The 72,089-nt window shown below is 42.7% G+C and overlaps 3 protein-coding genes and 1 non-coding gene across 5 annotated transcripts in view; 3 read left to right on the top strand and 1 right to left on the bottom strand.

Moving 5' to 3' along the window:
* The first annotated feature begins 1,208 nt into the window (after positions 1-1,208).
* On the top strand, positions 1,209-34,892 carry greb1 (growth regulating estrogen receptor binding 1). Its single transcript, XM_061765876.1, has 34 exons — positions 1,209-1,377; positions 9,962-10,122; positions 12,379-12,486; positions 12,581-12,757; positions 12,839-13,021; positions 13,690-13,803; positions 13,951-14,082; positions 14,857-15,009; positions 15,099-15,221; positions 15,762-15,947; positions 16,633-16,769; positions 16,861-17,131; positions 19,011-19,139; positions 19,307-19,477; positions 20,554-20,751; positions 20,836-21,019; positions 21,121-21,304; positions 21,413-21,549; positions 21,633-21,984; positions 22,221-22,336; positions 22,447-22,652; positions 22,783-23,362; positions 24,290-24,446; positions 24,647-24,749; positions 24,837-24,992; positions 25,132-25,268; positions 25,365-25,526; positions 27,091-27,295; positions 27,388-27,550; positions 28,577-28,695; positions 29,691-29,923; positions 30,009-30,209; positions 32,951-33,089; positions 33,202-34,892. Exons 2-34 carry the CDS (start codon positions 9,969-9,971, stop codon positions 33,363-33,365), a joined length of 5,934 nt encoding a protein of 1,977 aa, XP_061621860.1. The 5' UTR covers positions 1,209-1,377; positions 9,962-9,968; the 3' UTR covers positions 33,366-34,892.
* A 4,354-nt stretch (positions 34,893-39,246) lies between these two features.
* Positions 39,247-39,318, top strand: trnae-cuc (transfer RNA glutamic acid (anticodon CUC)). Its single transcript has one exon. It is a non-coding gene; the product is annotated as a tRNA-Glu (tRNA).
* Positions 39,319-46,793: 7,475 nt separating this feature from the next.
* On the top strand, positions 46,794-63,220 carry lpin1a (lipin 1a). Of its 2 annotated transcripts, XM_061765877.1 has the most exons (23): positions 46,795-46,956; positions 49,903-50,103; positions 50,292-50,387; positions 51,003-51,099; positions 51,170-51,383; positions 51,864-51,932; positions 52,525-52,617; positions 52,763-52,877; positions 53,395-53,599; positions 53,889-54,041; positions 54,127-54,220; positions 54,365-54,564; positions 54,834-54,927; positions 55,175-55,244; positions 56,296-56,388; positions 56,463-56,527; positions 56,612-56,747; positions 58,522-58,670; positions 58,749-58,835; positions 58,912-59,064; positions 60,008-60,122; positions 60,222-60,325; positions 60,409-63,220. In XM_061765877.1, exons 2-23 carry the CDS (start codon positions 49,912-49,914, stop codon positions 60,590-60,592), a joined length of 2,778 nt encoding a protein of 925 aa, XP_061621861.1. In that variant the 5' UTR covers positions 46,795-46,956; positions 49,903-49,911; the 3' UTR covers positions 60,593-63,220. The 2 variants fall into 2 exon arrangements, with proteins under 2 accessions (XP_061621862.1, XP_061621861.1); XM_061765878.1 differs by having other exon boundaries at positions 46,794-50,103.
* Positions 63,221-71,977: 8,757 nt separating this feature from the next.
* The window catches only part of LOC133474306 (zinc finger protein 180-like), a 6,082-nt gene continuing 5,970 nt past the window's right edge, over positions 71,978-72,089 (bottom strand). The window contains exon 3 of the mRNA XM_061765879.1: positions 71,978-72,089. This exon is cut by the window's right edge and continues 1,947 nt beyond it. The gene's annotated coding sequence lies outside the window, so the exon portion shown is untranslated.

The raw sequence follows: 72,089 nt of genomic DNA on the forward strand, positions 1-72,089 counted from the left end.
TTCTATAGTGAGTAAACATTCTGAGTAAACTATTGTGAGGTTTTAATATGTGGTATGGTGACCAACCCTCAGAGCCTTTGTTCAGTAAATGGTCAGCCTCCCTGAGGCCAGTGGAGTCCAGTCCATGTGATATATGACGGCAGTCCTGTCGGCTCTGCTCCACTGGACTCTGTCCGACACCTGTTCTCCCATCAGGAGATGCGGCGTTGGCGTGGCAAGGCTACGCCAAAACACAGATCACTACTGCCCAGTTGGGGCAGCCGAGAGGATGAAATGTAAACTCTAACCGGGATTAACTTTCTAGCAAGTTAATCATTCATAACCATATGGCTCTTTTGTGCAAGGCATGGTTTACGTCCCGCAATGCTCAAACCAGATTTTTTTATATATATAGGGTCAGGCCAGCTGTAACTAACATCTCCAATCTCGTCGCATTGATTGGATGCTGGGTTGGCTGACCCCTGTCTCAGATTAGCGCTTGGAGAATTCATTAGCCCAGTGGTTCACATACTTTTCCCACCCTGAACTGTGAATGTGTACATGATGTGTCCCAACAAACACTTGAAAACATACTGTACATTGTTTGTGTGGTATTCATTTAGGCTGACAGTGTTTGTCTATTGTGACTTCAGATTCCAGATGACATATTATGACATATTTATGCATAAATCCATGTTATTCCATACTTTTTCTTGCAACTGCACAAACATGCATGCCTGAACTGTACTGTCTGTACAGTAGAAATCTTTAGTTTGTCCAGTAGAGGGCAAGAGAAAGCTATACATTCAGATTTAGGCACCTGGTGTGTGGGACATGATGATTACTTCAATTATATTTAATCTAAATGCTTGAGAGCAAACAAAAATTCAGATTAAAACACAGTCAACCTTAGACAGTGAACATATTGCATTCAAAAGTCCTTAGGCGATTTTTTTTTCAGACCAATTCTTAATCAACTTCGACTATTTATTTATTTATATTTTTCTGTAATTAATAGAGGCACGAATTCATCGGAAGAATTCTTCTAGAAAACAAAAATAGTAGTCCCTCCAGATTAATTGGACTGGTACCTTGTCATCCCAAACTCAACACGTGATTCCGAAAATTTAAAAAGAAGAAGAAGATGAGTAAGTGAGCCGAAAAGAGATGACGAAGAAGAAGAAAAAGAAGAAGAAAGATGCAATTTGACATGCAGGGTGGGTGTCGGGCCGTGCCAACATGGCGGACAAACGAGGAGGGGGAGGTCCTGTCCTCGCCAAAAGTGATGACACGCGCGACCCTCACTTTGTCTCCAGCCGGTGACATGGAGGCAGCTGGGTGAATTTACTCACTTTTCGCCACCAGTTGTTACGAACTTTGTCCCGCCAGCTCGTAAAGGTGAGTCATTTTTCATGGACATTTTCGGGTTTTGTTCCCGTAGTGAACACATTTCGTCCACTTTTTAACACAGAGGATGAGGATGATGATGATGACGATGACGACGATGATGTTACGTGTCTCGCTCAGACAGAAAACAATCAATAATATATATATATATGTGTGTGTGTGTTGAAGGGCGTTTAATCTCAAATTTAACAATAATATTCGTGCATAGCGTGGAATAGTCACTTCGTGTTTATTTCTACTCGTTATGGAAGGTGGAAGGATGTTTTTGGGGCAATAAATCTGAATCCAAACAGTGTCTATCTACAGGGTTGCCCTTGTCCCCAAAATCAACACTTTCTGATTACTAAAAATAAAAAATAAAATAAAAAAAATATATGTGACGTCAACACATGGAACGTGTTTCAAAACCAATATGTTTTTCTGTTCTTTAAAATTAGTTTTAATTAATTAAAAAGTCTGTTATTACATTAATTTGCCATATGGGTAGGCAAAGCATGGCCTGTGGGACACATACTGTTCTGTTCTTTAATCCAGAAAAGCAACTACATTATCGACAATTATAATATAATTTGTTGCATTTATTTAGCTGTTTGTTCCTACTTGTGGTTAATTGATTAACCCTCCAGTCCTTTTTTTAATGTATTATTTTGAATTTACATAGCATATTAAATATCTTGATTCACCGTGACACAAAGGAATAAAAGGGAGCCAGCAATGTCAAATTTATACACTTTCTAATTTCATTTCATATATTGTACAGCCAGTTGTTCTCATATTTCAGGGATTTTCCAATATCCACAGATACAGTTATTGAAAAATTAAAAACAAGCCTTTTTACAAGCCAGGTCACACTGACCCATGAACATTTTTGGTGCCAAAGAAACAAACATAAGGAGGATTAATTAGAGTTTAATGATAAATAAACTGAAAAATGACGATATATTTTGCCTTTTTCAAACCTCATCTTCAAATGACTTGGCCTACCTGTCAGTTTTAAAACACAAAGTGGCCCTTCAACCCTTCCATTTGCCCACCCATGTTATAGCATGTTAATATATTCCTCCCAAAACCATTTATTGTTTATTGAACATTTTGTGTTTGTGCTAGCTATGAAACAACCAAGGTTTTGTTTTAAAAATATTTGAAAATGCTGTCTGTGTGTGTGTGTGTGCTTGCGCGCGTGTGTGTGCACACCGCATTCATGAGCTGACACATAAATAAACAGTGCTTGTTGTGAGTCATGATGACAGGGAACGTACTGCATGTTGTGTATGTTCAAAATCCAGATTGTCTTGACGCTAGACAACACACTTTTCCCGGGAGTTATTGGAGAAAGAAAGCAAAGAATAAACATCTGAAGGACGTGTGCGATATGATAGCAAAAGCAACACGCCGAGCAGAATCTGAATCATCTTTATTGGCCAAGTATGTTCAAACACAATTTGTGTCTGGTAGTTGGAGTCATTAGCACTTTTGCAAAAATACACTATAACACAATATACATTTAGTACATACGCATACACAAATGTACAAAATTCAAGTGGCAACACTTTTACTTTCTACTTCTGCGAGAGTATGAAAACAAGCTGGTTGTGGATGAAAATAGCGGTTGGCAAGCCTTGCTAGCTTCGGCTATTCCGATGGCCGCTAGTCTTAAACTATTCGTACCAGCGGGACTGCGGTCAGGAACGAGGACAGTTCAAGCGCCATTTTCGTCGGCAAAATGCTATGTCCAACAACTGTGTGATAACAAAAACTTTATTATAACACAACACGCACCAACCAACATCACGACACTGATGTCGATTTACCCAAAAGGAAACCGGCAGCACTTTCACTTGCAAAAGTCTATCCTCAAATACAATAAAAGCACACGTGAACTAGAAGTTCACTTGAGTTGAGCGAGTTGTATTTTTTATCATTTGTCATTTTTATCATCATATCACTTGTCGAAATTTGTCTTTACGTGAAACTGGTCTGTGGTGCAGAATAGGTTGGTGACCGCTGAGCTGTATTGAAAAAAATATCAATGACATCATCAAGTAATTGACTGACTGACTTATATCACATTATAGTCGACTACAAAAACCCTTTAGTTCAACCCCTTGTAGGTTGTGTTAGGAAGTGCATCCGGGATTAAAAAAAAAATAAAAAATGTTTTTTTAAAAACAGCCAAATAAATCATGTGAGTAACTCACTGTGGTGGCACAACAACAACAATCACAACCACAACAACAAACGTACAGACAGTTATTAGTAATATAAAATGTGCAATAGTGTGCTCATACTATAATCGAATTGTACAATGCACGATGCTAAGTGACGAATTTACAAGGATGAATATAATAATAATGGCACTACAAAGATGTTGAAATTGGCAAAAGTGTCACTATGAAATTACAGGTCAGCTGTTTAAGAAGTTAATGGCAAGCCAAAAGAAGCTAGCGGAATCTCTGCCGCTTTTGGTGTGCAGACCAGAGAGAAGGAGCTGGAAAAGGTGGCGTCTCGGCGGGGTGGGGTGAGTCCAAGACAATTCTTGTAGACCTCAAGAGTGGCTAGGCAGGTACCGACGATGGCAAGAAAGCATGCGTTGATGCACAGCTGATGGTAACAATGATATGATATGATGATTGCCGATGACGTCATAATGTGTTCACGCGTGGATGTTTAAGAGTATGGCTTGCTGTGTGTGTGAGTGTTGCGGGGGTGGCGGTTGACCCATCAGTGGGCCAGTTGGCTGTCCTCTGCCATCGATCCGACGTCGGTTGAGCAAACTGTGAATGAGAGCGTTTCTTGGGGGTCGTAGGTCAGCGCTGGGCACACATTGGAGGGTCCGCTTGTGTGTGACATCGCTTTGCATGTGTTTGGGCCGTGGGTCAGCGTGGAAAGCGGCTGCTGTTCCTGACTGTGATGCTCCACTGACCAGATGACACTATTCGTCTATGGTGCACACGCACACACACACACACGAACACACACACATACACTCTGTTTTTAATGCATACACAACTGTGTGTCTGGATTTGTGTGTGTAACATGATCTGCTCTCCAAGGTGCCGGGGTGGAGGATGGATACTGCAATCCAGTTTGCCAGACTGAAAAGAGGGAAAGAATCGCGGGGATGGTGTGTGCGCGTGCGTGTGTGTGTGTGTGTGTGTGTGTGTGTGCGGCTGGTATGCAGCCCTGGCTAAAAGAGAAAGAGCCTGGGGTTCTTATCTGACCTCTCCTGGGTTGACCTTTCACCCCTATCCAAGACAAGCCCTTTGTGTCCACAGAGCTTGAGCCCACGAGAGAGCGTCTGTGCGAGTGTCCACCCGTGTGTGTGTGTTGCATCAAAGTCTTGCCTAAACATTGTTATCTTGACTGACCTCAATTACGATGAGTCCTCGCTGAAACTTTTTTGTTTTCAAAGATGGCTCCATAAAGTTTTGGATATGTTAACTGGAATATTTTAATTCACTTGTCAATTATGGATAGTGTGTATGCATGCTTGAGTAAACAAAGTCCGCGAGTTGCTCCTAAAAATCAAAGCGAGAACATGTTGAAATGCTAAGCAGCCCGTGTTGGTGACATCCTGAAAGAAAGGGGGCTCCCGAGTTTAAAGGGGGTCCTAACTACAGGTTTTGTATTTGTGTGCTTGAGTGTGGTGGTGGGAAGGCAGGGACCAAGGGGTCATAAAATACCACAATAGTGTCTCGCTCCTCAGGGTGAAAGAGAGAGAGAATAAGAAGAAGAGGTGGGGAGGCTGGGGGTGGGGGGCATTTAGGGATGAAAGGATCTCCCACTTCCCCGTCAGGGAGAGGGGAAGGGGAGGGCGGGATGCAAAGAGAAAAGATCAACAAAGATTCTGTGAAACATTTATCTACCCGTAGTACACGTCTTCTTTTAGAATACAAAGTTCTTATAACAGCTATTTTACTTATTTGAAAACTCACAATCCAATGCCTTTTATGTCATGGTTTTAAACATTATGACCAAGTAGCTGCAATAAGCTTCTAAATCTACACCATAAAGTCTCTTTACAATTTAACAAATGTAATATAAGACAAAAGCAAACAAATAGACTAATCTGTGGAAAATATTACAAAATTAGCAGTAGGTTTTTTACCTCATCAAGCACATCAAAACCGTGCTTGATCTTGCCTTGTTTACTGTAGCATAGTCTCATCATTGGTGGCAATGGCATCAGATCTTTTGCTTCAGGTCTTTGATGTCTCGTATCTATGTTCGATACATGATATAGTTTACGTAACCCAGAGAAAGAAGTCCAAGGGAGTGATATCTGGTTAAAAAGCTGTGCCAGCCCTTCCAATCCACCCGTCTGCAAGTGTTTGGTTTGGAAATCCAGGAAAATGCAATGTGATTAAAACCTTTCATAACCACTGAGCATGTAGAACAAATCTGATTAACATATCATCGGAGACAAAGTCCTTGTGTGTTTTTTGGACATACCTGGCAAAAGAAAGATGATTCTGATTCTGATTCAGATTCTCATTAGCCTAATACAGGGGTGTCAAACTATTTTTTGTCACGGGCCACGTTTTAGTTACAGTTTCCCTTAGACAGCCATTATGTGAAAACAGAAGTCAAGGATAAAAGGTGGTTCGGTTACTGTAAAAAAAATTTAAAAAAAAAAAGGGCTGGTATTTAATGCAATATTTTAACATTATTTAATACCTATGACAATTTGAAATTTTGGTACAGATTTGAGCAAGAATCATGGAAGTTGATGCACACACGGGCCACATAAAATGATGTGACGGGCCGGATCTGGCCCCCAGGCTTGAGTTTGACACCTGTAGCCGAATAGTACAATTGCTTTGGTCATTTTTAACTGACTGTCATAATCTCAATTTAAAAAAAAAAAAATACCAATGTGATTGCCTGGAAAATTTGTTTTCTCTTTTGGTCTCAGTAGATTCTCAGTCATCCATGTCATGGTAATTCGTAAATGTTGAAATGAGGCACCTGGACTCTTCTTGTTTGTTGAATTTGTGTTTTTTTCCTTGTTTTGCAAAAACGTTTAAAAATGACTTAGACAATTATGATGTCAGCCTAATGATAGCTCTTCAGTTGCTTTCATACTACATTTTTAAACTCGTGAAGAAACTTTGTGGACACCCTGTGATATTTTTTTAAAAAAAAAACTATTCCCACATAATTTAGTAGGCTACTAATGCAAAGTGACACTTCATCGTTCGGATTGTTATGTTGATTGACTATTGCTCACAGTTTGGACATTTCCCTGCTTTCATCCTTTCTCCCCGCGGTTGTAAACGTCAGTCTGCTCTTTGCCAGGAGGTGTGATTACTTCCTCTCCTTTCTCGCAGGCCGTGTTATGACCGGCCTTTTCTGTCTTCCTCCCCTCTTGTCTCACTACAAAGCGGTGCGAGGCAATGACAGTCTGCATTGTTTTTTTACAGATGGAAGTGTGGAACCGGAAGGTGGCTGTCGGTATGTTTGTATGTGTGTGTTTATCCAAAATAAATGGCAGTGACAAAATATAAAACCGGAAGTGCTGTCTTTAATTTTTACGGTCCTTTTGAATTACATACATTTATGGTCTAGTACCATACTGTTTAAAACTCAGAACCAATCCACTGAACCACCACTGGATTTGCTTACAGAGTCATCCGTCCAGTTTAATGCCCAATAAACAGCACATTGCAATTCAGAAACACACCTAAATTCATTCTCCTCATTAACTCTGATGTTACTTGGCATTTTGTCTAATCTAGCTAATCTTTAGACCTCACAAAAGCACGACATTTTGTCACGTGTTGTCTGTTTTTTAGCAGGAATTAAACTCGCTGGGTGCTAGAAATGTATAAGGCTGCTAAATATAGCAACTAAATGGCTAAATTGGCAGCACTGACATTCTGTTCGCAGGCATGTCGTTAACTCGAATTAATCGGAAAAATCGACTAATCGCCCAACCCTAGTACCTACTAGGGCTAGCTGTGTCGTTACTATCGAAGACACCGTGTGAATTGCATGTTTTACATTACACTAGTGTTAAGATTTATTTTTCCACTTGAATGGGGAACGTGCATCTGCGACACAACCGTGCATAATCCCGACTTTTTGATACAACCCGTGGATCTGAATTGATTTTACAGTCGTCCCTGATAAAGTGTTCATTGGCTGAATGTTTTGTTCCTGCTGTGAAACAATTCCCGAAATGTTTGTCACTGTGGAGACAGACTGTTTGTCTCGCTACCAACATCTTCTTCTTTTCCTCATATTGTGTTAAATGGCTTTAGCTGAAAGTTTCTTGGTTGTTGTTGTCATGAATTTGGGAAGCTGCAGTCTGCTATCATACTAGGTCGTCTGTCACAAAAAGGCTGTAAGTGGTTTTGTTTTATACGTACACAAGCAACCTATAGGTCTATGTGAGTGTGTGCGTGCATATGCATGCGCGGGTGGGCTTTCTTGGGTTCATATGTCATATGGGGGTCACCAGTATATGGGCAGAAGAAGTATTATGTTGGCGTTTTTATATGCCTCCAGGTGAAGTTTGGTCACCACGAGAGCTACTGAGCCTGCCTGCAGTGCTTACAATTACTTTACATGAAAGGAATAATAATACTTTATTACAGAAAAATGCATTCAATCTGCACAATGAGTATCGTAGGAAAAACGAACATTGCTATAATCATTTTTTGCATTAAAATGAATTAAAGACACTTTACACTGTACATGTCTTGGAGTTGAACTGTCAGTTTTTTAACAGACCACATTTTGAGCGAGTGTTTTCTTCATTGAGGCTGTGGTCAACCAGAGAGAGCTGCGGGGAGAGAGAGAACAGAGAAAAACAAAGAGGGAGTAGCGTCTAGGTCAGGGTGTCCTTACTCTGTCAGTGCGGCTGATTTTATGGCATGCCGTCTGGACACATGCCTCCATTAGTAACTTCTGTTAATGTGTATGTGGAGATGTGTCTCTGGAAGTTTGAGGCAGCTCTGTCTGTGCCTGTGTGCAGCAGCCTATTCATGTGTTTGTTGGACTTTTTAAGGAATAGTAATATCTTGACATCACCTTCTCCATTATAGTCATTATACTATTAGCTTCAGTTAATAGGATGACTGATGTTGCTTTAAAACATGTTGACATACTTAACTCTTGTGTGTCCCTCCCCCCCCCCCCCCCCCCCCCCTCCTTCGGCTTCTCAGTCAGTTTGAATGTATTGAATGTAAGCTTTTTTTTTTTTGGGTTTTTTATCATGATGGTACACATGAACTTCTTAGCAAAGGGCATTTTGATTTATATTTGTTTAAACAACTTTACGTCCGTAGTTTCTATTTACTGTAGCTACTGTTTTATTTCATCTAATGGCCATTTAGTACCAGACAATATTACGGTTTATGTGTTTATTAGGGGCGGCATGGTGGCCGACTGGTTCGAGCGTCAGCCTCACAGTTCTGAGGACCCGGGTTCAATCCCCGGCCCCGCCTGTGTGGAGTTTGCATGTTCTCCCCGTGCCTGTGTGGGTTTTCTCCGGGCACTCCGGTTTCCTCCCACATCCCAAAAACATGCATTAATTGAAGACTCTAAATTGTCCGTAGGTGTCACTGTGCGTGTGAATGGTTGTTTGTTTGTATGTGCACTGCGATTGGCTGGCAACCAGTTCAGGGTGTACCCCGCCGCCTGCCCGTTGATAGCTGGGATAGGCTCCAGCACGCCCACGACCCTAGTGAGGAGAAGCGGCTCAGAAAATGGATGGATGGATGTTTATTAGGGTTGCGACATTTATGCAAAATACAAGTGCATTTTAACAATCATATTTAATATTATAATTATTTATAATTATAATATTAAATATTTATATAATTTCTTCCCACAAGTGAATAATGCTAATTAAAACAATATTGTCAAATAGCATGTTGTTGCGACTTTCAGCTTGTCCGATCATGGGTCATCACAATGAATCCCTCGCATGACTTGTTTGGCACAGTTTTTTTTTTTTTTTATGTCAGATGCCCTTCCAGACGCAACCCACCCATTTTTTATCCTGGCTTCGAACTGGCCGTGAAAGGGTATTGGGGCACTGGCTGGGAATCAAACCCACGCCATCTGCATGTACCACCATACCACCAGTGCAGATACATACTGTATAGGCGTATAATACAGTAGGCCTATATTCATTTATTCAAGCAGAGGATGTATTTGGCGATGTTGTCTATTTGAGTGTTGCCCACTATTTGAGGAAATACAGTATGTGTTGATATTATGACATTACATAATGTCCTTAATACCTTTGTTTCCCGGGGAGGATGCAAAGGACAAACCTCAACTAATAACGTTTGGGAAACTGTTTTGCTGTGGCTTGAGCATGTACTGGTTGATCATTCACCATCACTTCAGATGGAGCTAAGGCAATAAATCAAACTAGAAGGATTTAACATGTTGAATCCAAGCCTTGGATTGATTAACGACTTGATTAAGAGATTTGTACCAAGACTTTTATCCCATAATCTGAACTGTCTAGTAGTCTGACCGCTAATAATATACCTGAAGACAAAGAGTTTTACAAATGGTTGATGAATCTGCTTAGCAACAGGTTATTGTGTTTTCTCAGAACACCAATGGGGAACTCCTATGCGGGCCAACTGCGGACCACACGCTTTGAGGAGGTCCTTCACAACTCTATTGAAGCATCGCTGAGGTCCAATATTGTAGTGCCTCGACCAGTTTTCTCCCAACTCTTCCTGGAGGCAGAGGAGCCTTTGGCACACAATGGTGAGTTACGCTGACACCCATGTGAGACTATCACAGTTACTCTGAAATTGTGTGTGAACCTTGCCCAAAAAAATGCCAAAATCCTAAAAAAAAAAAAAGGAAATTAATTGAAAACCATAATGCTTGTTTTTGTCTCAAAGCATCACCAAATAGCATATTAGTACGGCACGCGTGGCTGTGATCACTATCGGGCAGTGATTCCCAACCACTATACGTGAGAAGTCATCAGGTGTGTTGCGAGAAATTATCTACTTTTACTTAACTTGTCCAAGAATTATTTATTTACCTCAAATAATGTATCTTTGTTCATCTGTCTATGCCAGTGACGTAACAATTGTGTGTCTACAAGTTGCACGGTGGCCGACTGTTTAGAGCGTCAGCCTCACAGTTTTGAGGAGTGGGGTTCAATCCCCGCCTGTGTGGAGTTTGCATGTTCTCCCTGTACCTGTGTGGGTTTTCTCCGGGCACTCTGGTTTTCTCCCACATCCCAAAAACATGCAGGTTAATTGACAACTCTAAATTGCCCGTAGGTGTGAATGTGAGTGCGAATGGTTTGTATGTGCCCTGCGATTGGCTGGCAACCAGTTCAGGGTGTACCCCGCCTCCTGCCCGATGATAGCTGGGATAGGCTCCAGCACGCCCGCGACCCTAGTGAGGAGAAGCGGCTCGGAAAATGGATGGATGGATGTCTACAAGTTGTATTTGTCATTCATTTAACACAAAGATTTCACACTGAGTAAACTTGGATAAGATGGTCATTGTTTCAATATGTATACTTTTTGTGACATTTTTGTTTGGTGCTGTGCCGTGAGATTTTTCTAGTGAAAAATATGTATCTTGGCTCAATAAAGGTTAGGAAAGATTGTTATAGGAGACAAACAACATGCTTTTCTATCTATGGTCCAGTACATGATTTGCTCTTACTGTGGTCTTATTTGCTTGCAAAAAAATACCATATTGAACAATAGTTAGAATAATAATTTCTTACATTTCCCTCTTGCTTACATCACATCAGTTCAAGACTGAATTGTTACAACTCAAATCTCATGTTGTCAGTAGCAGTCATCCATCCATCCATTTCTCCTCACTAGGGTCGCGGGCGTGCTGGAGCCTATCCCAGCTATCATCGGGCAGGAGGCGGGGTACACCCTGAACTGGTTGCCAGCCAATCGCAGGGCACATAGAAACAAACAACCATTCGCACTCACAGTCATGCCTTCAGGCAATTTAGAGTCTCCAATTGATGCATGTTTTTGGGATGTGGGAGGAAACCGGAGTGCCCGGAGAAAACCCACGCAGGCACGGGGAGAACATGCAAACTCCACACAGGCGGGGCCGGGGATTGAACCCCGGTCCTCAGAACTGTGAGGCTGACGCTATAACCAGTCGACCACCGTGCCCAGTAGCAGTAATTCAAACTTAAAAGTAATATGACACACTTGGCTACTATATCCTGTCTTGAAGTCACCATAAAATTGTATAAGTAAGCCCATTTGTCTGTATATAGTAGCGATGCACTGCCGATACTCAGAAAAATTCTCCGATACTACGACACAGATTCCATTTTAACAGCCTGACATATAACTTCCAAGCGTCTGAAGTCGGAGCCATGTCAGCTGTGTGGAGATACTGAAAGGTAAAAATGGATGACAAAACTTTGTTAGCCTATAGAAAATTATGCTCAAAAAAGAAAGGACGAACTCCTCCCGGGTGTCGGCGGACCATCCGGCGAGGACCAAATTTCTTGAGCCCTGCTGCTTGCCCCGGTGTTCAGACTGAAACCAGATAACTGAAATGCCTTGTGTTACAGGCTACATTTAAGTAAAATGCGGGGCAAGACATCAAGCAGTTGGATGTTAAAATATCCGTAATGACAAGTTATCACCTTAAAAAGTTTATATTGGCATGAAACTTATGCCATGTTCAAGAAAATTTTGTTTTGTGTTTCGAACAGTATTTGATAAAGTAAAATACATTGTCATCACAATTATATGACGTAATGGCATTAGCAAGAATTACTGTAAGTACTCAAATGTAAGTACTGTACTTGTTCTCATTCTCAGTCTGAAAAGAAGTGGTATTGGTGCATCTTGAGTATATAAAGCATTTCCTAAAAATATTGGTGGTACACTGGATCTTTATAATTATCCTGAAAATTAAGGGAGGGGGGGGGGGGGAATCCAAATGTGCATTGCGTAAAAAAAACTAAAACATAAAATGTTTCAACTTTTTTCCCTTCATGTCCAATATCAACAGGCCGCACGGAGAATGATGCTGAGGATGATGAAGATGGCTCGGAATCTAACAGTCCTCCAATACCTTATCAGATGAAACCCCCACCTGAGGGATGCTGCACCACAGACGGTTTGTGCACATTTTGTACAGGGCAAGTTTACTCATTACGATCTGCAAGGCAAGCCAGTTCTATGTTAAAAATAACAAGTCTCCCTCCCTACAGGCTTCTGTCAGGCAGGCAGGGATCTGCGTCTCTCATCACTGGCATCAGACTCCTTGGACGTGTCGCCAGGATTCATGCTGATCGGGCTGAAGTCCCCTTCGCTCCCCGATAGCCTGCTGGTGGGCGCCGTCGACCATCGTTTCCTGCCGGATGAACGGGGTCACAACGCTCTTCTGGGTAAGACAGAAGTGTTTTCCCATAGATGCAGCTGGGAAGCCATCATTATACGCTCATTCATACCAATGTGCTTCCCTGCAGGCTTCTCTGGGAACTGCATCGGCTGTGGAGAAAAGGGGTTCCGCTACTTCACAGACTTCGCCAACCACATTAACCTGAAACTCAGCACCCAGCCGAAGAAACAGAAGCACTTAAAGTTCCATCTGTACCGAAACAACCAAGGTGTGCTGGTTAAAGGAGCTCCCATCTGCTGGAGAGGACACGGTAAGATTGTCTCGGATGTCGGAATTGAAGACGTTTACTTAGATGTCAAGCAAATTTCACCGTATTGTGTTACAACTCAAAAAAGTGGGAGTTCCACCATGTGAAAAATATATGGAGTGTGAGGGGGAAATAAATCATCAGAATATCCATGTGGATTGGATTACACTCATTGCACATCACACTGGCTCATCATACTTGCTTTAAAAGCAGCACAGTTGCCGTCAAGTTATTGCCATACTCATGTTGATCTTTTTATTAGTAAAAAACTGCAATAATATTTACTGTCCAGGTGGACTGGTAGTAAAAGCTTAAGGCCAGGTCAACGGTCAGATGGAAACCATGGCCTGAAGGTCATGACAGCACCCTCTCGTGAGAGGACACTATCTAAATCAGCAGTTCATACACCCTACAAATGCAAAATCCCCTTTTTAAGATAAATACACATATACTAAATTTGAGGGAAATCATTCAATAAAAACGTATACTTAATCTGAAAACCTCCCCAAATCCAGGTTTTCTCTCACCAATGGGATTTGATGTATGGTCACAAATAAAGTGAATTAAAAAATTCATTCATTAAATCCTAATATTTTAATATTGTCATGCACCACAGTGAAGTGAGACCATGCACACTAATATAGTTATGAAATATATCTGTTGTGTTTCAGATGGCCGGATAAGGCAGATGAGCTCCAGCCTCTCAGAGCTTCATGCGACATCAGACGAACGGCCATCGAGTGTGGCGTTGATGCGTTCCTCACATGCAGCTGGCAGCTACACAGGTGAGGTATCACAACAAAACAGTCATTTAAACGGAGTTCAATTCCTCCCCCATCTTGTTGACATTCATCTTAAAGGGACAGTGTTAGACTAAGAAGGTGCTGAGTGATAACAATTACATCATTGGACGACTTCTTGTCTATATACAGCAGCGTCTCATGCAAATGCCGTTCCTCAAATCTCCGATACACCACACCCACTGCCAAATGGCATCATTCCTGCTTCTTCAATCGCGCAGGCGGTGATAAATCATTCAGGACCAGGGAGACCATCAGCAACAGGTACTGTATGTGCATGCTGATACATTGTTATGTCAGAAATAACAGGAAGACAAATTCAAATGCCTATCATAACACGTTTGGAATTTTCATGGCTTCTACCCATATTTGTGGGCAACCTAATTGAAACATGATGTAACTGTGACATTGTCTTTGCCTATTAAATTCTAAAGTTGGTTCTGTATCATGTGCATCTACAGTAAGTGTAGCCATTGTGTCTGCTGTCATTAACCCCCTGGGTTTGTTCACACCTCTGAAAAGAAGGGGAGCAGCCCCCTGTGTTATAACGCCACTGCTGTAGGGAGAAGCCAGCTGCATTGTGTTGGGGATTGTCTTTTGTCTGCCTTATTTTATTTGCCAACACTTGAGGCACTAAAAATTTCCTTTTCGCTTTCTTCTCTCTCCCTCGCTCAGTGGCCTCCATAAACCAGGGTTGTAAAATGCACGCTGAATAAAAAGGATTCCTTCCTGTCAATGTTTTTATTTTTCATGACTTCTCTAACAAGTGGGACTTTTTGACTCCACTCTCCATCACTGCATTTCAACAGATGGTTATGTGGTGGAGGAAGAGACAGGTTAATACATAAAATACTACTGCATCTGTATAAGCTCACCCTAAAACAATATAAATGTTTGTAGTATTGCTGTCAACTAATTCTCAACAAAACTATACCCTAGCTATCATTACTAACATTTGAAAGCCTTCAGAAGGAGAATAAGATGTTGTTGTTGTTGTTTTGTTAAATTAAAACAAATACTTTATCTTCTGTCCTGCAGGGATGCAGACAAATGCTGGACCCCCGAAAAAGAGGCACAAGGGTTGGTCCCCTGAATCAGGTGCCAATTCTTTGTCAGAGAACACAGGGAAGGCACCACCATCGTCATCAGTCTTGCCATCATCAACAGTTATCACCAATGGAGCCAGATTAGGTAAAGAAAATGTTGGAAATTAAGATACGGTAATTTGATGCTATAGTAATACTTATATAAATATTTGTTGTGCTCTCACACACATCCAGATGCCTCTGCCACACTGTGTTGCTCACAGAGGTCCTCAACCACACTTTCTCCCTCTGGCCTGTCTGTAGCTGTGCCTGATCAGCTGTTACACACTTGTGGACTAAAACCTGTCATCTTTAAAGGTCAGATACATTCATATTAATGACGCTGTATAGGGCAGGGCTCACCAAAATATTTGAAACTGAGATGTACTTCTTGGGTACTGATTAATGTCAAGGGCTACCAGTACTTCTGAAATACAGTCAAACATTTGCCCAAATTACCTTTAATTTTTAATCATTAATAATTAGTGATATTAATCTTTGTGAAGAAGACACTGATCATGTTAATAATTATCAACAATAATTTAACAAGGTAGGGAACATAAATATCAATATGCAACACTTTATTGCTACAAATCTCTGCAGGTGTTCACATTTTCAAATGATCACTTCTACAATATTCCTAGGAAATCACAATGTCCCATCACTGGTGAGGGGTTTTTGGAACACGCCTGCAGGCTACACATGTGGTCCTTTGGGGGCTACCTGGTGCTCGCAGGCACCATGTTGGTGCCCCCTGGGAGTTGTCTATCAATGAATGTCTTTGTAAAAATCATCAAGACACCAATTCTTACATGAATTTTGTGAAAAGTTTTATCTGTATAACTTTTCTGGGCACAGGTCATGGCCCTCTCCCTCAACTGACTGGCAATTTTAATGAAGTGCTCATCAGCTCTCTGCTGCAGAGTTGTTACCTGAGCTCTCAGACCCTCCCCAGAGTTTACCAACACTACGGGCCCTCACCCATTCAGCCACTGTCAACTGAGATGCAGATCCTCCTCACTGTCTACTACCTTGTTCAGCTCGGTTAGTGTCACACAGACTTTAATAATGCACATCAGCATGCAACAAAATCGTTTTTTTATTTTTCATTGTATTGTTGTTGTTACCCTCAATGGCCGCTAGATGGAAAGCTGGCACTGTATCGTAGAAAAAAACTATCCATCCATCCATTTTCTGAGCCGCTTCTCCTCACTAGGGTTGCGGGCGTGCTGGAGCCTATCCCAGCTGTCATCGGGCAGGAGGCGGGGTACACCCTGAACTGGTTGCCAGCCAATCGCAGGGCACATAGAAACCAACAACCATTCGCACTCACAGTCATGCCTACGGGCAATTTAGAGTCTCCAATTAATGCATGTTTTTGGGATGTGGGAGGAAACCGGAGTGCCCAGAGAAAACCCACGCAGGCACAGGGAGAACATGCAAACTCCACACAGGCGGGGCCGGGCATTGAACCCGGGTCCTCAGAACTGTGAGGCTGACGCTCTATCCAGTCGGCCACCGTGCCGCCTAGAAAAAACTAGTTATTCAATTAAAAAAGATCATTTAAACTAAAACTGGAATTTTAAAACTATTGGAAGGTCTCGTAAAAAAAAAATTCAAGTTGTAGATTTAAAGTACTCCTGTTTTCCATTAAGCTATTGTAAATTGTTTGAATGAACATGTTTCCTCCATGCTTGTGATTTCTGTCCTTCTCACCCACATTTGCAAGGCCCCGAGCAAGTGCCCCTGATTGAGGACTTGGAGCAAATATTCATGAGGTCATGGAGGGAGTCCCACCTCAGTGAAATCAGACATAATCAACAACCTCAAACACCGGCGTCCCAAGGGAGGCACTATGGAATTGAGGTTAATTTATCATTTATATACATTCATGGCGAAAACCCCCAGGGGTGCCAGTGTTTTTGAAGATAGTAACCTGCTTTTCTTGGGTCTCCAGGCACCTCCTACCCTTCCAGGGCTCCCTCAGCATCTTGGCTTAGCACCACAGCAGCCTCTGACACCCAGCCAACTTCCCTGGCTCGCCCAGCTGGCTGCGTCGTCTTGTGGGGAGGGGGTGGTGGTGTTGGGGGAGCATGTGGGATCTTTGGCTCAGGGCCTTCAGCAGATGTTTAGCAAGTTGATGGAGGGACGGTTCAAAAACACAAACTACATAGTCGTCATTGTGACCGCTTCCGGGCATGAAACACAGTCCTGTGTGGTAGTTACAGGTGGGAGTTTGTGTCTTTAAAGCTATCATCCACAAAATATATATATATATATACTTTTCACCAAAGCCACTACAAGAGTAGATAACAGAATGCTGATTAAGCTTGTCACCTTCTGACACATCTTGCTGTAGTTTTCAATATTTGTATTTTTTTTTATATATTTCATGACTATCCTATACATTCCCACCCCTTGGTGGCGCTCTAACATTTTAGACAAAAAACGATTTGTCTTGGCATCGCTTTTCCTCGGTGGAGAGCACTGAAGAAAAAAACAAAAAGGTAGTGCTAGGTTGGAAAGAGGGGGAGGAGGCCGGACAAGCATTTAGCCTTCGTCATATCGAAGTGTTGAAGGCTTTGTTGTAATGCTGAATTCCAGAGTTAGGGAGCGCTATAAAACGTGCATTTTAGCTTTAAAGGTCAGAGGACAAACATGTTATGTGGTCAGTTAAAATTCATATTTGCATTGTTTAGATGTAATACATGCACGTCACTTCCAACAAGTTGTCAACTATAGTTTAGCTAAAAATTAGGTTTTGATTACGTGTATTGAGCACTCCCCGAACATACCCGAAGCTCGAGACACCGGGTTGTCGTTACTCTATCCACCACAAAGGCTACCAGAAGTGACGTTGCAATTGACAAACACAGCGTGGTACACTCTATACGCAATTGCGAGCAAAGTGTTGGAATATGAGGAGGAGGAGGAGGATTTCGACACAGGAGCACCCAACTGAACTTGGCATCGTCAAACCGTACATATTTGAGCCGATCAGGAGGTCGGAACCTGACGGTGACGACGACGAGCAGCCAAGTAGCAGCTGTAGAACAGAAAAAAAGAGTGGCCACTGGCTCAATCTGACAGCATGTCTTTTTATCCAGTCATGGCTAGAAATAATGGCACCCCAGGGATGCCAATATTTTTTAGCACGACTGTACGTATTATATATTCATATGTTTCAGTGACACGGCATGAGCTTTTACATAGTATGCAGTATTCCTATACATTGTGTGCCCCTCGCTCGAGTAGCGTTATAACACGCCGCACAGAAAGTCTTTGCTTTGTCTGTTGGCTTATCATATAGGCAAAAGTACAGACGACAGTACTGAAAAGTACTGTGTGAGTCTTTTTTTCCTACTCCCCAATGCAGAGTAACCATAATAGAGTCTTCGGTATATACAAGGAAATCCTCACCTCTTGTCTGCGCCGCTTCAACGCTGCACCGTGGCGGCTGCGGGAATTAGTTCTCTTGCTGGCGGTTGAGGTCCCGATGGCTGCAGGAAAAATAGTTGGCACCGCAGCTGGTTTCAGCCTCTGCCTAACTACACCTGTGTATCCAAGTCTTTCTCAAAATACGCCGGTTCGAAGTGATCAGCACAGAGTATGGAATGCTTGCTAGGCATCCATAGCTGACCATGTTTCTTCCCCCGTCGATTGTCTTTCCCTATCCACTGGCCATACCTTTTTCACTTGAAAAGCCAAAAAAAAACATTTGTAGAACCAATTGCCACACAATAAACCATTGTGAAATCGCAAAATCATACGACAACGCATATACAAGGACGGGAACAACAGCATGGAACGATAGCACACAACGCCGAATAAACAGGCTGTTCGGCTTGTGTTACGTCACAGCGGCGGATAGAGCCGAAGACCAGAAGGCGCTAGATGCGAAGAGCAGAAGGCGCATTCTGAATCATATTTATCGATTTAACTGCTGTATATCTGCTATATAATCACTTCAAAATGGCAGATGTGGTTTGTAAAGGGGTTCTAGAGTTATCAAGAACATTTTTAACATCTTTGTCCTCTGAACTTTAAACAATTTTGTCAAACTTAAAAATAACATACATTAGGTGTATTTTTGTGTTTCTGGTACAGGTAAACACCAGTGTCGAGCTTTGGCAGAGAATATGTTCTCTCCCAATGAAGGTTTGAGAGAAATCAATTACCAGCTTTCCTCTGGTGAAGCCCAGGAGCTCATCCAGTTCTGCAGTTCCCTTGGGCAAGGTGTGCTTGACTCTCTTCCTTGGAATGTATAAGTATTTGTTGTGTTTATTTTGTGGATGTTCTGTTCTGTTACAATTTGTACAATGATATGATGTCTCGACTCCATGCGCACTGACGTGAGTAGATGGGGCGTTTTGAATGCCAGCATCTAACTTCCTGTTACACAGATGGTGATATGGATTCCCTACTGGACAGTGCAACCTTGGACAACAACGAACCCTCTCCCTTATCCAGCAGTCAGGAATCTACTGAAGAAAAGAGTGTGAAAAACACCCACAGTCCAAAAGCCTCACACAGCCCTAAAGATAGAGTTTTGACTCCTAAAGAAACTTGCTCCGGTGAGAAAAATTACTGTGAAGTTCATTTTAAGCCTTTTCAAAAAGCGCTCGCTCAGTATGAGAGGTCCACACGGCAGCGCAACCAATGCCGACCATGCCCAAATTTGGAAGTGCTGATGAAGCATTTTACAAGGAAGTAACTGTCTTTTTCTGCTGGTAGACGAGTAGACCGCACCTTAGCAATTATTTATTTGTCAGTGTCACAAAAGAAAGCCCTGGCTTTGCTTATTTTAAGGATGAGGAGGAAGAGAGCACCAGCAGCAAAAAAAAATAAAAATAAATAAAATAGATAAAAGGGGATGGGTTCAGGCACGGTGGCCGACTGGTTAGAGCGTCAGCCTCACAGTTCTGAGGACCCGGGTTCAATCCCCGGCCCCGCCTGTGTGGAGTTTGCATGTTCTCCTCGTGCCTGCGTGGGTTTTCTCCGGGCACTCCGGTTTCCTCCCACATCCCAAAAACATGCATGAATTGGAGACTCTAAATTGCCCGTAGGCATGACTGTGAGTGCGAATGGTTGTTTGTTCCTATGTGACCTGCGATTGGCTGGCAACCAGTTCAGGGTGTACCCCGCCTCCTGCCCGATGACAGCTGGGATAGGCTCCAGCACGCCTGCGACCCTAGTGAGGAGAAGCGGCTCAGAAAATGGATGGATGGATGGATGGGATGGGTTCATCCCATACTAAATTCACGGCAGCATCACGGAGAATTTAAGCTCTTTGTGAGCCACAGTTACACAAAGAGCGCTTTGAGGTGTATTTCGGTCTGAGCAGGGAGCAGTTTGAAAGCTTCCTGCAAAGATGTCTCGGTATATCATTTTTCTATTGTCCCAACGCTTCAGCGAGACTGTACAAATCTTCCAAAATAATAATTGTGACGTTACCGCGACACCGCTCTCGAATAGAACATTTTTCTATTCCGCGACACGGCATTCTGTGGTCCCGCCCCCTTATCACATACTCCATAAATAGGAACGTTGACGGCGCGCTGCACGTTGCCAAGTGCGTTGTCAAAAGGCGTTTACTGCACTATCTTTTACTTTCCTTACCATATGAACGCCTGTGTGTTCATGTATGTAGAGTTCTCTGTGGAGTGGCGCGACATCCGGCCCATCCAGTTGGCTGTAGCCAGAAAGCTGCTGTCTCACGTTTGCGCCATAGCAGACTCCAGCACACAGAACCTGGACCTTGTGTCCTTTGACAGGGTCAGCTTCCTCATCCTGGTCCCTCCCTCTGAGGTCACGTTTCAACAGACTGTTCTCCACCTGTGGAGCTCCGGTTAGTGACATGTTTCTACACATTTCCCCTCAGCCCCCTTTTAACTGTTTATCCGTTCATGTTGACTTGAATCTTGGATTTCAGGTGTTCTTCAGGAACTTGGGACTCTCGAACAAGAGTGTGTGTCTCAGCGGCAAGCTGAGCGTTACGTGGTCAAGATGGATCAAAGTGCTCAAGTGCGAGTTGACAGCCTTATTCAGGAAGCACACAGCAACTCCTACACGCTTTATATCTTGGTCCACGACCACGCCCACTGGGATATCAGCAGGTCTGTGGAATACAGAAAAGACAAGCAGAGTTGAATTTAATAAGAATCTTACTTTTAGACATTAAAGATATGGTATGTGTCCTTTTCTCTCTGCTTTTCAGTGCCTCGTACTATAGCACAGACTCAGGATTGGGTCTAGTAGACCAGCTACTGAATTCCAGAAAGGTCAGAGATGCTCCCAACATCCTGATTCTTCATGTTACATCCTTCCCGTTCGCTCTGCAGACGCAATTCACACGCATCAGCCCCTATAACGAGATCCACTGGCCCTCTTCATTCAGTAATGTAAGATTTCATTCTGGCTGTGCTAATAAAACATACAATAGATCCAGCAGAAGCACACTGTAACACTTTGGTGCGTGTGTGTGTGTGTGTGTGTGTGTGTGTGTCTAGGATGTGGACCTGTATCATGAGAGAACATGCTACTTTGGTGTATCCGAACTTTTAGAGTCGACACGCTCAGGAAGCAGCCTGCCTCTGATGCGATGCGATTCTTCTTTTGAGAGCATGGCATCTGCCCTGGAGGAAAGGTACACACTGTCAGTAAAAACGTTATATGTGAAGTGTGCTTAACATATCAGATCGATAGAAGCCGTTTTTCTCTTTCCCTCAGGTTTCCAAAGCTGCACAGTGCTGTAATCCGAACCACAGTTCTTATCCACCACTACTGCGCAGCACTGATGGCTGTGTCTGGAAGAATCGGCGGCTCACACAATCTCCACAAACACACGTCTGTGGAGACGCTGGGCATCGTGCAGGCGCTGCTCAGTGCCGCCCAGCAATGCCCCGCCCACCACGGTCACATGATCCTGCTGCGGATCCCCTCTCTGGCTCTGGCAGCGTGGGCGCATCGACGGCTGTCCCGAGTGAGGAGACAGCTGGGTCTTGAGGAGAGCTTTGAGATCATACTGGGCAATCCAAGCCAACCGCTGAATATTGGACACAGCTTTATTGATCAGATTAAGGTATGCAAAAATAGTATCGTAAGTAACAAGACAGACATCTTAAACAGTTCATTACAGAGTCAAAGATTAGTTTCCCTAAGTCTTAATTCTTTTTCATCCAAAGGCATTTTGGGCAATTCTATGGTTCCGACTTTGTGGGAACTGTTTTATGTTGTATCATCTTTTCCCATGTTTTCTTCACTTTGGATTTTTTCTGTCAGATGTAAAACTTCCACGTGTGTGTTTGCTTTATGTAGCTATGGCTAAAAATCCAAGAAGCTGATTGGGTTCCTCGTACTTACCTGGAGCTTGAAGCTCTCCCCTGCATTCTGATCCTGTCAGGATCTGAACCTCAAGGAGAATCACTTCCCAGGTCGGAGCACTGCGACAAAAACAGTAGACCCCGTTGCTCTTTATCTGAAAGTCTAAAACAATCAATAAATAGTCAATTCAGTCAATCTCTGATCTGCATTATTCTAACAGGTCACTGAAGTACTGTGACCTTCGAGTGATAAGTTGCTCTTATCTGCAACGTACCACTGTCGAACAAGAGTTGGGACTAGCAGCATACCTGCTGAAGACGGAGTCTCGGTCCCCGCACAACCCGGGGCCAGGAAGTGACCTGCTGGAGAGTGATGCCGAAAAACTCAGCAGCACTGACATTGAGGAAGAGGAGAGCCAAGAAAATGGTAGTCAATGAATATTGTTATTGATATAACAATTATTGCTGTTTTGAACAACTTTCATTTTTAGTTTGATGATTTATTTAATCAAAAAGGAGTGAGTGTAGTGATGTGTTCCTCTTTCCTTTCCATCTAGAAAGCTCCCCTGTGTCCTCCAACCAGCCAAATCAGTCAAGCCCAGATGTTGGCACATTAGACCCGTTCCCTACCCAGAGCAGCACATCTACATCTCCAAATGTCCCCAAAAGCACAATGGACACCATCCCGCCGCCCTCGCAAGCTCAGACTCAACCTCCTGCCCAATCTTCTTCTCAGTCATTTTTATACCCTCAGCTCTCACTTCATCACCCAAGCCAGTCTCTAACCCAGACTTATTCCCTGGCCCAACCCATTTTCCAGCCACTAGCCCAAACAAACTCCCAACCTTACTTCCAAACACTTCCACAGCACCAAGTATCCCACCCGCCACCCCAACCGCTGGCTCCTGTCGTCCGGCCTCGTCGTCACCCCTCCAAATCCACCTCCTCCAGCTCGTCGTCGCCTCGAGCCTCCTCCCCCCACCTGAGTTGCTCCTGGGCACGGGGAGTGAGTCGCCCACCCTCTGTGCTCCTCCCTCGCTCGCTTTACGACATCATTACAGCAAACGATGGCAGCGGCCTTCCACGATGTACCTCCTTCCTGCCGCATATGTCTGTAGCATGGGCCAGCAGCTTCCGGTGAGACTACTCTACTAACTGTATTATTAGCTGAAATGTTTAAAAAATAATAATAATTCTCCTTCGTCATTTAGCAGTTAGGGACAGCAAGTCCTCCTCAGCCTAAATTTACAACCTAAATTCTAATATTTGTTACATCATGAAATTGTATTAACCTTTTCACAACAGTCTGTTCTCTCCATTTCATAACTTTTCCCTTCTGCATGTAGATAATAGTTTTTTTTTGTCCAATCAGATTTCAACCTCAATGTGCCGCCATGTCATCTAATCCGCCCCAGGGCCTTCAGAATCAGTAGTGCTGGCCGATGTAAATGAAACTATATTCGCAATGGGACTGGTTCTTTGACCAATCAGATTTCAAATTCATCCTCCCAAGGCCAGAGCGCTGACATCAGCATTTCTCCCTCCTCTAATTCAGTCAGAGCAAAACGTATTACAGCCGGCTTCAACAAGCAAAAGTTCTATACACAATAACTGTACTTTTAATAATCCGCACCTGGTGAGGATGATGTATTTTTGTTAAATGTGGTTGTTATGTTATTAGATAAACATTGATTCAGAACTGCTCCAAATGAAGCACATGGCACAGTTGCATGCTGTTATACTGCAATTTTGTAAAATATTGATGGCTTCTATAATTGGGACCTGATAGTAGGGGTATGAAAAGGTGGATTAAGTTGGGTAAATCCCTACTGAGGGCCCAGGTACCAAAATGCACGGCCCGCTACTGCCTTTTAGTCACACCAAAATGTGATGGGTTCTGCAAAGTTTTACATAAATTCATCCACTAGTTTTTGCCTGCTAATAAAAAAACTGTGAGTAAATCTTAACTTCTGTATTGGAAAATTTGGATGATTATCCAAAAATTGATGATCAAAAAGACCGTGTTAAAGAAAATTCATTCAAAACGAATGTCTTTGTGTGCAGGCCTTTGTTGAGTAAGATGATGACGTGCACAGAACAGTCGCTGTACTATCGCCAGTGGACGGTCCCACGCCCGTACCACATGGACAGCAACAATCGCACCGAAGGACGCAGCGACAACTTTCACCCTCGCAGGCTGCTCCTCAGTGGACCCCCACAGGTAATTCTTTGTTTTTCTCACTGAGGGCTCTATTTTCGTAGACGCCACGTTTGCGGCATAGCGCAAAAACTGGCGTGTCTTGATTTCTAAACAACCGGTTTGTGCCCGTTTATGAAATTACGAAAACCTGGACTAACCCGCCTCTGCACAGATTTACACCTGCGAATTTGCCTTCTTTTCACTGTGATGTCACCGGCCAGGTGGGTAAGACTGGCGCGTACCTGCACTTTCTGGGTATTCTGTCTCGGATGCTGATCAGGCTGATGGAGGTGGATATCTACAATGAAGAGGAAATACATTTCAGTGAGTACATCAGTAGATCAAAATAAATAAACAATTACAGCAGAGTTGTGTTAAAGTGGTGTTTGTGCATGCGTTTTGTGCTTTTAGGTGTCCAAAAAGACGGGGTGCAGTACAACCCAGCCAACGCCTTGTGGCCCGACCCAGACGTTGTGAAGACTTTACCCTTTGACTACACAGTCCATGACCCCAAATATGATGACATCAGCTTGGTCTACTGCCCTGGATATAAACCAGCTTCTGATGGTAGGCACAGTCTGACAAATATAGACCATCGTGCACAAGGGAACATATAAATATTCAAATACTTAACAACCGCATTTCTAATTGTGTATTTCATAATGTTGTCATAAAAGTATCATGTTTCTTTTGTTGCCATTGCAAGCCAATCCTGTGCACCAGGAGGATGTGTGCCTCAGGAGGCGCACAACCAGGATCAAACTGTCCAAGTATGCGGCCTTTAACACTTATCACCATTGTGAACAGTGCCATCTGTACTTAGGCTTCAACCCCAGATACCAGGTCAACATCACACAGGCATACACTACATATATTTTTCATTTTTTATTTTCAAAAGTGGTCAATGTCAAAACTTTTGCCTCTTAAATCCCAATCTAGATATATGAGTCTACGCTACACGCCTTCACATTCACCCATCTGCTACTCGGAGAAGAGATCCAGCTCTACTTCATCATCCCCAAGTCCAAAGAGCACTACTTTAGTTTCAACCAACCTGGAGGCCAACTGGAAGGAATGCGGCTGCCTCTCGCCGCAGACCGGGTCAGTCAGTGGACAGTCAACATGCTTGTTTATTGATACTGGTGTTAAAAATTGTGAATTATGTAACAACATATAGTTTTTAAAATGTTTTGACTTGCTGTGCAAGGAAAGCCAGAAGTCACTTCAATTCTCAGTGAGAGCCGTAACTCTAAAATTGCAACACACCTTTTAAACATTAGGTGGTGCTCCGATGGTGGGGGAAGATGCCGGTCCGACGTGGCAGGCCCAAACGTATTGTGAGGGTCTGCTTGAACGTCTGGCAGAATCCCCTGTCAGAAGGAGTTTCAACTCCCACCTCCGACAGAACTTTGCTTATGTTCCAGGGGAGGCGGGGGACATCGAGTCCGAGTGGACCATGTTCCGCGCCTCCATTGCTGAGACGTCCGACCGGAGCTGTGGCCGGAAGGTGGTCGGTGCCTGTCGTGGCGGCAATCCCTGAACCCGTTGGTGGACACCAATGGTGAGGATTGCCGTCAAGCTGTAGAAGGAGTCCTATCGGGCCTTTTTGGCCTGTGGGACTCCTGAGGCGCGGCACGGTGGCCGACTGGTTAGAGCGTCAGCCTCACAGTTCTGAGGACCCGGGTTCAATCCCTGGCCCCGCCTGTGTGGAGTTTGCATGTTCTCCCCGTGCCTGCGTGGGTTTTCTCCGGGCACTCCGGTTTCCTCCCACATCCCAAAAATAATGCATTAATTGGAGACTCTAAATTGCCCGTAGGCATGACTGTGAGTGCGAATGGTTGTTTGTTCCTATGTGCCCTGCGATTGGCTGGCAACCAGTTCAGGGTGTACCCCGCCTCCTGCCCGATGACAGCTGGGATAGGCTCCAGCACGCCCGCGACCCTAGTGAGGAGAAGCGGCTCAGAAAATGGATGGATGGATGGACTCCTGAGGCAGCTGATGGGTATCGGCTGGCCAAGCTGAATGCAGCTTTGGTGGTCGCTGAGGCAAAAACTCGTGGGAGGAGTTCGGTGAGGCCATGGAGAACGACTTCCGGACAGCTTCGAGGAAATTCTGGTCCACCATCCGGCGTCCCAGGAGGGGGAAGCAGTGGACCATCAACACTGTGTACGGTGGGAATGGGGCGCTGCTGACCTCGACTCGGAACGTTGTGAGTTGGTGGGGTGAATACTTTGAAGACCTCCTCAATTCCACCGACACGCCTTCCCATGAGGAAGCAGAGTCTGGGTTCTCTGAGGCGGGCTCTCCTATCTCTGGGGTTGAGGTCATCGAGGTGGTTAAAAAGCTGCTCGGTGGCAATTCGCCCAGAGTTCCTAAAGGCTCTGGATGTTGTAGGGCTGTCCTGGTTGACACGCCTCTGCAACATCGCGTGGACATCGGGGACAGTGACTCTGGATTGGCAGACTGGGGTGGTGGTCCCCCTTTTTAAAAATGGGGACCGGAGAGTGTGTTCCAACTACTCCTCAGCCTGTTTTTTTTTTGTTGTTATGGGAAAAGGGAAAATTAGTCCTGAATCAGTTGACTAATTTGACGTCGGAATGGTTAGAACCGTGAAAGTTACTCTTCAGCATTCAATGCTCACTACATCATGTTGTTCTTTCATCAGAGCCCAGACTGCATCAAGAGTCCAATCTTTACTCCAACCACGGGGCGCCATGAGCACGGTCTCTTCAACCTGTACCATGCGATGGATGGAGCCTCACACCTCCATATACTGGTGATCAAAGAGTACGAAATGGCGGTCTACAAGAAGTACTGGCCCAACCACATCCTGCTCGTGCTGCCTCCTGTCTTCAATGGAGCTGGGATAGGTGCGCATGTAGCTGTAACACCAGTCCAAACTTTCTTCATCGTGCATCTTTTAAAAAGTGATTTTGTTTTATCTTTGGTTTTGTTTTTCCAGGAGCTGCTCACTTCCTGATTAAAGAGCTCTCGTACCACAATCTGGAGCTGGAGCGCACCCGTCGGCAGGAGGGCAGCGGCCCGACGGGTGACGTCTGGCCCTTCATTATTCTGGCGGATGACTCGTGCGTGATGTGGAACGCAGTCGACTTCGACGCACGCAAGTACATGCTCACACATTTTGTACGTTCATACACTGCAATGAGTCTCACAGTGTGGTACGGGTACTACTAGTGGTACGCAGGCTCCCTCTAGTGGTACGTGAAACAATCGCTGCCTAAGTACCATCCAGTTGTATTTAACTTTTAAATTAAGAATATTTGCATTTAATCTTGAAGAATTGTGTGATTTTCAGCACTTATTAATGTACATTTTTGTTTAACTTTATGTTCAGTAAAGTTGTATTATATCAGTATTTATGCACAATTTCTTTACTATATTTAAACACAGTGTTAATGTTCAAACTGTACTTTGAACATTAACAAACTTTTAGGAATAAACCCTCTGTCTCATTTTTGATGAACACTTAGCCCTACAACACTTACTTAGTATTTTTTAGGTGGCACTTGGTGAAAAGAAAAATTGATAAACACGCCAAAAGTCACGGTTTGGTGTATACCTTGGTTTGAAGTTGCTGGTTCATTTCACGCTCGTGACATTTTAAAATGAAACAAAAAATGCATAAAGCTTTTCTGATTCTGACAAGTGCAACAGTAACAGTTTGAACATTGTGATTTTGTTTTTCTTTCATAAAAACACTAGTAATGGCATTTGTTAATGCTTTGGCTCCTCTACAGGAAAGGGTATTTAAAGATGAAGTTTCGTTTGTGACACTTTTTTTTTTTTTTTTTTTTGTGCTACTCGTCAGAAGCTGAGCAGCAGCCTGTTTGTTTACAGACTAAGCTTGTGGCTGGAGCAAGAGGCAGTTACACTTCTTGTACCTAATATGTTCTGTGTAGGAACCCTAATAGTTGCTCCGTCATATTACATAATTGAGCCTGCATTTACAGTAATTATTATCATTTCTCTGCTGGATAATTAGTTTTGAACAGAGGTCAAGGAGAAATTGTGGCAAGCTTCTGCGGGCCACATAAAATGTGACTTTGACACCTGTGATCTACAGGAATGCATTATGATTGCTTACCATGATGCTTAGCAATCTTTTTGCCTCTTTGTCTGCTACTGCTTAGTGGTCCAGTGGAACACGGCGCGTCGCTGAAGCAGGTGTTGCAGCACATGGAAGACTGTCCACACCTGGCCCACTACGGCCTGTGTGGGATTAGAAAGTGGAGCAGTCGTGTCCTCACAGGTCAGCATTCATAACAATTGATGACAAATAATGAATTGCAATGACATTAATCTGTTCCAGTACCCCGAAAGACACATTTTTTTTAAATTACGTTTTTAATAAAGAAAAATAGCACTCTATTGTAAAATATACTGTGAATATCAAAACATTATAAAACATAATAAAGGAGAATGTAAAAAAAGAGTTTGATTTATACAGTGTAAGAAAGATGAAATGCACTTTCTCTCTCTCTCTCACACACACATACACACACACACACACATACTGTACTACAGTCATGTGTTGATGTGTGCCTTCACGGTTAAGATTATAATTTTCAGTGTCTCCGCCATGCTCCTTGTGAGTATTTTCATTTTGTGTGTTTGATTTTTTTATTTTTTTTGTCCCATTCAATAAATTGGATTGGTGACTGTTGCTCTGCTTTATTTTTTTCCTCTTAAGCTCACTTGTAACACAAATTTTGGCTCCCAACACAAGGCAAAAAAAACAACCAAGCGACTGCTCGTAACTCGGAAAGCTCCTAAGTTGGGGTCACTCGTAAATCAAGCTACTACTTTATTAATAGCTTCCACCATAAATGTAAAACACTTTATTATTTTGAAATCATCTCAACATTACCCTTAAAATACATTTGTTTATTGGATTTGGAAAAATGCACCAGCAAAACTGCAGACGTGGCGGAGACTCTCCCTAACTTCTGTTAACAACCCAGGCTAAATTTAGCCTGGGCTTTGTTCCCATCTTGTGACATCTTGGGGCGTTACAAAAAGAGCACAAAATTATGCAAACAGATGAATTATAATAATGTGAATGACATTCCATAACCATGTCCACGTCAGTTTTATTCCCTTTATATAGGTATTTCCATTATACTTTACTGTTATTCAAGGTTTGATTTTGACTGCTTGGAGGTTCACATAGCTACTGTATCAGTAAAACCAGAAAAACCATAGTTTTTTAGGACTTAAAAGTGGAGTGTGTTCTCTTGCATCCAGATCCTAACACGAGGGAGCCTTTCTCCAGAGGTCACCTCCATGACTTCCTCCTTCTCAACGTGGACCGGAGTCAGAACGTCCAGTACGACCAGAACCGCTTCACGTGTCACGACGTCGACTTCACCCTGCGGCTGCACAGCGCCGGTGTGCTCATCTGCCGCTTTAACAACTTCAGCGTCATGAAGAAGCAGATCGCCATCGGAGGATACCGGACGTTTATCATCAAGACAAAGGTAATGATGCATAAACATCCATCCAACCGTTTTCTGTATGATTTCTTGTCCTTTTTAATACTAATGAGAGGAAAAATGTCCACAGATGACGGACGTTCCCACTTCAGTGGGGCCCTCGCAGTACGTCTGTGCCCCTGACAGCAAGCACCTGTTCCTGGCCACCCCGGCTCAGCTCCTCCTTGAAAAATATCTCCAACACACCAGCCACAAGCTTTTCCCTCTCAGCACCAAGAACTACGAACACCCGGTCCTGTCTGTGGACTGTTACATCAACCTTGGCCCTGAGGTATACGCACAATACATAGCTGGTACTTTTTTATTTTTTGTAATCGACCTATTTTTGCCTATTTTTAATATACAAGGTGGGACAAAAGGCGGCACGGTGGGGACTGGTTAGCACGTCTGCCTCACAGTTCTGGGGATCGGGGTTCAAATCGGCCTCGCCTGTGTGGCGTTTGCACGTTCTCTGCATGGTTTATCTCCGGGTACTCCGGTTTCCTCCCACATCCCAAAAACATGCACGGTAGGTTAATTGAAGACTCTAAATTGCCCGTAGGTTTCAATGTGAGTGCGAATGGTTGTTTGTTTCTATGTGCCCTGCGATTGGCTGGCGACCGGTTCAGGCTGTACTCCGCCTCTCGCCTGAAGAGAGCTGGGATAGGCTCCAGCACGCCCGCGACACTAGTGAGGATATGCGTTACAGAAAATGGATGGATGGATGAATGGACGGATGGAAGGTGGGCCAAAAGTCTGTACAGTAAACCCTCGTTTGTCACTGGGGTATTTTTTTTTAATTAGATATATTTTAAAGCTGTATGACCCTCCCCAGACTCTGATTAATCTTCCCCACACTCCTATTAACCTCTACCATACTCCTATAAACACTTTCTATATTCTTAAACATATTTTAAACTCTTAAACACTCAGTAATGCACAGTAGTACTGTACATTATGTAAAAAAAAATTGTAATTGTAATTTTTCTTCTGCTTTTTTTTTTTACAGTTTCAATGTTTTGGGCTAGGAAGCATTTATTTTACCACAAAACAATTACAGCATACAGTTAAAATCCTGCGATATGGCGAATTATGCGCGATGTGAATATGGGAAAAAAATCCACAATGCACTGAATCTGCAATAGGTAAAGCGCAATATACTGAGGGAACACATTATGCACAACACAAAAATCTTCTTTCCTGGCATCTTTTCCTTTCTGATCTCCTTCTTTCCTTCCTCTCTTGCTTCCTGACCTCCTTCCCTCAGAGTTGCTTTTTATTTTTCCATCGTTTTTTCTCTGACCCTACTTTTCTGCCTTCCTTCTTTTGTTCCTACCGTCCCTCCTTCCTTTCTGATATCCTTCTTTTCTTCCTTCTTTCCTCCCTTCCCTCCTACCTTCCTTCATTGCCCCCTTCCTTCCTCTCCCCCTTTTTATTTGACCTCCTTCTGCCCTTTGCTTAAAAGTACGTTTCTGCCTTCTTTTCTTCGGTACCTGTCCAATACTGCTTTAGAAGCTATTTTTTTGTCCCTGACCCAAATGTTTTGCCATTATTCATGTGTAAACCTGTTGAAAAAAAATAAAAAAGCATGTTACAGTAATTAAAAAATTTGGCTTTACACGATCAGGATTTTTGGGGCCGATCACCGATCAGTGTGTTTAAAAAAACGATAACAGATCACCGATCCCATCACAAGATGGAGCAATGTGTCTATTTAAATGACCTGTTCATTTACTGTATATACTTGTGTACTTAATTGCTCAAAAAATATATATATTTACAATAAATAATGTGTCTTTGTTCATCTATTTATTCCAGTGAGGCATAGTGACAGACAGAACAAATGAATGGTCTCGTATTAGATGGCAGGAAGTAAATACAGTAATTAATGAATCCACTTTTTGTGACATTTTTGTTTGTTGGTGTGCCGTGCGATTTTTCAATTGTAAAATATGTTCCCTGGCTCCATAAAGGTTGGAAATCACTGCTCCAATCGGATCGTGTATTCTAATCAGTCAGGTCAAACCAACATTAAAACATGACAGAAATAATGGGTGCTAACTTACTGTGATTAAATTATTCACCCACACCAATACTTTACAGCATGATTCGCCAGAACGGCGGCATGTTTACGTACAACCGTTAGCGCTAGCACTAGCTTGCTAGGCTACATAACGTTTTTGTTGCCTGCTTGCGAGCCGTATTGTATTAAAAGTACGTGAACATACCTTAAGCAAGCCTTCAACGAACGTCCTCTCCTGTCCTGAGCACCGGTCACCACCAAGACACGTTTTTCCCCATTTTGTCCTTATAATACCGTCGGCGCGATTCATTCTTGTTGTCGTGGCCACGGTAACGAGTGTATCCGGTCGCATTTGAGTTGACAAGATAAAGCCCAGTGATCGTAAAAAAACGGGATGCGGTGATATCAGAATACAAGATTTTATTGCAGTAGTCTGACGGTGCAATCGTGAAAGAGCAAATTTGTTTTGTAGTCTGATCCGGCATTACGTGTTGCCTGTCTCCGACGTGTTGTCTGTCCCGCACCGCCGACATGTTTATTTATTTATTTATTTTTTAATAACTTTATTGGCCGTCAGATATTTACAGTACTATGTCAAAAGGCACGCGACAAGGCTAAAAATAAACTAGCTTTTGGAATCAAATATACTGTGCACGATGGCGACGCGAAGTTAATGTCTTTTGCGGAGCCGGTCAATGACATCATTGATCGGATCGGCGAATTATGACATTAAAGCCGATCAACCGATCAGCATAAAATGCTAATTGTCGGCCGATACCGATCAGGCCGATAAAATCGGTGTAAAGTCTATTAAAAAGGCATACTTACAGTACTTTTGGCTCACCCTGTATAAACAACTCCAGTTCAAAAAAGTTATTTCTGAGTACGTTTTCCGGCTGCTAGGTTTAAAGAGAATCAGCGCATTACGTTGCAGTTTCTGATTGTACTGCAGTGCACCATAACTTGGAGTATACAGTATGTGACATCACACTACTGCCTCCGCCTCGCAGGTGACCGTGTGTTTTGTGAGTTCAAGACCTCACTCCGTCAACATCTGCACCACAGGCCTGCTCTTCAGCGGCCTTCTCCTCTGTTTCGCCGACGCCTTCGTGACCCCCAGCTTCCTCAAGAAGTTCACCTTCCTCAAAGGTACACGTGCCGTCCAACTAATGACATTCAAACACAAAAATACGGACTCCGCATTTAAAACGAGTCAACGAAGTCCGCTTGGGAGTCATTGCTCGTCTCTGCCTCACTGCAGGCGCGACTCTGTGTGTGATCAGCGCAGATCGCAGCTCCTTGAGGCAGACGGTCGGCAGGCTGGAGCTGGAAGAGGAGTGGCGGTTCCGGCTCAGCGACGAATTCCAGACGGCCAATGCCAAGGAGGACCGGCCCCTCTTCTTCCTGACGGGAAAACATATATGACATTAAACAAACAAGAAAGAGATTATCCTGTTCATGAAAACCTTGGCATAACGCATCGTTTACATGTGTGATATGTGCTCAGAACTGAAAACCGCCATTTGTAATCCCTTGAAGAAACTCAACCAAATTGGGGATTTCTTGGTGTATTTGCAGGGAGCCTATGTTTGCAATGAAATTTGTGTGAAAGGTGATGCTCTGACCAAAAAAAAGCATGTTCTTGGAAAATAATTGATTGATGAATGTAATATAGTGCTTCACATCTTTTTGTGTACTTTCCTCCTACTGTTAATGTATGTGAGAAAATGATGCAGGTAAAGTGTGTGCAATGTCTTGATGCAATATTCTGCAGCCTTTCTGCAGATTTTTAATGATCGACACAATCATTCATTTTATGAGGGTAGCCGATTTTTTGGCAATGTTTTTTTTTTTTTTACACATATTTACATGTATTTGCATGTTAATTATTTTAAAATCATTTTGAGTACTTATTTTCTGCATGTGTAAGACAGTGGGTGTTTTCTCTTGGTTGGGATGTAGACTTTGTAACATTTGATGTTTTCGGACTGTAAATTGCATGTCACAATGTACAGCTTTGAATGCTTGAATTGTATAAATGTACAGATATTGTTAACTTTGAATGTGTTGTTGATGATGTGTTGAATTCACAGCACTTCACTTTTTCAGCCTTCTTCCAAAATTGATGACATTAATTTTAACCGTAAAATTCTAAACACAACATCGTAAATGACGACAATGTAAAGAAAGGTTTTGGGAGATTTTTGCCAATGTATTAAAAAAAAAAATCACATTTACTTTATATACTGTAAGTATTCATAGCCTTCGCTAAATACTTTGTTGTTGCCCCAATGCAAAATCACCACTGTCACTGTAATACGAAGTATTTTCTATCCACACTGACACTTTCCATCACTATTTAATCACACTGTGAGCTAGTATGTATTGAGTTTGACACTTTAATAATAGATGTTAGCCTCTTTGTGGGTGTGCTTCAAGTCTGAGTGAGCAGTTGCTGTGTTGTGTAATACTGGCATCAGCAAATGCGTTTCAATGTAGACTGAGTGACGTTAGAAGGATCCTCAAGCTTTCTCACATTACCTTCTACTAGTCCATTACCAGACTGCACTTGGAGGTAAATTTAGTCCTAATCACTTGCTGTATTTGTTGCAAACGCAATTCCATCACAGGACTTCACATCGAAACATTTGCACAACTAAATCACATTGGGCCCAAACACCAAAAATCTTATGACTACATTATAAATAAATGTCATTGTTATTGTTATTATAGTGACATTTAAAAACAAAACAACAAAGATGAGCATTTTGACTATTATAAAGCCGAAAACCTCTCCTGACCTTTTGTGGTATGTTTATTATGTATTTAGGACAATATTCTTCAGGATGACCTCGCAAGCAGCGTTAGCACATTGTGAATGATAACCCCACTGACAACAGAAGTACGAAAATGTATGCATATACTCTATACATGTGTTAGCAACCTACTACCTCACAGCAAGTACATAGCCTTTGTTAGTTTAGATTCTGTAATGTCGTTTTTATACTACATAAAGCTATTGTGTACTGCACTTTGAGTCATGACTGCAATTTATTCATACAGTATATTGCACTCTTCCAGCCATTCATTTGGATATGTTGTGTACTGTCTTGGCTGTAATGATTGAACTCTGAGAGATCAACCACTATAAAACATAAAATTAAAATTAAAACGAAAATCTGGCGGCAGTAGCTTATCTCTAAGGAGTAGAGATTTCGAAACAAAGGGGCACGCTTCGGGTGCGTACTATATGTAGACAATAAAAAATGCCATCTAGTTGTTAGAGATGCTACTCTGCTTCCTGACTACTGTGGAGGTGCCAGTGAGCAAGGCAGTGACCCATGAGCTCAAGTGGTGCAGTTCTTTTTGCACACAACTTTCACTTTGACATTTCTCCTTGCACGCCTGTATGGGTGTTATCTGCTGTGGGAGGGCAACACCAAATATACAATTTCCCCTTTAGGGATGGTACCATGTAAAATTAAACAAAATGCAGAATTTTAAAAGATGTAATTCTATAATTAATAATTTTAAAAAATAATAAATTACTAATACAAAACAAAATGAGTATGTATTTAGAAATACAAAAAAAATACAAATAGGAATAAAAAAAAACACATAATTATATTTTTAAAATTGTATTTTATTTATTCATTTATTAATGAAACAATTTATTTAGTATCATTTGCAAGCTGATTTAACAAAATGCTCATTCTCTCTGTGTTTGCCAGGGTGTTTGTGCGCGCAACAACAATGTGCGCCGTTGTTATTTCCACGTTGGGAACTTTCGTCACACTTCAGGCCACAGTTGAGAACAGAAGACGTTACATAACAGCACGGCTATGTTGGGCCTCTGAGAGCTCAGGCTACACCGCCACACTTCTTCCTTTTACAGCTGTACCACATGGGGCCCAAAGTTCATCTTCTACTGTTGTTGCTGTTCTGTTGCGCCGCTGTCTACTTTTTCTCCTCTGTCGATACGTAGCACCGTTTTTCAAAGGCAACATGCTGTGGCCTTACTATTTGCCGAACAAACTTTGTCAAAGTCAAAAGTTCATCTCAAGCATCGGTGCTTTCAGGATACTGCAAGCTTAGTCAGTTAACTGTGCAGTGAGGAAAACCTCCCACTTCCGAGTAAAAACAACATTCTTGAGCATTCTTACAGCTACACTTACACATGCATGCTTGAATCCGTGCCAAATTGTACACCCTCAAACTATTTGTTTTCCTTCAAACTTCTAGAGACAACACTTGAGGCTTTTCCTGACATTTCTTTGCTTTCTTGCAGATGTTGATGTTAACAATGGTTGATCAATGGTTGTTTGATTCTATGTGCCCTGCGATTGGCTGGCGACCAGTTCGGTGTGTACCCCGCCTCCTGCCCGAAGATAGCTGGGATAGGCTCCAGCAGCCCGCGGCCCTAGTGAGGAGAAGCGGTAAAGAAATGGATGGATGGATGTTCAACCTTGATTTCACTGGACCATTTACAAAAACACATGTGGTAAAATGTGTTCAGGTTATAGGTCATATTAATGGTGGGGAAAGTTGAGAAATGAATCATCTTGGTCTTATTTCTTTGTATCACAAAAACCTGGCATTTGAGCAGGGGTGTGTGGACTTTTTTTAATCCCCTGTAAATATTCACCGACTTCGTGTGATCTTTGGCAGCAATTACAGACTCCAGTCTTTTTGAATATAATGCCACAAGCTTGTCACACCTTCTGTATCTTTTTTTTTCAATCAGGTTGGTTGCGGAGCGTCTGTGCACAGCCATTTTCAGATCTCAATTCTGGGCTCTGATTGAACAACTCAACATTAGACAGTGATATGGCCGACAGCACAGCTTTGCATACTTAAATGTTCCTCGATAAATTTCCTCACAAGACACCGCTTGTACGACTCCACATTGGGGGCATGCCCAATGTTTTTTTTTGCCTTCTGATTGGCTTAGGCGCACCAATCCCCCCACCCTCCCTGAGTAACATCCCCATCTCCGTGGTGATGAAACGAACGCATTCTTGACCTTGAAGGGAGCGAGCCACCAGGCTACACTTATCTCAGCAAACCGCCTTCCTCTCTCTTCCTCTCACGTGTCAGGAAGGGCGGAATGTTGCTAAACCAATAAAGGGAACGTGAGCGTACAAACACACACTGTAAACACACACAAAAACATGTCAAAAAATGAATGTATCACTATATCCCATTGGAGATAAATGGACTAGATCAGTGGTTCACAAAGGTTTTTACACCAAGTCCCATTTAAAATAAACAAAATTTTAAAAAAAACAACCAACATGAAAATACAGTAAGAGGCCTAAGTGTCACTCATAATGAGCAACAGGTTGTATTTGTAAAAGGTGTATTCAACATTATTGTGAGCCATTGCAACAGTTGAACATCAACGCTGCACTTTATAAGAAAGAACTAGCTGTACTTAAATAATGATTCAATTAAAATGTATTCTGCAGAAAGTTAATTAAAAAAAAGAGTTTGAAAAGAAAACATTCTTGAAGATCAAATGAAAATGTATTGTACTAAAAAGTTGAATACAACTGACCTCTACTTACAAAGTGATTATTTGGTGTGCCGCCAAAGGGAGCCCACAATGCCACTAGTGGTACACATGTTACACTTTGAGAATCATTGAACTAGATATTTACCATACAGTATTTTTGCCCACTCTGAAAACACATCCACACCTTGGATGTATTAGTAGGGTGAGCTGGTTTTGTTTCTCATATTTGGACTCTCATGTTGCTTAACTCACTGTCAGTCGTTTTCAAGGCAGCGTTGTCCTTATTGCATTTTAGAGCATTTTGACTGATCTTTCAGAACCCACAGACAATATAAGCACCAAACCATCCAAAACAAAGAGTAGAAAAAGTTTGATATTACCGTTATTTGGTAATCAGCAGGGGAACATGGACTAATTTTACCAAACATACCGGTTTTTGAATGAAAAAAGAAAGCTTTTTATAAGAAAAAAAACATGACTCAAATATTTATGGATTTTGTAACACCTCAAAGTATAAAACAACAAAACTAAGACTGACAAATGCCTTTTGATGGCAAACAATAATTTGTTTACAGAAATACAACTAAGAAACTCACCGTATGGCTCGAGTGTGGCTTTTTTTACATGGCGTTTGCCATTCACTCCATGAACTGCGTCGTCTTTTCTCATGATCGCGACACACACTTTCCACTACCACGACATACTCTCTATATGTTTATACCATACATATACAAACCTGTTTGACTGTCAGCTGCCTAGACTTGACATATCTCTCCCTCAGATTCACTCCCTAATATTTATCTTCAACTCTCTTAACGCTCTGATCTCTGCCAGTCACCTAAACTGATCATCATTATTTGGGAAAATGCAGATTTTTAATACAGCTCCAGTACTGGCTCTCATGATTAGACCATGCATAAAATGCACCTAATGAAATATCCAGTAAGTGTGTAACTATGTGCAAGCCAGAAAATGTGATCTTTTTTTTTTTTTTTTGCAAACATGAGAGACACATACACTAAGTCGTTGCGCAACTCTTAACCGTCTGCCACCCATAAATTCTCCCTCCAAAAGATTTGTGTCCCTCTGTCTCCTCCCTCTGAACCCTCTCTGCCGGCACCTCCTTGGTAAATCATTCAGTTCTTGGAAAAGTCAGCACGTGTTTCCTTGTTCCCTGTGTGTGTTTATGAGAGACTGTGAGCAAATCAAAACAGTCACGGTTGCTTAGTGCAAAATATGGACTGATATAGCTGTTTTACTTTCGTTTGTGTTTCATATTTAATACAGAGAAAATGATACAGTTGCAAAGTCAATGTCTATTAAGAAACCTTACTTTTCAAGTTTTTTTATCTTAGTGTGTCTGAACTCTGGTTCTTGTCGGTCGTTCAAAGAGTCTTGTTTCAGTGGATGTAATTAGTCAATTGTTTATTGGCCAATAGGGCCATCAGAATTGAACTCTATGAACTGCCTAGCAACAAGGAGAAAAAAAACTCTAAGAGCAGTTCTGTGGCCGCAAGATAAAACATTATTTTTGTTGTGAGTGTGTATGAGATTTGCAGCTCTTAAATGGGGTTTGGGGCACCAACGGCAGTATCCGAGCAATTCTGCCTAGCAACAAGTTCTATTGATCTACATTGTGTCACCTGTAATCTACATAAGCTGCATGATGAATCATAAATTGGTTGTGCAATTATTAAATTAATAGCACTGATGTTGGAAAGGAATATTTTCAAAAGCACTAGATTGGTGGCTCACCATTTTTGTTTTAATACAAAATGTCTTTGTTGCTTGTCCCTGGTGGTCTAGTGGTTAGGATTCAGCGCTCTCACCGCCGGGGCCTGGGTTCGATTCCCAGTCAGGGAACTTGACTTTAATGCAGCCCGATGGGGGGCACAAGCCAGTGCAAACTGTAGACTGGTCCCAAGCCTGGATAAATGCAAAGGGTTGCGTGAAGGAAATAGGGGTGATGGGTAAGTACGGCATCCAGGAAACGAACTTGGAGGGACAGATGGTGGTAGACTTTGCAAAAGGATGCAAATGGCTGTAGTGAACACTTTTTTCAAGAAGAGGCACGAACATAGGGTGACCTACAAGAGCGGAGGTAGAAGCACGCAGGTGGATTGTGCAGACGATGTAATCTGAAGGAGGTTACCGACTGTAAGGTAGGGGACAGTGTGGCTAGACAGCATAGGATGGTGGTGTATAAAATGACTCTGGTGGTGGGGAGGAAGATTAGGAAGACAAAGGCAGAGAAGAGAACCATGTGGTGGAAGCTGAGACAGGACGAGTATTGTGCAGCTTTTCGGGAAGAGGTGAAGCAGACTCTCGGTGGACAGGAGGAGCTTCCAGAAGACTAGAACACTGCAGCCAAGGTGATCAGAGAGGCAGGCAGGAGAGTACTTGGTGTATCTTCTGGCAGGAAAGGAGAGAAGGAGACTTGGTGGTGGAACCTCACAGTACAGGAAATCATACAAGGAAAACGGTTAGCTAAGAACAAGTGGGACACTGAGAGGACCGAGGAGAGGCGAAAGGAATACATTGAGATGCGACACAGGGCAAAGGTAGAGGTGGCAAAGGCCAAACAAGAGGCATATGATGACATGTATGGCAGGTTGGACACTAAAGAAGGAGAAAAATGTTCTATACAGGTTGGCCAGACAGAGGGATAGAGATGGGAAGGATGTGCAGCAGGTTAGGGTGATTAAGGATAGAGATGGAAATATGTTGACTGGTGCCAGCAGTGTGCTAGGTAGATGGAAAGAATACTTCGAGGAGTTGATGAATGAGGAAAATGATAGAGAAGGGAGAGTAGAAGAGGCAAGTGTGGTGGACCAGGAAGTGGCAATGATTAGTAAGGGGGAAGTTAGAAAGGCATTAAAGAGAATGAAAAATGGAAAGGCAGTTGGTCCTGATGACATTCCTGTGGAGGTATGGAAGCATCAAGGAGAGGTGGCTGTGGAGTTTTTGACCAGCTTGTTCAATAGAATTCTAGTGCGTGAGAAGATGCCTGAGGAATGGAGGAAAAGTGTACTGGTGCCCATTTTTAAGAACAAAGGTGATGTGCAGAGCTGTGGCAACTATAGAGGAATAAAGTTGATGAGCCACACAATGAAGTTATGGGAAAGAGTAGTGGAGGCTAGACTCAGATCTAGAGACAGCCTATGACAGAGTACCCAGAGAGGAACTGTGGTACTGCATGCGGAAGTCTGGAGTGGCAGAAAAGTATGTTAGAATAACACAGGACATGTACGAGGGCAGCAGAACAGCGGTGAGGTGTGCTGTCGGTGTGACAGAAGAATTTAAGGTGGAGGTGGGACAGAGCTGGAGATGGCGGAAATGAAGATGTTGAGGTTCGCTCTCGAAGTGACCAGGTTGGATAAAATTAGAAATGAGCTCATCAGAGGGACAGCCAAGGTTTGATGTTTTGGAGACAAAGTTTGAGAGAGCAGACATCAATGATTTGGACACGTCCAGAGGAGAAATAGTGAGTATATTGGTAGAAGGATGATGAGGATGGAGCTGCCAAGCAAAAGAGAGCTAGAGGAAGACCAAAGAGAAGGTTGATGGATGTCGTGATGGAAGACATAATGGCAGTTGGTGTTCGAGAGGAGGATGCAGGAGATAGACTTACATGGAAAAGGATGACGCGCTGTGGCGACCTCAAAAGGGGCAAGGCGAAGGAAAAGAAGAAGTCTTTGTTGCTTTATATTATCAAGACTGGTATGTTTTGACTTGAGTTGTTCCCTATTGAAAGGTCAATAGTTAAAAACAGCATGAGGTTCTGTTGGACGCACACGGTGCTACTTGAGTCTTGGTTCTGGGAATCACCAGGCAGCGTGTCCACAGTCATGGAGCCCCGCCAAAGTGGGGGGACGAAGTGGGGGCGACAAGCTTTGTTTCTTTATGGAGGGGGATATATATACACAATCAAGTGTGAGGCTTATTACATAATCGTGCGTCTGTAATCAGATTACAGAATTGTGGGTGCAGAAAAATGGCAGGCATAGAGTTTGTTTTCCCGCATCTGGTCGCACGCACTCAAAAAAAAATAAAATCAAATGAGTTGAATCAAGATTAAGCACAATTATCTTTCACAGTTTCCTGCATCAAAGTAAAACATTTTGCAATGTTTTTTTTTCTGTTGAGATGTTCATGTGGTTTGGCCAGTAGTAACCTTCAGTCTGCTCTTACATACCCACGGTGATTTACTGTTTCACTATCCGACTTCCTGTCACACACATATACACGCACATTCAGAGCCAGCACATCTTTCACAAAGACTAAATACAGGCAGAGGAGACATGATGATGCCTTGTGTGTTAGTAAAGTCTCCAAAACCCTGCTTGAGTGGCAGGTTTTTGTGACATAAAAACACAAATGTCCCAAACACATGGGAAGATGTGGGGCTGTTTTTCTTCTGATGGAACTGGGGCCTTAAACACAGTGAAAGGAATTATGAACAGTTCAAAATAGCAGCCTTTGTTTGCACAAAAGCGTCAGGTTTCTGCTTGAATGCCAAAAATGTCAGGATGTTCAAGATGGCGCCTACCAGTGTGGTCGCCTCGGTAACGCGCTCTCTAGTATTGTCTTTGTTTTTGTGTTTTTCGTCCGTCTTTGGAGACCTTACACGACTCACTTACACAAGGGGAGACCTGCTAACCATCAAGGAGTCTACTCCAGACTTTCTGTCACCAACTTTCGAATATCCGCTCAGTTTTTTCCCCGAGTTACTCACCGGAGCTGCGTCCGCGGTTTTCGGCGCATGGAGACGGAAGCGGCGCCACAGAGGGAAGCGAGCCGGCATTCAGGTGAAACTCCGCAAGAGAGGACACAGATTGGCGTTCCCGTCGATCCACCTCGCAAACGTACGCTCCCTACCCAACAAAATGGACGAGCTTCATCTTCTGTTAAAGACAAGTAAAGACTTCGGACGTTCCGCGGCCATGTGCTTCACGGAGACCTGGCTCTGCGACGCTGTACCCGATGCCGGCATTATGCTTCCCGGTTTCCACATTCATCGAGCGGACCGCGACATGGAATCATCGGGGAAAACAAAGGGCGGCGGGATATGCCTCTAAATGAACGGAAAATGGTGTACGGACGTCACGGTGCTCAGCACACACTGCAGCCCGCATTTGGAGTCGCTATTCCTAAATTGTAAACCATTCTACTCGCCACGTGAGTTCGCATCATTCATTCTCGCTGGCGTCTATATTCCGCCTCAAGCTAACACGAACGCCGCATTGCTAACGCTCGCCGATCAAGTCAACGAAATTGAAAAAAAACACCCCGACTCACCCCTCATTATTCTCGGGGACTTGAACAAAGCTAAACTCAACCACGAACTCCCTAAATACAAGCAGCACATCGACTGTCCTACCAGGGAAAATAATACTTTAGACCACTGCTACACTACGGTAAAAAACGCATACCGTGCTATACCTCGTGCAGCCCTGGGCTCGTCTGATCACTGCTTAATTCACTTAATACCGACGTACAGGCAAGAACTTAAATGTGCGAAGCCTACAGTGAAAACAGTCAAAAAGTGGACAAATGAAGCCAAGATGGAACTTCAAAGCTGCTTAGACTGCACAGACTGGAGTGTCTTTGAAAATTCAGCTGGCAGCCTGGATGAATATACGGACACTGTCACATCCTATATCAGTTTCTGTGAAGAGGTCTGTGTTCCAACAAAATCATTTCGCACATTCAACAACAATAAGCCGTGGTTCACTGCTAAACTTAAGCAGCTTCGCCAAGCTAAGGAGGACGCATATCAGAGCGGGGACAGGGCCCTGTATAATCGAGCTAGAAACCAGCTGACCAAAGAAATTAACATTGCAAAGAGGATCTATACAGCAAAGTTGGAAAAACAGTTTAGCGCAAACGACTCTAAATCAGTCTGGCATGCATTCCAGTCGCTGACTAATTACAAGCGACGATCCCCCCAAGCTGAGAACAATAGCACACTAGCCAACGACTTGAATACCTTCTACTGCAGATTTGAAAAGGACAGTTTCACACCACACACCAACCCGGCCGCACCCGCGACCACAATCACACCTCTGACCTCTGCGTTAACCATCCATGAACAGGATGTGAGACGCATCTTCAAACAACAAAAGATTAACAAAGCGGCAGGCCCGGACCACGTGTCCCCATCCTGCCTCAAAGTCTGCGCGGACCAGCTCGCGCCAGTCTTCACTCAGATCTTCAACAGATCACTGGAAATGTGCAAAGTTCCATCCTGTTTCAAACGCTCCACCATCATCCCAGTCCCCAAGAAACCTGCAATCTCGGGTCTGAATGACTACAGGCCTGTCGCTTTGACATCTGTGGTCATGAAGTCCTTTGAACGTCTTGTGCTGGACCACCTCAAGAGTGTCACAGGTCCCCTGCTGGACCCCCTGCAGTTTGCCTACCAAGCGAACAGATCTGCGGATGATGCAGTCAACATGGGACTGCACTTCATCCTAGAACACCTCGACAGTGCAGGGACCTACGCGAGGATCCTGTTCGTGGACTTCAGCTCAGCGTTCAACACCATCATCCCTGAACTCCTTTCATCCAAGCTTCTCCAGCTCAGCGTCTCACCTGCCATCTGCCAGTGGATTTACAGCTTTCTGACGGGCAGGACACAGCAGGTCAGACTGGGGGAGGCCACCTCATCCACACGCAGCATCAGCACTGGGGCGCCCCAAGGTTGTGTCCTCTCTCCGCTGCTCTTCTCTCTCTACACGAACGACTGCACCTCAGCGAACCCGACTGTCAAACTCCTGAAGTTTGCAGATGACACCACTGTCATCGGCCTCATCAAGGACGGTGACGAGTCTGCATATCGACAGGAAGCGGAGCGGCTGGAGCTGTGGTGCGGCCGACACAACCTGGAGCTGAACACGCTCAAGACTGTAGAGATGATCGTGGACTTCAGGAGGCATCCTTCGCCACAGCTGCCCCTCACGTTGTCCAGCTGCCTTGTGTCAACCGTCGAGACCTTCAAGTTCCTGGGAATTACAATCTCCCAGGACCTGAAGTGGGCGACCAACATCAACTCCGTCCTCAAAAAGGCCCAGCAGAGGATGTACTTCCTGCGGCTTCTGAGAAAGCACGGCCTGCCACCGGAGCTGCTGAGACAGTTCTACACAGCGGTCATCGAATCAGTCCTGTGTTCTTCCATCACAGTCTGGTTGGGTGGTGCTACAAAAAAGGACAAACTCCGACTGCAACGGACAATCAAAACTGCTGAAAGGATTGTCGGTACCCCCCTACCCACCCTTGAGGACTTGCACGCTGCCAGAACTAAGACAAGGGCGTGCAAAATCCTCTCGGACCCTCCCCACCCTGGTCACCGGCTCTTCCAGCTCCTTCCCTCAGGTAGGCGCTACCGATCAATGCAAACTAGAACTAGTAGACATTCCAACAGCTTCTTCCCTCTTGCAATCAACTTCTTGAACAGCTAACTTACAATTCCATTACAACAAGCTGGCAATTTTTTGACTTGAGTTCGTTGTCACATTTCTGTATTATGTATTACTCGTGCACTCACTGTAGTTGTCTCGCCGTGCTGCACTATTTGCATATAGTGGCCACTCATGCCAGAGTAGCATCTGCTCCATTTGCACACTGATTGAGGAGTATCTGTAACGTTTGCACAACCATTGTCCCAGATCATCGCAGTACTCGTCACTTTAAACCGCATACACTCCTTGAAGTCTCAGTGCCCTTTGCACAATGGTCATTGCACCGGACTATTGCGATATTAGCCATTCGAACTGAGGACTCTGCATCTTTTTGCACAATTGTTGTTTGTTGTTGTTTTTTGTCAATGTCTTTATGTCTCCGAAGTGTTCTGTAAATTGACTGTCTGTTGTACTAGAGCGGCTCCAACTACCGGAGACAAATTCCTTGTGTGTTTTGGACATACTTGGCAAATAAAGATGATTCTGATTCTGATTCTGATTCTGAAAAGCCTACTAGAACATGAAGGTTACTGTAGAAGCCTTTTAAATGGTGGAAAGTGTCTGCTGACTACCATTTTGAATGTGACACATCACCAGTTATGAGGGATTATTTCTGTTGTTTGTTTTAACTTCCCCTCTCGAGAAGATTTTCTTTAAAAATCCAATTGAGTTTCACAGGTTTGAGGACACATTAAAGGTGGAAAAAAGGTTACAAATGATTGATTTTGGTCTGATTTCTTTTTTTTTTTCCACAACAGCTGTCATTTGAACAGGGGTGTGTAGACTTCTTATATCCACTGTAAGTACTCTCCCCACCAGGAAGCTGCACACAAATACACATGCCAAGTATCATGTTCCATATTGTAACATTTGTCAGGATATGAGCACTTCAATAGGGACACCTGCACAATCTAATAAGAGTCACTAGAAATATACTAATGCTCAATTTTTTATGCCACTTAATGGAACAATATACTTACTTTTTAGTCTGTAGATATGTATTGTAATGGATTAGGTTTGGCTGATTGCCACCACTACAGTAAAGGGCTGATCACTTATTTCTAAACTGGGTGATAATGATAAAATCAGTAGTTTATAAATCATTAACAAGCAATCACTATATAACTTGAGTAATGAAACTGCCACACTATAAATATTTATTTAAAAAAATATATATAATCTCTTCATAAGCGTACCTGTGCCAAATGATCCATTAACAGCTTCTGATTTAACCAGTCGAGAGTGTGTATATTTTGATTTTGTCAAATGTGACACAGTGGGTTGCGCAACAGTCTTCACTGATGCCTTCAAGTTACTGTACCTAAATGTCATCGCTATTCTGGTTCCCCTGGGCTCCAAACATATTTTGTCTTGTTCTTCGCGAGAAGCTACCACATTAAAAGAGTAAAACGGAGGTGGAGTACAAATTGAGAGGTATAAATATGGATAGTAATATAATAGTAATATAAATAAAATAAATATCTGTGTGTGTGTGAATATATACTGTATATGTACAAACACGCACGCACACACACATATATGTGTGTGCGTGTGTGTCTATATATATATATATATAGTAGGCCTACATATGTTAAAATATATATTATTGCACATATATGTATTTATTATATTTACTAATTTAGTGAACACTAAATGCATTACTAAAAAGTATAAAAAATATGTTTACATACATCACATGATATGTCTTGCAAGCTAAAAAAAAAAACTGCCTGGCTTGCCAGGAAATCATGAAAAAAAAAGTGTTTTTTTTTTTACCAGTTAAAAGAACACGGGAGCAGAACTCCCGGGTGACGTCACTGGGGTGCAGCCAATCAGCGGCCATTTTACTTGCGGCGCTGTGGCAGTGGGAGGAATATTTGCGCCGCAGTTTAAATAGCGACGCAGCCTTGAGTCGAGGATGAAAAAACAAACAAACAAACACGCGAGCATGTAGCAGAGGGATGTTTGTGATCATGTTTGACCTGAGGACACCCAGGTAACGCATTTAAACGCCTCACTTCCAGCGGAGCCTGCCGATCATGTAAGTAACATCACGCATGCACGCTCGTGTGTTATCACGTCTTGTATGTGGAGCAAGGCGTGCCCCCCCCACCCCCGTGTAACATGTTTACGTGCCTCCCACGTGACTTGTACTGTCTATTCTTACACTCGATGTCATTTGTGTTATCGTTCTTTTTAAGCGCCACGATAGCGAGCACATACCACATTTTCCGTTATTTTTGTCCGTTGACCGATGTCATTGCCGTATAGTTTATTTACGTATTCTTTCACCCACCAAGTGCTTCATGCTTGTTGTTTTCCACAAAGATGATGCGTTATTGTACATGCTTGTCATCACAATGTGGGGAGAGTGTCCAAAACAAGAAGGTTCCTGCGCTGAATGACCCCCACCAGTTGTCCCGTGATTGTTTATTACGTAATATATACGCATTATGATTGGCTGTTCAGGTCCTCAGCGTGTGCGCGTGTGTTCCAGATTGCACATGGTCAGTGTAAACAAAGCAGTATGTTCACTCAGCTATCTGCATTGTTGAGACATGCTGGCAAATACATCGCAGTGTTCAAACACGCAGTTATGCAACGTGTTTATTATTGTGGTGATAGTTTGCGGCGGTGTCGACCTGTAGTAGTTTCTCATATGTTTCATGCAGCGTAGTTCTACATGACGGAAAACTACAACCACAATAATAAACAGTGTTAAATGAAGTCCACCATGACAGTAATGTCATGGTCATTGTGTTAATTGTTGCTACGGTGCGGTGAATCACCTCTGCCAGAATGTCCCTGTTCATGCTGCTGACACAAAAAAAAAAAAAAAAAGTCCTTATTAATAAAAGGTCATGCGAGATAAGATGATTAATCCGTTTATTAATCAGTCCAGGGTTGGGCTAGACCAGTGGTTCTCGACATTTTTACACCGGGTACCACCTCAGAATTGAATAATGACAAACATTAAAATACAGCAATGTAGTAGGCCTCAGTGTTCATCAAAAAACAAATAAACAAGACAAAGGTTTTATTGCTCAAAAGGGTTTCATGATAGATGATGTTGTTATTGTAAGCCATTTTAACACTATTCCCGGTTTGAACGCGAACACTGCACTTAAATCAGTAGCTAAAGAAAAAAGTCGAGCGTAAAATAAAAAGAAAAATGGGACCAAAATAAATGTTTAAAAACAAACAGATGAAAAAAATGCACTGTACTAGAAAAGTAAAAGAATAAATACCAGGCTGTATGCATAGCTTCATATTCTATTATGTTTGATTACGTTGCAAATTTTAAATGTTGACAGTTTTAGTCATGATTTTAATTCAGCAATTCTTTTGCGTAACTCAAGAGAGAAAGAGAGAGACCCCACGTACCACTACTGATGCTCATAGCACACTTTGACTCGTCTGAGCGAGACCATTGAGTTTCCCCTGAATCTTAAATATACATTTTTCGGGACAATTTAATGCTTCCGACTTTGCGGACAGCCCTTTTGTGCTCCAAAGTACATGGAACAAGGTCCATGAACCACACATGGTTGGATGAGTTTGCAGTGGAAATAAAACTGGATGGAACAGCCATTGTGAGTCAGGCCGTTTTTCAGGTCGCTCGTTGGTGACCTGTCACAGATGTCCTTCTGGATGATTGGTCGCACAGCCACGCCACAGCACCTTGGAGAAAGACTTCCCAGAAGAGTGGCCTCCGTAGACTCCATATTTCTTTAGGTCATGTCGTGATGGCAGTGAGACTAAAACAGTCATGCAGTTCTTGTGTAGCGTGACTTCAAGAACAGAAGGCCTTAAATCTGTAGTGATCATTTTGATTGTTGTTAGGTTGCCAAAAGGTGAAGCCATCTGGCATTGAAGTGTACTCTTTTGTCCTTCAGTAACCCCTCAACCACAAATATTTAATACTTCCTTCTTTTTTTTTCCGTTTGTGTCTACAGTCAGGTATTATAAGCCCTTATACTGTATAAACACAATCACTAGTCATTCATTCTATCTTGCTCGCCTTGTTTGGCATCCTGGGTTGAGAGCTTTTCGGTCCGCTGGATCTGTGCAGCATCATTCATCTTTGTTCCAATATCTTTTTTTTTTTAATTATATATTTTTTTTAAGCATTAAATTGCAGACAGCAAAAAGAGCAATTTCGATGTCATTTCAACAAAAGAAGAAAAACACTCCTTTTGCTCCCCTTGAACTCTAACACTAAGGAAAAAAATGCAACATTGAGTACAAAAATAGATGACTAAATAATGAATTAATTATGCATCTTTTGTACGAATGGCCTGGAATGATATGATCAATAATTCATATTTTGGAGCATGTCAGGAAGCAGCCTGGCGATTACGAAACAGACCTTATCGCCCACCCTGAAGACTGCATTTCAGCTCATTTAAGCAACAAAATCCCTCCCAAAATGTCAACAAAAGAAAGCAATTGAAGATGTTTGTTAATACAAGTTCCGTTCCTATTGGGGGAAGTTTGTACGTAAGTCGGAACGAGTTGTTTACCTACGCCCTTGCGGTAGTAAGGTCATCACTGCAGTGAGTATTTTTGATAAAAAACACTTCTAGACCCTAAATATAAAACAATTAAATGGAAAAACATTAGGCCAACGGTAACTTCTTGCGCATATTCTTTGGCCGCTGCACAAACTAGTTCATTGTGGAAAGGTCGCTTGCAGAGTATTTCGCCGTGTTTAATAGCAACTCACAGACACTGCATATAAGCCCTCTAGATACCGTGAGCAGAATAGATGATGACATCAGAGGAATGTAATTGGTTGCTTGGTGAGGACTATGGTATACAATGTCCAATATTTCATATTTAACAGTTTGGACTGATAAATACAGTATAATAACTCGCCCATCCTGAACAAGAGGCACAATGCTTTTATGAAACGGTCAAATGTTGTGTATCAGAATAAGATTAGCGTGCTTGACTGCCATCATTGACTCAATGTCTCTGTGTCCAGTTGTAGACCATGAATTATGTGGGTCAGCTGGCGGGCCAGGTGTTTGTGCAGGTCAAAGAGCTGTACAGAGGCCTCAACCCCGCCACGCTGTCCGGCTGCATCGACGTGATCGTGGTGCGCCAGCCCAATGGCTCCCTGCACTGCTCGCCATTCCACGTGCGCTTCGGCAAGATGGGCGTCCTGCGCTCGCGGGAGAAAGTGGTGAGATGACCATCGCGCTCCGTATACCGTATTTGTTGTATATTTGGATATGTGAGCTCTGCGAAAGCCACAGTTTTCTAGCACTTTACTGCATTTAGCAAATACCAATTTAGTTAAATAAAGTCCACCAAATGTCACCCTAGAATATATGATTAGGATGAGCATAGAGTGTTTATTTTTCTGTGCAGGTGGACATTGAGATCAATGGCGAGCCAGTGAGTTTGCACATGAAGCTGGGGGAGAACGGAGAAGCCTTCTTTGTTAAAGAAGCTGAAAACACACTGGTGAGTGTTGATTGTTTCACTGCACAACGCAGAGCTACTTTAAAACAATAGTGATATGCACAATAATAATAATATAAATGTAAAATATTTTGGAAATGTCCAGTCAATTCATTCCTGTTTATTTTTCATTAGATTTGAAAAATGTATGACTCGTTGTGATATTATATATTATATTATTTGATATAGGCAAAGTGAGTGTGTAAGGGTAACAAAGAGCACTTCTTGGAGGGAAGAAGGACGACTTACGAGTATTTAATTATTCAATTTAACATTCTCTCCAAGAGTGTAATTAAGAAGTGCTCATCTCAGAGGATCGTCTTCCAAAACACTAATTTAATCTTGCTTTCATTACTTCCTGACTCTTATAAACATTGGGATCACCTTTTCACCTACCAGTCAATCATGCACATTGTAGACTAGTCCAGTAGTAAAACGATCATTATTTTCTTTGTAAAAGCCTTTTCTTTTTTTTTTGCCTCTTGTTGTATTGTATATCTGTCCCAAAATACAAATTATGGCATCGAAGTACATCATCCTTGTCAATCCCTCTTCATTAGACCTTTAGGGATAAATTAAGGTATCAATCGGAGTTTTTTGAACCTGACTTCATAACAGGAAGTAGTTCCGGCCCACCTGGCGACGTCGCCCATCATGTCGACGGGTGAGGAGCTGATGGACTCCCAGTTGAGCAGGAGCAGCGCACGTCACCATGGTACACAACTTGGAAACGAGCTCACTTTCGGGGGCTTTTGTTGACACCGTTCTGTGCTGTCGGCAAACAGACAGCATGATGTGCGGCTCGCTTCCGGTCCAGAGCGTCGGGCCGCAGCAGGGCGACGGAGGCGTGAACAAGAAGAGGAGGAAGAGAAGGAGGAAGGCCCGGCCAGAGGGAGGAGGAGGAAGAAGGGACGAAAGCGGAGAGGAGTTTTCGGATGACGATAACATGTTCACTATTGACCTGAGCTCTGATGACGAGAGAGAAGTTGACGGTGGAAGGTGTGTGTGTGTCTCTTTAATGAATCCCTATCTAGGGTACTGTACGTCCAATATTGAATTGTGGTCCTGTTGTGAATCCCCACATGCATTTCAAGAAGAGATCTAATGCACATATTTGTGTGTGAGGGTGCAAAGCCCCTTGAGAAGCAACTCCAGTCGTTGGAGGCGCTCCAGGAATGTGTCCCGTTCCCACAGCGCTCTCTCTTTCCTTGACATAATGAGCCGCAGCAGTGTCCCTGCTGCTGGCTTTCCAGGCTTTTTTAGGAAGTCTTACCACCCAGATGGCATGGGAACATTCCTGAGACGCAGTGGAAAAAAAGAAGTTTGAGTCAAAAAAAAAGGAGGAGGGCAGGGGCATATCTATCACACATATTTTAATTGACCACATGACAGTAATTGACTATTTATGCAAATTGCGCACTTTTGTTCATGTGTAGGTGTTCAACTCAAACTGCGGTGTGGTTGTGTTTTTGTGACCAGAACTCTATACAGTGATCAAGGATCTGCAGCCAACACGCACACCAGTACGGACAGGACACGTCCACAGAGGTAACGCGTGGCCACACGGCACGCTTACATGGACACATAGATACATCTTGTCATCATTTTTGCCAGGATTAAAAGTCAAACTATCATCCATGTCACTTCTTTGCCAGTGGCAATGTTATAATAAGGATTTTCTCATCCTTAGACACTATTGTTTTATGTCAGATCCATTCATTTGAATTGAGTTAGTTGAGGTCAAATATGAAATCATTACATGCTTCTTGTTACCTGACCACCATCTTTTATGGACATTTTGAACAACATCTGGCAAAAATGTTTGACGTAGCTGAAGTCATCAATTCAGTTCATCCCTGTTGTCACCTTTCTTCCAATGCCACTTTTGCAACTATCTTCTTCAAACCTCAAGTTGTGAAAAAATGTTGAGATATAGTTGTTTTATTTCAAAATGACAGCCAAAGCAAGATTGTAGAGGTGGCTGAGGTCAATCGTTAAATCATTAACAGGTCTATTTGTATTGCAGTCCAACTGCTAGCCAGCGTTTGCTTGGCGGGGACTACACAATGTTAATTACATGATTGACTGCCTGTCAGTTTTCTCATTTGCTCCTCTTCTGTATCTTGTTATCTTCTCATAGTCATGTGATTAAGGAGACTGTCTCCATCCCGCCGTCCTGCGGTCTGTCCATCTCTTGCCCGCAGCAGACGTCTCACTTCTCCTGCGACCTTAGGTATCACTTTGACTTCCCGAGAGGACGCTGTGCACTGACTAACTCTGCACATGAAAAAATCTATATATATATATTTCTGTAATACGGTTCTGGCTGCTAAACAAATGAAGCCCCGATTTATTTTTAAAGCGTGTGACTTTCTCAGCAACCCAGACGACTCTCTGTCTTCAACGCCCAAGAGCGACTCCGAGCTGGCCAGTGGGGCGAAAGACAACCCTGAGATGCTGTGGACCTGGGGGGAGCTGCCACAGGCCGCTCAGGTACACGCACCGAGGTCTTCAACTATCTGCAAAGCGTTGTCAAGAAGTATTACCATACTGGAGGATACATATTTAATATGTCACAGACAAAAATGATTGTTGGAAGGAACTGTCAAAGAGTGAACTGAACGGAATGAACATTATATGTTGGCCACTATAATATAGCTTCCACTCTTTTGTTCTTTCTTTCCTCTATCTTGAAGACTTTCTTCGAGACTTCAGGGTATGTCTGTTTTAGCTCAGCTTTATAATGAGTTTGAGGACATGGCTCCAGTCAAGTTCTTCCTCACCAAATCTACTTTTATGGACCATGCTGTGCACACATAGAGACAGACAGTCATGCTGGAACAGAAAAGTGCCTTCCCCAAATTGTTTCGAAATGAAAATCGCAGGGCAGCAAAGGTGTCACGCCAAGCTGTTGACTGAATCTATTTTTTTTTTAAGTTCTAGGTGTGTCTCTTTTGTTCACATGGTGTACCCATGAAAACCTCTCTGAGCCCATGCTCTCATGTTTTAGCCATCCTTCCTGACTTCCCATCGGAAGCAGGACTTTCCCACATCGGTCTCCATCCCAGTGTCCTCCAGCACTCACTTCAGGAGCATCAGTGACGCCGGAACCCCCTCCCGACCTCTCTATATCTCTCAGCAAGGGGACATGCAGGCTGACAGTCAAGACAAGCGACCCAACGGTGGGAGTGGGGGAAGGATTGCAGAAGAGCATGGTAAGATTGAGAAATTGTACTCATGTTCTTCACCTCATAACCTTTTTGCAGCTGCTCTCACCATTCATTCATCCATCCTTGTTCTACACCCCTTATACTCGTTAGGCTTGTAATTCAGACTCTCGTTGTATCATTTTGGAAAATAAGGCATCACAGTGTCGCGTCGTGCCATAAAGCCACAGATCAGCAACTTTTGAGTGGTATAGTCTCTGTTTGTGGAGTTGCAGCATACTGCTGGGAACCGAGGTGATTTCATGTGCTCCAGTGTGATCTCTGTTCTTTCCCACAGGAAGAGCGATGGAGAGTGTGGGTGCGTCCTATGCAGAGATGGAGAGTTTAACAGCATGTTCAGTGGCTCCCAGCATCATCCCTGATCATCTGGAAGAAGACAGGAGCAGAGGAAGTCCGATTAGAAGAACGGATTCACCTTCCAAGAGGAAAGGTATGAGCATTCTGAAAAAAATATTAATAATGAACCACTTAGCCAGGTGTTAAGAATTCTCATCATTTAACTTGTGTCACGTTAGAGAAAAGGAGCCAACATCTTGGTGCTGATGGTGTATACCTGGATGATATTACAGAGCTGGAGCCTGAAGTCGCTGCTCTGTATTTCCCTAAAAGGTAAAAACATTACAATATATACACACACTGGACAATTTATTAGGTACACCTACACAATCTAATGAAAGCCAATACAAGGGCTGCATCCAATGTGCATTATTTGATCTCAAGAGTGACGAAAGTGACCCTCTACTACTTCCGCAGTGATGGAGGCAGCAGTTCGATGAAGTTGGACTCAGACGTGATGACGATGGACGTGCGGAGTGCAAATCAGTCCCCACAGTCAGTGGGCAGCTGCGGGATGGACAGTGGTGTGGACAGTCTCCTGGACCACATGGGGGACCTCCCTCACGTAGCCATCTCGCTGTGCGGCGGGCTCTCGGACAACAAGGAGATTACGCGAGGTACGGCCAGGACTCGGCTGATGCTGAAAAATGTGCACCGTGCTGCTTAATGTCATACGATGCAGTCTTAGCATTTGACTTCATTTTCTTGATTGACTATGTGGAAATAATCAATTAATATTGGGATGGGAGAGTAAATTCTCTGCATGTTCTGAACTCCTGTTTAATGCTAGTCTCGTATTAATCAGAATAATGCTGCCAGTTTAGCCTCAATCCTCTAGCTTTATGCTAATGCTAACACATAATGGGAAACGCATTTGCTTTCACAGAACACTTCCAGGAGAGGGCAGTGTCGTACCAGCAGTTCTCCGAAAACCCTTCCCTTATCGACGATCCCAACCTGGTGGTGAAGATTGGCAACAAGTATGTCAACACACATGTACTTTGAATGTACTGCATGTTAATAGTCACGCATTATTTACAGCCATGCTCATTAACCCGGTGGTCACTTTATTAGGTACGCCTGCACAAGCATGACTTCCAATGTAAAAGCTGCATACTAATATGTTTAAATATATAGTAACTTTTATTGGATCACATGAGATTGGCATGCAGGTGCACCTAATTTTGTGGCCAGTGAGTGATTGACTTTTTTTTTTTTTTGCATTAGGTACTACAATTGGAATACAGCGGCTCCAGTCATGTTGGCCATGCAGGTCTACCAGAAGCCTTTGCCACAGGTAAGACCACTACAATGATCTGTTTTTTTGTGCCCACACTAAACTATGTCACGCTGTCATTAATTTGGATCAGAAAATGATCATATACCGAACTGCACACACATGCAGAGTTATTTTTAGGTTGGACGAGTTTCAGTGGCAGCATGATGGTCTAGTCGTTAGCACGTTTGCCATACAGTTCTGAGGTTCGGGATTCTGAATCTTGGCTTTGGGGGAGGTTACCGTATCTAGTTGCTGCATTCAGTTAGGATTGAGAGACCTCTATAGGCCCGACACTTTGTGCAGCACACACGGTGAAGAACTGCTGCGTTGGAGTGTCTGTTTTAAAGTCAAACAGACCTATTTGCTGCTCAAATATTAGGCCTTCAACTCTTTTTCATTTCTGTACCCTGAACGGTTGCTCTTTTAGAGCTTTGCAACTCTTTCCATACCCTTCTCTGCACTCTGCGCTAATTTATGCACTAGTTTATGTCACTCATTTTCACTTTGGTGTACCTCTTGTTTAAATTTAACTGGATAACGTGTGTGTGTTTTTGTCAGTATTTACATGATTCGCGTTGGAAACTGTGTCAATACACACTGCCTTTACACCAGAGTGAAATGTAGCTTAAGATGAGCATCCTAACACTTTAATAATATCATGTTTTTGTCCCCCTTCTGACTTGTTCTCCCTTTTATTTACTTACATTGTGTCTTCCACCGTCCATCCCAAGTTTTGGTGTTTGAGTTATTTCTTTTCTGCTTTTGGCCTCTTCTCATACTGCCTTCCTGGTCTATTTGGGCCCAGACCTCCTGAGCCTGTATGATGTTTTCTTTCTGCTTTTTCCTGCCAGCATGTTGATGAGAGAGAGCATGCGATTGTCTGTCTTGACTGTCTTGTTCCTGCTGATGTCGCATCCTTCCTTTGCATGCATCTCAGTTGCTCAGGTAGTGACAGGACATAGCAGTTTGCTTTACTTTGTGGGATATTTTGTAGGTCCATCATGTTCTCCGCTGGTCAGTGTTGAGTTTCCAGTGAGTTTTTGCGTGGTATGTGCATGGTTTTGTCCAGGCGTCCGTGGAGAACATCATGAAGGACAAGATGCCCAAGAAGGGAGGACGATGGTGGTTCTCCTGGAGGAGCAGGAACAGTGAATCCAAATCGGTGAGTGGACAGATAAAAATATTTGTCACGCGATCCACGACACGCAGCCATTCGAGGACCTCTTTGTGCTTCAGGAGTCAGCGACAGAGGGCGCAGGAGACAGAGAAGAGAGTTCCGTTACCATGGCGACAGCTATCAGGTTATATCCGCAAGCATCTGTTTTATTCTATTTCAGAGCTTTCACCTCGTGGTCATCAAACTCAATGATTTGTTGCTTTGACAGAATGAAAGATGAGTCGTCCTCGAGTGACGAGGAGCACAGACCCACTTTTGTGTCCGGAACTCGCCAGTCTGACACCCTCCTTCCTTCTGGTAACGTTTGTTACAAGAAGACTCTTCGGCTCACCTCAGAGCAGCTGGTAAGTTTTCTTAGATCGTGTACATTTTTATTTTCATTAGATAGTTAGTGAACTTGTGGTTAGCACATCTTCCTCTCAGTTCTGAGGTTCAAATCTCAACTCCGACCTTCCTGTGTGAAGTTTGCTTGCTTGGGTGGGTTTTGTCCGGGGACTCTGCCTTCTTCCCATATTCCAAAAACATGGCTGTTAAGTTAATTGAAGATTCTTAAACTCATCCAATGTCAACCTCAACCCTGATGGGGAAACCACTATATGGATGGATGAATGTTTGTACAAATAAAATACTGTACATTCACAGACCTTTGAAATAGTTGTTACACATTTTTGATCCACTAGGGGGCAAAAGCAAGGACTACTGGTTGAAATTGCAGTAGACATGCACCTTAAAACTCATTCACTGCCATTGACGGCTGTTGAATTCAAATATCCATGTTAACATGGAGGCCTGTCAGTGAATGAGTTTTAATGACCCTTGAGGCCTGCTACTTTAAGCATTGTGGATTGGACATCAATCAAAATCAAGAGGGTTGTTGGCCTGGAACCTCAAAGTTGTTTAACTTTCGACTATAAATATCTTTACTTAGATAGCTCTTAACATTATCATTCATAATTAACATTCTTGCTTTAATATAAAACATCTTATTGTGTTGACTGAAGAACATCAGATACAATGAATGGAATGTACAGTATACTTTGAACAACAAGACTTGCATCTTTAATAATTAATAGTGTACTTAAAGAAAGAATATGTTCCGTTGATATCCGTGACTTGTGGTACGCAGGCTAGTGGTAAACAAAAGAACCACTAAATGAAGTACAATTAAACTTAGAAGTAGCCTACATTTCAAACATGCAACGCAATCAAAATTACGTTTAATCCAGACATTTTGTTTTTATTTTCATGCAATTTTTAACTTTTTAATTACTCTACCTGGGTGGAACGGTGTACGACTGCTTAGCACATCTGCCTCACACTTCTGAGGACCCGGGTTCAAATCCGGCCTCACATGTGTGGAGTTTACATGTTCTCCCCGTACTTGCGTGGGTTTTCTCCGGGAACTCCGGTTTCCTCCCACATCCCCAAAACATGCATGGTAGTTTAATTAAAGACTCTAAATTGCCCTTAGGTGTGAGTGTGAATGATTGTTTGTTTATATGTGCCCTGCGATTGGCTGGCGACCAGTTCCGGGTGTACCCCGCCTCTCGCCCAGAGTCAACTGGGATAGGCTCCAGCACGCCCGCGACCCTCGTGAGGAGAAGCGGAATGGAAGATGAATGAATGAATGACAACATAATGGTGTTACTTAGAGAGCTCAGTATTTTTGAGGTAGTTCCAGGATTAGAGCTTGTACTTAAACTTGACATTTGTTATTTTGGGGGTTATGGAGTGTGTGTGGATAGCATTCAAAATAAATAGGCTTCTTGCTTTGTGAAGGTTCAAGAAAAGTTGTTAATAAGCAGCACAGTTCATTGAAGACTTTAAATTGTCCATACATGTGAAAGTGAGTGTGAATGCTTGTATGTTCATACAGTATGTGCCCCGCAATTGGCTAGTGACTAATCCAGGTTGTACTACCTCATCCACTTGCTCCTCACCAGTCAGCTGGGATAGACCCCAGCTCACCTTTGACCTTAATGAGGACAAGATCAAAAATGGATGGATGGTGTTAGGAAGGCATTTTATTTACATTTTTGCAGTATCTCTACTCTCTAAAAACAAGGCTTGTAAATGTCTACCAACAAAAACTAAATTCTGCATGCTGTTGCTTGATAGGTGAGCCTGCAGCTGAAGGAGGGTCCAAACGAGGTAGTGTTCAGCGTGACCACACAGTATCAGGGCACGTGTCGTTGCCATGGCACCATCTACCTGTGGAACTGGGACGACAAACTGGTCATCTCCGATATCGATGGGACCATCACCAGGTCAGACTGACCACAGTACTTCAATTGCAACCTTTCCCCCACTAGATGGCAACCTTTGAACAGAGTTGAACACTACAGGTCAGACACACTGGGCCACATCCTCCCCACGCTGGGTAAAGACTGGACCCACCAGGGCATCGCAAGACTCTACCACAAAGTCAGCCAGTGAGTGTCAGTTCGGAACCGTTATTCATACAGTATTTATATTTTTTTTCATATTTATAACACGAGTGGGTTTCAGAAATGGATATAAATTCATGTACTGCTCGGCGAGGGCCATCGGTATGGCGGACATGACCCGAGGTTACCTGCACTGGGTCAACGAGAGGGGAACGATGCTGCCGATGGGCCCGGTGATGCTCAGCCCCAGCAGCCTGTTTTCTGCATTGCACAGGTCGGTGGCACTCCATGCACACGCACTCACTGGTCACAATATTAGGTACACCTATGCAATGCGATACAATTCCATTAAGTCCAGTTTTGAGAAAAGAAATTAAGGTAGGATTTATTTTCCATGATGTACTGTAATTTGAAACAACATTTTAGAATGCACTAACTACAGCTGCCGCTTCATTTTCTTCACAACCGCGTCAACAAGTTTGTTTTAGCTTCCTGAATCAAATCTGCAAATGCGCCATAAGGAAGATGGACTACTCCATTGGGGAAGAAGGTCGGGGGGAATTGAATTGAACTCGTTCATTCATTCATCTTCCGTACCACTTATCCTGATTAGGGTCCCAGGCGTGCTGGAGCCTATGCCAGATGACTCTGGGCGAGAGGCGGGGTACACCCTGAACTGGTCGCCAGCCAATCGTAGTTGAATTGAACTACTGAAATAAATTATGTTTTCCATGATGCTCACATTTCTTGAGATGCACCTGTTAATTTTGTAACAAACATTTGGAGGACGCCCGGAGGGATACATTGTTGTCATCTTAAAGCGTGCATTTCAAGTTTATATTTTATCCTTTTTTCACTGTAGTAGTAGTAGTATTCAGCTCATAAGTGACCCTGACACAGGATAAGCAGTGAATAGATGGATGATGATGATGATGATTACGATTACGATTACAAATGCATTCTCTTTTCTTATGTTGTTGGATTTGTTTTCTTTTCAATTCCACTAACTAACAATTAGCTCACAAACATATCAAAAACCCTTGCTTAGCACTTATTTCTCCTGTACATAACATAAATGATACACAATATGTCCGTTTGTTTCCCATATGACGGTTTTCTTAACATTTTGAATACTTTATTTGTCATGACATAAAATACTATGAATAGGCATAGAAATACAGCACAAATTGAAAATGACATGTTGTTATGCCTTTCAGGGAAGTGATTGAGAAGAAACCCGAGAAGTTTAAGATTGAGTGTCTCACGGACATCAAGCACCTTTTCTATCCCAATACCGAACCTTTTTATGCTGCTTTTGGCAACAGAGCTACAGTGAGATCTCACACACACAGAGAGACACAAACACACACACACAATAAAACGTATTTTAAAGGTCTTCCATTACTTCAATGTGTATGTGCATGATTCCAGGACGTGTATTCCTACAAGGAGGTGGGCGTTCCTCTCAACAGGATCTTCACTGTCAATCCAAAGGGGGAGCTGATACAGGAACATGCCAAAACTAACATCTCCTCGTAAGTTATTTTCCCTTTCCGATCAACTCAACGCCACACACTTCATTCAGCCCTAAACGTCTCTGTCGTCAACGCCTCTCCAGTTACGGGCGCCTGTGTGAGATGGTGGACCACGTCTTTCCCGTCCTACTCCAAAAAGAAGGAGCCGACTTTCCCCGTTCGGACACTTTTAACCAGTGCGACTACTGGAGCGAGCGGCATCGTGACGGCAGCAACCAGCACAGGGAAGAGGAAGAGGGGGACTTGCAGCTTCTGGAGAGCAGCTGAGCACGTGTAAATATATGTTATACAAGTGAGGAGAAGGCTTAAACCAAACTCATATCCAGAATGTGTTTTAACACTGCCATTATTCAATAGCAATCCTATAAGCTCACAATACAGGTCTTTAAAATGTGAAGAAGTAAGAAAGAAAAGAGAAAAAAAAACGTAATAACTGCAGTATACCTCAAAAGTAGCACAGCATGAACAAATAATGGAGAATGACAGTATCAAGACTCATATATGGTACAATGACTTGTTTACTGACTCGCAGACACACAAAAAAGCACAAGTATTATTTGTTCAACCCTACTTACAAAATATACATACAAAATCATTAGCACTTATCATATTATCAAAGAGAAATATATCACCAGTGTTAAATGACAAGCATGAAGCTCCCAGTTGTGTTAATCAGAAGGAAAAAAATGTAAATAAAAAAAAAAACTAAACAATTTGGAGCAACAGTACACTCTTGTTATTGGACAGAGGCAATATACATATATATATATATATATATATATATATATATATATATATAGCTAATGAGATCCCGTCGAAAAATTTTGCCTTTTATAAAGTAATTGATTATTATTCATGATAATAATAATGTTGATAAAATTATACAATTATATTTTTTTTATATATGATTACTTGTATGTTTTATTGTTGCATTATATAATTCATTTTCATACATTATTTTATGTTGTTTCTTTGAATGTGTTGTTTCTGTTCAATTTTGGGTTTTAATAGAAATGTATTTGATATACATTATGTACAGTTAATAGATTATTATTAATAGTAGTAATAATAGTAGTAGTACCAGTATTTTTATCTAATTTAAAGTCCCTGTAAAGTGAAAATACATGTCTTCTAAATTTGACACACCACAGAGAAGAGTGTTGTTAACAATCGGGCCAAATTTGAATGATTAAAAAAAATCGGCAAGTATATAAAATGAGGCTTCAAAATGAGGCATCAAAATTGTTCACCTGCTCTCAGGTGTTGTGGGTGTGTCGGCTGAATGCGCTGAAACCAAACTGCTGATTTGTCAACAGTTAATCAAACGCCACTACTACGACTCCATATAGCATCTTTCTCATGCCTGTACAGAACTACATTTGAGAAAAATATATTAGCTTAAAAGCCTCCGGTGGCGGGAATATATCCCACAAGTATAGAGCACCTCGTTGTCACGGCTTGGAAAAGTCCCACAATAACGAGGCGCTCTAAAGCAGCCACGCCAGCGCAAAGCTGGCTGTCAAATCCGATTCGCCTTTGTGATGTACAAGCGCTCATGGCCAACAACGACGGCGCTCCAAAGCGGTCACATCAACGGGCTATCCGAAGTAAAATTGGATTTTGGCATAACTAGCTAACTGCACGTTGCAACTGCAGCAGATAAACGCTGATGCGAACAAAGTCGTTCAAGTTCTTATACAGTGCGTGAGGAGCGACTCCTGTTAGATACCGTAGTGGGTCATCGGGCACCGTTTTAGCCACAATCACACCCCAAAAATCAGCAAAAGTGAAATGTTGAAAAACAGTCTAACCCTATGTCTCCACAATTGAGTACCACATAGTTCTCGGTCTCTGCACATTTTCAGGATTTATCTTAAAACATATATTACAAAACAAATCTCTGAATTCACTTCACAGTGTCTTTAACTACATGACATGACATTATTATCTTTGTAAAGTTGCCTCATTGGATTGTGAAGGTGTACCTAATGAAGTGTCAGACCTCAACCCGAAAAGACAGCGGTGAGAGCTGTCTTTCAACGTGTCGCCTCAATCCATTCGTGCGTGCCGATAAACACAAGTGGTCACGTGACCGCGCTCCTGTGAAAATGTGACCGTTATACACGCAAGACAATGCAATTGATGCCATGGAGTAATGTGCACGTGTGTACACTCTGTGTTACTGTTATCAATACTATCAATGCAACTTTTTATAGCAGGACTCAATCACTGCTATGTACTATTTTGTTTTGTATGTGTTGCATTCATTGGGACGCATGCATGTTCACTCACACCTCACTGGGAAGGCCACTGTAAATAGGAAACAATGTTCTCTATGAAATGACTGCTAATTATTGGTGCTCACGAAAGCAATAGAATTAGTGTGAAATACTTTGGGAGGCCATTGTTCTAAGTGGTGTAAACTTGGTGCAACAACTAATATGCAGCCAATTAGCACTTGTTTAAGTTCAGCAAAATGCAAATTGAATGTTTCTGAATGCACTCAACGGACTAACTGACTCACTTATGTTCATGTGTTTTTAGTATTGTAGTTATGTTCAGAAAATGGACTTTTTGTGTCGGTGCGCACGCGCGTGCGTGTATGTGTGTGCCATTTTTATTGTAACATTGCTATGCATTATCGTAATATAATAACACCGTCATTGACTGGTCACCTCATTTCTGTTAGGAAGCGCATTGTTTTTTCTCATCGTAATTATGATTAAGTGTGTGTGTGTGTGTGTGTGTGTGTGTGTGTGTGTGTGTGTGCGTGTTCATAATTACGGAAAAATATTTAAAACATCATATGCAATCCACTTCTCGAGATTTTTATTGAGCATTTTTATGATGATTTAATTCTTTCTGTGAAAGATCTAATAAAATTATTGACATGTTTGTGTACCGGTTTTCTTATTTTTGTTTTTTGTGTATGTTAGAGCTTTTTATTTTGTGTGTGAGAAAGCAATTCAGTTGAGAGGTAATTACAGTATGTCCACGAGGGCCCTTTATGTGAATCGCCTTTGCATTACACATTTAAAACCTGAGTGTTTTAATGTTTTTATATCTTAATATTAACAATGATTAACTTAGTTTTACCTTTATATGATAGTAATAACACTTGGGGAAAAAAGGAGAAGAACAGTCTGCTCTGCACATAGTTTTTTTGTCAGTTAAACAGACAAATTAAACTCACATTTGTGTGGAATTGGTTGGTGGTAAGATAATAAAGTCACTTTTTCTTCTGAATTTTGGGACTGTTCTTAAACTGTCACGCACACAAAAAAATTTGACAGAAAGCGAAAACATGAATAAAACGCTTGTTTTGAGTGCATTTTAAAATGTCATTCTAAACATTTCACGTAAAGGCTTTATAATAGCAAAGGTTTTCTTGGATTATCTACATGATTTTCTATGGTTTCCAGTTTTCACCACTCCCATCGTGAGTGGGCTTCTCCTGCCCCTCACCAACCGCCCCCACACTACCCTCTCGGAGCGTATATTTGCAAATTGACTTGTAAATGTATACAGTGTTGATATGTTGCTCATGTATTACGTGGAATTCAAAAACTGTATGAAACCATAAAATAACGTTTTTGATTTCTTGATTTGACCAAATGCATTTGGGGAAAAAATTACGTTCTAATTATTACAAATTTTCATTGCATAGTAGCCGTAACGATAAACTGGTGTATTTAAATAATTTTAGTACTGTTTTTTGTTTTTGTTTTTGTCCTGTTCGGCTGTTAGGTCAAGCAGAATGGAAGATCTGTATCCCTTTTATGCCGGAACTGTGTCACAGTGGAGTTTTTAAGCTTAAGTTTATTGAGAATCAGAGTCGATCAGTCGAACCGAACAAAGTTTCTAGAGGGGAGAGAGAAACAAAGACAAAAGACAAAGCATTAATTGTAAACAGGATGAGAGAAGTAAATCATTACATTATCTACAACAATGAAACATTAAATATGATTGTTGCATGGGGCTGTAGTGCTACACCCTGTGAGGGAAGGACAGGACAAGCTAGAACAGGACAAGGACAGAAGCATGCAGGACAAAGGTCGTGAACCCGGCTGAACAACTCAAGTGTGGTGGGATTATGTAAACTATGTAAATTATCAAAGTCTACAGGACGAGAGTATAAGTGAGGGGATACACAAGCGATTTGAGTTATTTATCGCAATAAGTGCGTGGCCCCACACCCAGTGAAAAGAGTCCCAGGGGTTTGTGCCTGCGGACACATGCAAGTGAATTGGCACCGTTTTACATGCACAAAGACTGACAGAAGTGTCCTGTAATTACTGTGCCCGCACCGCGGCGGCTGAGGACTCCACCCAATCAATCGAGGGGCGTAACATTAAATACTGTATGTAATAGAACAGGGGGTGGGGGGGTGCCTTTAGCTGCAGAATCCACTTCTACAACCTAAAGCAACACAGTAGTCACACTTTTAAGATGAAAACATCTATTATTTCCTTCTCTCTCTGTTATTTTGATTTATTACATTCCTTTCCTGACACACACACGCACACTGGTATATTCTTCCATTCGCGAATTAGTCTTTTTCTACGCGCCTCAGCTTGTTTACTTTTCACATCTGACACACCCACCTCGTGAAAGCTTGGGTATGAGTGCACAAACACTAAAGAGGCATGATCCATTGAATTCTGAGGCTGGCTGTAAATCATGTAGCAGAGGTTTTTCATGAAACTTGTGAACGAGAAAAAAATATAGCACACTTTAAATATGAAAATACCTTACATAGCGGATATGTCGTTGGGCAGTCGGCCACTAACGCTTTGAAGGAGGGCATGTTTTTTTTTTATTCTGTATGAAATAAATCCAATAAAAGTAATTTAATTAGAAGACTGCTTATGACTCAATGCATGCTTGGCAGTCAATTAAAAAAAGAAAAGGAAAAAAGGTGTGTGTGGGGTGTTATATACAGGGTGATTGAAAAGTAACGGTGGGCGACTGGTTAGAGGGTCTGCCTCACAGTTCTGTGCCTGCGTGGGTTTTCTCCGGGCACTCCGGCTTCCTCCCACATCCCAAAAGCATGCATTATAGGTTGATTGAAGACTCTAAAATTGCCCGTAGGTGTGAATATGAGTGCGAATGGTTGTTTGTTTATGTGTGTGCTCTGCGATTGGCTGGCAACCACTTCAGGGTGTACCCCGCCTCCTGCCTGAAGATAGCTGGGATAGGCTGCAGCACTCCTGTGACCCTCAGAAAATGGATGGATGGATGAAAAGTAAGAGCAAGTCTATTCTACCAAACCAATGACTTTGGAAGAACGAATACGAGAAGTTATGTCTTCCATCCCACAAGAGTTCCTTGTGAAATCATTTAATGCGGTTCCCAGGCGGCTTGAGAAACTGGTGGCTAATGCTGGCGCCCATATCGAATTTTAAATAAAACTCCATGCAATACACTTTCCTCAATTATAGTTCAGAAATAAATTACAAGTACTTCAAAATAGGGAGTTACTTTTCAATCACCCGGGAGATTAGCGGTGACCAACCTTCCTTGCTCCACTTCAAGGACAAGTTACTTTAACGTAGATATATTTTGACAACCGGCATAGGAGAAAATAAAAACAAATGATTCAATATTTAACTCAGCAGTGCGCCATTGCTATGACAGTAGTTGTTGTAATATCGTTTTCAAAAACTCCAAAGGCTCGTCGTTTAATGCTGGCCAACGTATCATATTTGAATTGGAGTTACTTGGTTGTAGGTGAAAACAGCCCACTGACATCGATATTCTTTGGGAATAAATATCATGAGTAATTGCTGTAATAGCCAACTCACAACGCCTCTTTGATCAGCTCAATCAAATTTCTTTTTTCCACATACATTTGTTAGCTTTCTGGAAGTCGCAATATGTGGCGACATACTCTGTGTGGTAACGGAATCCAAACTTCAAGTGGGTTATCTCCACAGGATGCTCGACTAAAACATCCAAAATAAATATGGAAATCCACGTGAGAATGGGAGGGTGAACAGATTTGACAGGGAACAACTGCATTTTAGGGGTTCTCTGCCTAGAGTGTGTCTGTCTAGAAGTTACGTACGAGATGAAAGATTTAAGTGGACGAAAGAATCCGCGCAGCCAGAAAAGCGTGTACGTAGCTGTGCGGGTTTTATGACTCAAGCACATAGGAGAATATGGCCTAAAGTGAGCCGCAGCAATGTTAGTCACTTTTTGCAGAGTATAAGAATATTTGACTGTAACAATTGTTATCTTGTCTGTCTACAAGACAGTTGCTGCAGAATTTTAGTTCAAAAATGCCGGTTTGAGTAAATAATATACAAAATATCATTTTCTCTGTTTTATGTTTAAAATTCAACTGGTAATGGCAATTAAATGCTTGCAACACTTGGTCTCCTTTTTTGAAGAATTGTTTTCCATCTGCTTCTTATGAGATTCCCTGCCACCATTTAGTGCTTGTAACTCAACCTTTTGCAACTCAGGACAAACAAATGGCCAAGCAATGGCTCCTATCTTGGAAAACTCTTAAGTCGGGTCACTCGTAAATCGAAGTGCCACAGTATTTGTCTGAAAAAAACAAACAAACAAGGAACGATTAATTTATTTAATTCATAGTCTAAAAATGTTTCTTCTACTTTTACTTTATTCTCAAAGCTCTGGAATATTGTGAAATGTTTTCTACTCAAATATTATGGCCCAAGTGTGTGAAATCTTAAATTAAAACTGAAATTGATCACATAATACTTAAGGTAAGGGTGGTATAGGCTTAGGGTGATTGTTCGAGCTCAGGCTACAAAGGGTTAGGGCTCATGTTTGGTGTTGTTTGGTGATGGAGTTATGGATGGTTAAGGTGAGGATACGGATTTTGTGCTCAAATGAATTGCCATGGAGTTTAAGATGGTGGGTTAGCGTTAGGGTTATGGTTCGGTGTCTGTCAGGGTTGACCGGATTCAGGTTAGGACACATTCAATAAAGAGTTCAATATAATCTGAGTGACTTTCTTTGATACATTATAGCTGCACGTTTTTAAGTTGAAAGTGTTGAATTAGTACTTCTACGACTCTCTACTTCTACTGAAAGTCCCTGTAGTGAAAATACATCTAAATTCGACACCCCACAGAGAAATGTGTTGTGGACAACCCAGTCAAATTTGAATGATTAAAACAATCACCAAGTATGAGGCGTTAAAATCAAGGAAAATCAAGCCGTTCTCTCCGACGCGTGGCGTGTGTTCGTTGAATGCGTTGAAACCACGCCCATCTCAACTATCGACTGTCAATTAAATACTGCTTCTACGACCTGGAAAAATGGATGCTAATCATCTAGCATATTCCTTATGCCTACACATAACTACGTTTGAGGTGTGAAAATATATCCTCTTAAAGACTCCGGTGGCTGGAATATATCGTACCGAGTCATCACAGGCTGTTCCACGCCGCAACAACGAGGTGCTCCGATGTGGCCACACCAGTGCGAAGCCCCTCCTCACATGCTGGTTGTCACATCTGAATTATTTTTTTATTCCCTCATTCTTCTGCCTTCTCTCTGTGACGTGCGTGCACTCACAGGTGACAACAAGGCGCACTGAAGCGGCCCTGCCAGCAGTCTCTCAGGTATAGTATAGTATAGTACATACAGTGGGTGAGGGGTGACGCAGAATGTTTTAGCCATGTCCAAATAAGCAGGAAAACTTAAATGGTGAAAAACAGTTTAATGCTATATATCAACGACATAGTTCTCAGTCTTTGCACATTTTTCAGAAATTATCTTCAAATATGTACAATTATAATGTATTTACAAACAAATTTCTCAGACAAATTCTCTTAACAGGGGTCTTCAAGAACAGTGTGTGAGTACCTTTGTCACATTGCATACTGCAACTTCATTGTTCACTTTTGACTATAACTACAATTCCAGAAGGTCATGCTTGTGTTGGGAGTATCGTTCATCATTATTACCATCGTTATGGCATCGTTAAGAAAGTCATCCTTACCATGTATGTAAAATCATTCCACCGGGATACCTGATTGGTGCACTGGTGAGCGCATGCAAAGTCGCTCTTTGTACTGTCTGTATGCATAGTATGGCAAGTTTAGCATTTATAAGGTTGGGTTCTTCCTCTTGCAGTTCATCATCCATCCATCCATTTTCTGAGCCGCTTCTCCTCACTAGGGTCGCGGGCGTGCTGGAGCCTATCCCAGCTGTCATCGGGCAGGAGGCGGGGTACACCCTGAACTGGTTGCCAGCCAATCGCAGGGCACATAGGAACAAACAACCATTCGCACTCACAGTCATGCCTACGGGCAATTTAGAGTCTCCAATTCATGCATGTTTTTTGGGATGTGGGAGGAAACCGGAGTGCCCGGAGAAAACCCACGCAGGCACGGGGAGAACATGCAAACTCCACACAGGCGGGGACGGGGATTGAACCCCGCACCTCAGAACTGTGAGGCTGACGCTCTAACCAGTCGGCCACCGTGCCGCCGCAGTTCATCATATGCGGGATAATGTATATTGTAACGGAGCACAACCCGACCAAATAGACCATAAGCATATTTTGCAACATTTTTAAGATGCATTTCAAAGTAGAGGAATCATCTTTTCCATATTTTTCTTCACATTTAGGTGACTATATCCTTGGCTCTAAGCATCGTGGGCACACTGGGGTCCTTTTGGACAGCCATTATCATCAATCCCAGCATGGAACGCTTCAGTTACAGCAAGTTTCAGTTTCTATTAAGACTTGCTCGAAGTCGACATGGCTAACATTGAGGAGGAAAGATTTCCAAAAACAATTTGAAATTTGGACTCATTAGAGGCGGCATGGTGGACGACTGATTAGAGCGTCTGCCTCACAGTTCTGAGGAGCGGGGTTCAATCCCGGCCTTGCCTGTGTGGAGTTTGCATGTTCTCCCCGTGCCTGCGTGGGTTTTCTCCGGATACTCCGGTTTCCTCCCACATCTCAAAAACATGCATGGTAAGTTAATTGAAGACTCTAAATTGCCCGTAGGTGTGAATGTGAGTTGCTAGTTTGTTCACAAAGCGGTGAACCTCACCTCATCTTTGCTTGTGAACAACTGAGCCTCTGGGGAATGCTCCTTTCATACCCAATCACGACACTCACCTGTTTCCAATTACTGTATTTTCACGACCATAAGTCATAAAAGTCTTAAATTTTCTCCAAAATGGACGGGGCGCCTTATAATGTGGCGCGCCTTATGTGTGCACTGAGTTCCAAAATCAGGTAAATGTTGTGTGACTTTAATGAGCACTCCGCTTGACTGAGTTTGAGCATTTCCTGCCGACACGCTGCTTATATGGAGGAAGGCGGATGTGACTGAGGACAGCATGCGGACGTAAAGGGGGAAGGGTGCGCGTGACAGAGGACGCTAAAGACACGCCCCCATAGGTATATAGTTCCGGTATGTGCATCGGTTTGGCTAAGGACCCCCGAAAATGGCACCTATGAAGAGACACGTTTACAAAGCACAGTTTAAACTGCAAGCTATTAGTTACACGGAGGAACATGGGAGCAGCCACGAGAGAATTCAAGATAAACGAATCCATGGTTCGCAAGTGGAGGAAGCAGGAAAACGAGCTTTGCCAAGTCAAGAAGGCGAAGCTGAGTTTCTGCGGAAACAAGGCGAGGTGGCCCGAGTTGGAAGACCAACTCGAGCAATGGATTAATGAGCAAAGAACACCCGGGAGAAGCGACTCTACAGTCACCATTCGACTGAGTGCAATAACTCGGAGCTTCCCATCATTCCGGGAGGCTTGACGAAGGAACTCCAACCGCTGGATATCGGTGTAAACGGGGCGTTCAAAGTGAAGTTCCGAGCGGCGTGGGAGCCATGGATGACAGATGGTGAACACAGCTTTACTAAGACTAGGAGGCACAATTCGTGACTAGATTGTGGATGCTTGGGCTAACGTGTATGCTTGCACTGTTGTTCAAGCATTCGTAAAAGCCGGCATCATTTCTGAGGAGCCGCACGGCAACAAGACTGACTCCGACAATGACGAGAGGGAACCTGGCGTGTTTGATGGAGAACTTGCCCAGCTGTTCATTTCGGATACAGAAGATTAGGACTTTGATGGATTTGTGGATGAGGATTGATAAAAAAAAATAACGTGAGTACATTGTTAAATACTTCAATAAAGTACAACCGAACTCAGTTTTGCTCCCGCTGCCTTTTTCAAAACATTGTTTTAGCGTGCATGCATGCTACCGTATGTTTTAAGCTAGCGTATGTTTTACCATGCCTGCGCCCAATAATGCAGTGCGCCTTATGTATGTGTATGTGTATGTGTAGACATAAGCTACAGTGGTTACGGAAAATATTCAGACCCCAAAGAATTTTGGCAAGGCACAGGTCTGGCCAAGATTACAAACAAATATCTGCTGCACTTAAGGTTCCTAAGAGCACAGTGGCCTCCATAATCATTAAATGGAAGACGTTTGGAACGGCCAGAACCCTTCCTAGAGCTGGCCATCCGGCCAAACTGAGAAATTGGGGGAGAAGATCCTTGGTGAGAGAGGTAAAGAAGAACCCAAAGATCACTGTGGCTGAGCTCCAGAGATGCAGTCGGGAGATGGGAGAAAGTTCTAGAAAGTCAACCATCACTGTAGCCCTCCACCAGTCGGGGCTTTATGGCAGAATGCCCGACGGAAGCCGCTCCTCAGTGCAAGACACATGAAAGCCCGCATGGAGTTTGCTAAAAAACCTGAAGTGACTCCAAGATGGTGAGAAATAAGATTCTCTGGTCTGATGAGACCAAGATGGAACTTTTTGGCCTTAATTGTAAGCGGTATGTGTGGAGAAAACCAGGCACTGCTCATCACCTGTCCAATACAGTCCCAACAGTGAAGCATGGTAGTGGCAACATCATGCTGTGGGGGTGTTTTTCAGCTGCAAGGACAGGGAGACTGGTTGCAATCGAAGGAAAGATGAATGCGGCCAAGTACAGGGATATCCTGGACGAAAACCTTCTTCAGAGTGCTCAGGACCACAGACTGGGCTGAAGGGTCACCTTCCAACAAAACAATGACCATAAGCACACAGCTAAAATAACGAAGGAGTGGCTTCAGTACAACTCTGTGACTGTTCTTGAATGGCCCAGCCAGAGCCCTGACTTAAACCCAATTGAGCATCTATGGAGAGACCTGAAAATGGCTGTCCACTAACGTTCACCATCCAACCTAACAGAACTGGAGAGGATCTGCAAGGAGGAATTGCAGAGGATCCAGAAATCCAGGTGTGAAAAATGTGTTGCATCATTCCCAAAAAGACTCATGGCGGTATTATCTTAAAAGGGTGCTTTGACTAAATACTCAGCAAAAGGTCTGAATACTTATGGCTATGTGATATTTCAGTTTTCCTTTTTAATAAAAAATTTAACAATTATGTTTTTTTCTGTCAGTATGGGGCGCTGTGTGTACATTAATGAGGAAAAAATTATTTTAGCAAATGGCTACAATATAACAAAGACTGAAAAATTTAAGGGGGTCCGAATACTTTCCGTACCCACTGTATGTGCGTATTCACATGCTCATTTAAAAAAAAAAAAGTGAACTAGATTTCTGACTGTTACTCTCTCACCCTTTTCTACAATAAAAAATATTTGGGTGGAAAAATTCAACTGGTTGAACCAAAAAAACTGCTGGAAGCAAGGACACTTCGTCTTTTATTTGGAGAAATGTAAAAGAAAGAGAACAGGCGTGAAGGAATACTTTTCAAAGTGTGTTTTAATGTTTAAAGCATGTGGGAGATGTAAAGCT

This window comes from Phyllopteryx taeniolatus, chromosome 2, assembly GCF_024500385.1.
Source record: "Phyllopteryx taeniolatus isolate TA_2022b chromosome 2, UOR_Ptae_1.2, whole genome shotgun sequence".
In the NCBI taxonomy this organism is placed as follows: domain Eukaryota; kingdom Metazoa; phylum Chordata; class Actinopteri; order Syngnathiformes; family Syngnathidae; genus Phyllopteryx; species Phyllopteryx taeniolatus.

Excerpts from the sequence above, each read along its gene's own strand:
- greb1 (XM_061765876.1), top strand. The coding sequence starts at position 9,969 with ATGGGGAACTCCTATGCGGGCCAACTGCGGACCACACGCTTTGAGGAG. Across the intron at positions 15,948-16,632 it reads CTACTACCTTGTTCAGCTCG|GCCCCGAGCAAGTGCCCCTG; the intron begins GTTAGTGTCACA and ends CACATTTGCAAG. Across the intron at positions 19,140-19,306 it reads CTGCAGTTCCCTTGGGCAAG|ATGGTGATATGGATTCCCTA; the intron begins GTGTGCTTGACT and ends CCTGTTACACAG.
- lpin1a (XM_061765878.1), top strand. The coding sequence starts at position 49,912 with ATGAATTATGTGGGTCAGCTGGCGGGCCAGGTGTTTGTGCAGGTCAAA. Across the intron at positions 56,389-56,462 it reads GGAACAGTGAATCCAAATCG|GAGTCAGCGACAGAGGGCGC; the intron begins GTGAGTGGACAG and ends TTTGTGCTTCAG. Across the intron at positions 56,748-58,521 it reads GGCTCACCTCAGAGCAGCTG|GTGAGCCTGCAGCTGAAGGA; the intron begins GTAAGTTTTCTT and ends GTTGCTTGATAG.